Source organism: Elaeis guineensis, chromosome 1 (genome assembly GCF_000442705.2).
Source record: "Elaeis guineensis isolate ETL-2024a chromosome 1, EG11, whole genome shotgun sequence".
Classification (NCBI taxonomy): domain Eukaryota; kingdom Viridiplantae; phylum Streptophyta; class Magnoliopsida; order Arecales; family Arecaceae; genus Elaeis; species Elaeis guineensis.
Genome location: NC_025993.2, coordinates 166,108,090 through 166,180,178, shown reverse-complemented (window position 1 = coordinate 166,180,178; position 72,089 = coordinate 166,108,090). Strand labels below are relative to the sequence as shown.

The 72,089-nt window shown below is 38.5% G+C and overlaps 3 protein-coding genes across 5 annotated transcripts; all 3 read right to left on the bottom strand.

The window, feature by feature from the left end:
• Nucleotides 1–21,478: 21,478 nt before the first annotated feature.
• Nucleotides 21,479–23,006, bottom strand: LOC105060306 (fasciclin-like arabinogalactan protein 2). Its single transcript, XM_010943969.3, has one exon. The coding sequence runs from the start codon at nucleotides 22,888–22,890 to the stop codon at nucleotides 21,658–21,660; it is 1,233 nt and encodes a 410-aa protein (XP_010942271.1). The 5' UTR covers nucleotides 22,891–23,006; the 3' UTR covers nucleotides 21,479–21,657.
• Nucleotides 23,007–33,149: 10,143 nt separating this feature from the next.
• Nucleotides 33,150–36,814, bottom strand: LOC105060307 (thiohydroximate-O-sulfate sulfur/sulfate-lyase (nitrile-forming) NSP5). Of its 3 annotated transcripts, none has more exons than XM_010943971.3 (2): nucleotides 36,674–36,814; nucleotides 33,150–34,290 (listed from the first exon to the last, which is right to left on the bottom strand). In XM_010943971.3, exons 1-2 carry the CDS (start codon nucleotides 36,698–36,700, stop codon nucleotides 33,334–33,336), a joined length of 984 nt encoding a protein of 327 aa, XP_010942273.1. In that variant the 5' UTR covers nucleotides 36,701–36,814; the 3' UTR covers nucleotides 33,150–33,333. The 3 variants fall into 3 exon arrangements, with proteins under 3 accessions (XP_010942273.1, XP_010942274.1, XP_010942272.1); XM_010943972.4 differs by having other exon boundaries at nucleotides 36,680–36,800; XM_010943970.4 differs by lacking the exon at nucleotides 36,674–36,814 and adding an exon at nucleotides 35,375–35,517.
• A 4,923-nt stretch (nucleotides 36,815–41,737) lies between these two features.
• On the bottom strand, nucleotides 41,738–56,534 carry LOC105060308 (uncharacterized). Its single transcript, XM_010943973.4, has 13 exons — nucleotides 56,390–56,534; nucleotides 53,676–54,091; nucleotides 52,655–52,901; nucleotides 49,464–49,576; nucleotides 49,125–49,204; nucleotides 48,736–48,877; nucleotides 48,525–48,605; nucleotides 47,317–47,421; nucleotides 45,359–45,541; nucleotides 44,656–44,748; nucleotides 42,440–42,579; nucleotides 42,264–42,330; nucleotides 41,738–42,158 (listed from the first exon to the last, which is right to left on the bottom strand). Exons 2-13 carry the CDS (start codon nucleotides 54,066–54,068, stop codon nucleotides 42,039–42,041), a joined length of 1,764 nt encoding a protein of 587 aa, XP_010942275.1. The 5' UTR covers nucleotides 54,069–54,091; nucleotides 56,390–56,534; the 3' UTR covers nucleotides 41,738–42,038.
• Nucleotides 56,535–72,089: the final 15,555 nt, after the last annotated feature.

The following is a 72,089-nucleotide window of genomic DNA, read 5'->3' as shown; positions in this document are numbered from 1 at the left end:
AGACTTCTACTTGCATATGCTTGCTTTATGAAATTTAAATTATACCAAATGGATGTCAAAAGTATCTTTTTGAATGGATATATTGCTGAAGAAGTCTATGTAGAACAACCTCCAGGTTTTGAAAATCATGCTTTTTCTAATCATGTTTTTAAATTAATTAAAGCTCTATATGGTTTGAAACAAGTACCCAGGGCTTGGTATGAAAGGCTAAGTAAATTTTTACTCAATAATGATTTTTCAAGAGGTAATATAGACACAACCCTTTTCATTAAAAGAAATCAAGATGATATATTAGTTATACAAATATATGTTGATGACATTATCTTTGGGTCTACTAATGAATCTCTCTGTCAAGATTTTGCAAAGCTCATGCAGGGGGAGTTCGAGATGAGCATGATGGGAGAACTTACATTCTTCTTCGGACTCCAAATCAAACAAACAAAGGAAGGAATCTCCATCACTCAAAGCAAGTACACAAGGAAATTACTTAAAAGATTTGGAATGGAGAACTCCAAAGCAATTGGCACACCCATGAGCCCTTCATGTAAGCTTGACAAGGATGAAGAAGATAAAAGTGTAGACTTAAAATATTATAGAGGTATGATTGGCTCTCTACTGTACTTAACTGCTAGCAGACCTGATATTATGTTTAGTGTTTGTCTTTGTGCTCGATTTCAATCTAATCCTAAAGAATCTCACTTGAATGCTGTTAAAAGAATCCTTAGATATTTGAATGGTACTCAAACTCTAGGATTATGGTACTCTAAGGACTCATTAATTGATTTAATAGGATATTCAGATGCTGATTTTACTGGATGTAGATTAGATAGAAAAAGCACTAGTGGAACTTGCCAATTTCTTGGAGTTAACCTAATCTTCCGGTTTAGCAAGAAACAAAATTCGATAGCACTGTCTACGGTCGAGGTCGAATACATTGCAGCCGGAAGTTGTTGTACTCAAATCTTGTGGATTAAGCAACAACTCGAAGATTTTGGTATCAAACTTAATGAAACTCCCATTAGATGTGATAATACTAGTGCTATAAATCTTACTAAAAATCCAATTCAGCATTCTAGGTCTAAACATATTGAAATCAGGCATCATTTCATAAGAGAACATGTTCAAAATAAAGACATAATCCTTGACTATGTTTGTACTGAAAAATAATTAACCGACATCTTTACAAAGACCCTAAGTGAAAATAGATTCTGTGAAATTAGAAGAGAACTAGGAATCCTTGATCCATTTGCTTAAATATCTCTCTAATCCCAAGGGTTCAATATCAAAAACTCTTTGAACTCAATTCTCTTGGGCTTAAAAGCTCAAAATTATCATTCTCATAATTGATCATTGAGCAAATATCCTTCTCCTAAAGTTTCGAATTTTTCAAAAATTGTTCATCATTTTTTCTGAATTTCTGTGAACCATGAGTCGACCCCGAGGGTCGACCCAATGGCAAACTTGTAGTTTTGGCCAAAATCCCACGGGCTCCTTCTTTTTGTTGAAATTCCATTCTTTGAGCCGATCCATTCCACCATCTTCATCCTCCCTCCAAAATCTTAGGTCCCCTTCTTCTTCCTCTCCAAACCCAAGTCCTACCCCCAAGATTCTTCTCTCATCACCCCTTACACCTCAAATCGACCCTTAAGAATCGAGCTCTTCTCTTTTTCCTCCCTTGATTGGAACGGATTGAGCGTGCCCTAGATCCTATCCTTCTCCTCCAAATTGGGGTATCACTCCTCCAAAAATCCCTATCCTTCCCCTAAAATCCCTCTATCTCTTCACACATTTGACCTCCTAAGACCCTTGCTTGCTCTGGTGGTGGAAATGGCTCCAAAAATGAAGCTCCCACAAAGAAGAAAGTCGATCCGCGAGTTGGAAGAAGGCGTGCGCAGGAAGAGATAGGCTTCACAGACCTCATTAGCTTCCATTCCTGTTTCAGCATCTGCTCCAGGTTCTTCTCGGTCTCCATTAAGCTCCAGTAAAATTTTCTTATCTGATAGAAAGGTAGAACCCAGAAAAAATATAGATTTCAGATTTTTTGAAAAAGAGGGGTTCTCCATTGGTTCAAAAAGATCAAGATTGGAGATTCTACTGCTCACTTAAAGAACTTACTTATGTGGATTTGGTTAGGGAATTTTATCTGAACTTGAGCTATGGCAATGGAACAGTAACATCCACTGTTAAGGGTATAGATATCTGTCTAGATCCTATACTTTTGGGAGAGATTCTTCATTTACCCTGTGAGGGATACTCAAACATGAAACTCTCAGTCAAGGAAGAAGAAATTAATATGATTTTAGGAAAAATTTTCTCAGAAAGTCTAAACAAATTAGAGGCCAAGATCCTTTCCATTGAGATGAGGATACTACATCAAATGGTAACAAAGCTTTTCTTTCCTAGAAGTGGTAGACATGACCTCCTCTTAGGCCGAGACATCTGCATCATGTTTCATGTGATTACCCAAACCCCCCTAAACCTCCCAGCATTAATGATTGAGGCCATGAGAGAAACACTGAATAGATCCAAGGTACATCTGCCTTTCGGTATGGCCCTCACTTTGGTATTCAGGAGGTTTGGAGTTAGTTTTGAGGAAGAGACTGCAGCTAGACTTTCTCACTTTGACACCATCAACCAACATACTTTGCACCGCATGGGATTTACTAAGACAGATGGTGGTTGGACTAAAAGTGTAGAAGAGAGAGTTGAGGACAGAGCTGAGGAAGAAGGTCCTTCATCACCTCTCTATGATATCAGGGCTGCATCTCCAGACATTCAGTTCGTTTCTGATCTCGAGGCTGGACCATCAGAGTCTACTAGGAGGCACACTCCAGTCCAGCAGCCAGACAGCAGAGCACATCCCTCAGAGATCAGATTGGCTGATGACCAAATAGAGATGATGTCTCAGCGTGTGGCTTCCTTACTTTCTCGACAGTTGGACACTTCAGCTTTTGCATAGAGATCCACATCACATGATGTATCAGATCAGACTTTGATCCCACACATCTCCACTGTCTTCCAGATGATTTCAGATCAGTCAGTTCGCATTCAGCAGCTTGAGGGTTATATATTGAGACTGACTGGGAGAGTACTTGACTTGTAGGGGCAAGTGTTAGCTCTGACACATCCACAGCCACAGGAGTGCATCACTGAGGTCTCAGATCTATCTACGGAGGCAGCCAGACTTAGAAGAGTTTTGGAGAGTGGATTTGATTTTCTGATGAGAGAGATCAGAGGCTCTAGTGAGCATGCATCCACCCAGTTCACTGCACTGCTACAGTTTGTTTCGAGAGCCTTGAACCTTCTGGATACCATCAGACTCTCTCTTGCAGTTCAGTCTGTTGCTTCTCAGCCTTCAGGATCATCTCACCCGTCCACTCGTGCCGGCACCTCCACTCGTGACAGAGGCAGACGGGGTAGAGGTCGAGCCCTTGGTCGTAATCCTTCATCTCCTCACCCCATCTCCGATTCATCTGACTCTGATCCATCCAGTCATGATCTCTACTAGATCCTTGTAGTTAGTCTTATCTTTAGTTTCATTCTAGGATCTATCTTTTGAGCCATGTAATGATGTTGACTGATTGATTTTTGTATTTTGGTATATGTATTGGAACAACTGTGTGGTATCAGTCACTTTTTGATTATATATATATACTCTTTGACTTTCAATGAATGACCTTCAAATTGAGTTGCTTTTAATCATGTGCATGCAAAATAACTCATATCCATAATGTAAAATACTATGAATTGTAATATGATATCCAATTGGTATATCTTTTATGTTTGCTGTATTCAGGGGGAGTAAAACAATACGCAACTAAGAAACAAGCAATAAAGAAGGAAGCTAAAGAAGTAACATTAGTAAAATTAATTCCATCAAAAGAAAGATATAGAGAAAATATATTTAAAAAGGGGGAGTAAACAATTTTTGTTGATGCTGTCAAAAAGGGGGAGAAATTAAAGAATCAAAAGCAAAATGTTAAGCAATTGAGAAATAAGCAAAGAGCAAATTCTCAAATTCTTAGGCAAATTCTGCTCTGATACTGAAATTAAAGAATCAAATGAGCAATATAAGCAATTGAGCAAATTTTTAAATGAGCAAATGAGCAAATTTTTAAATTGTTAAGCAATAAGCAAATTGTTAGGCAAATGAGCAACACAAGCAAATGGGCACATGTATCATGTGCCTAAGAATTAATCTTCTTTTCAAGCAAATGCATTTATAAGTAATTTTCAAATTGGTAGCAAATTTCTCATTTATCTTCAAACAACCTATGATGCATTTCATTCCAATACATGGCTATAATATTCAAATAATGCATCTTCATAACTTTGTAATTCATGCTCAATGTTTTATATATATGCTTTTGTTCAAGTGTTTTGTCATCATCAAAAAAGAGGAGATTGTTACTCCTTGGATTGATTTTGATGATTACAAAGCATTTGAAGGGGTACTAATGATTTTCACTTGAAAAAGATTTATTGCAATTTCAGAGGCAAAATCATAATTTTATCAAATCCTGATTTGAAAGCATCAAGTGCTAGAACAAAAGATTTGTGATCCATTGATAAAAATTTTATAGTTTTTGGACATGTATTTTGAAAGATATTCATGATTGAAAGATTTGAGTCGACCTCATGAGTCGACTCATGGCACAATGAGCTGATTGGCATGCAGATTTTTTGGCTGGCACTGTTTTGACACAGTCTGTGAGTCGATCCCATGGGTCGACCCCCAGGCATGAGTCGACCCATGAGTCGACCTCTGATATTTTTAGGCCAAAATTACAGAACCTTATTTTCTGCTGTTTTTCCACAGAGGTCGACCCCATGAGTCGACCCATGAGCATGAGTCGACCCATAAGTCGACCCCTGTGACGGAAATATTTTGCAACGACTAGTTTTTAACCCGTTTTAAGTATTTTTAATGCTCATTTAATATGGTCTAACGGCTCTATTTCAGTCCAGAATATTCTTCATACTACAGTAAAAATGGTCATTAACGACGCTATTAAGGTTATTTTATGACGCTAATAAGCATCGTCAATAACGTTTACGATGCTTCAAAAAGCATCGCCAAAGCGTCGCCTATGTAAGAGTGAAGACGAAAAGCGCCGACGCTTTTTAAAAGCATCGTTATTTTTTAACGACGCTTTAAAGCATCGTAAAATTAAATTATAACGGTGCTTTTTAGCGTCGTTAATGACAATGCATCCTCCACTCTACCAAGACGCTTTTTGAAGCGTCGGTTGTTAGGTTTTTAACGACGCTTATAAGCATCGTTAAACTTGGTGTAACGACGCTTATAAGCGTCGTTAAATATATTTCTAACGATGCTTTAAAGCATCGTAAAATTTAATTTTAACGGTGCTTTTTAGCATCGTTAATGACTCCACGTCCTCCACTCTACCAAGATACTTTTCGAAGCATCGGCTTTTTTGTCTTTAATGACGCTTATAAGCGTCGTTAAAATTGTATTAACAATGCTTATAAGCATCGTTAAAAGTTTTAAAAGAAAAAAAAATATCAATTTTATATACACAAAAAAAAGAATACATACATTCCTGTACAAAATTATATCAATTATTCTAACATAAACCTGTACAATCACCATCATTCACACCTGTACAATCACCACCATTCACACCAAAAGCAAACTTAAATAGCAAATTTAACCAAACCAAAAGATATTATTTTATATAAATAAAAATAAAGTACTAATCGTCCATTACAATCAAGAGTAATATAAATAAATATAAAAATACAATAAAAATAAAATAATGTCAATCCGCAGGCGGATGGTCGTCGCTGTCTCTACGTGACGTGCCGCTGTCTCGACGGATGTCTGATGTGCCAGGAGCCTACAAGAAACATATCAAAAGTATGATTTGCATATCTATAAATAAAAATATATAAATCATTAAATTAATACAAAAATATATATTTAATAATATGTGTTTACCTGAGATGGACCATACATCTCTAATAAAGATGTAAGCCGATCAATCTGTCCCCTCATGGCCTGCATCTCGGCACGGCTCTGTCGCATCTCCTCCATCTCAGCGGCACGACTCTGTCTAATCTCCTGTATCTCCGCCTCGAGTCTGCGAATGCGTGAATCCTGAGCATCTGCTGCAGCATACTGCGTATATCTACTAACCTCAGATAACTGAGTGGGGGTGACTCCTACTCCATAACCCCTCACTCGGCCGTAGCGCTCTGGTCCCATCAACTCTGTGAATACCTCAACCTCGATACGGCTCTGCTGCGTAGATGCTGCGGACTCGTCGTCATGCTCCGCAATGAGAGATGTAGCCCTCTCCTGTATTTATTTTGAAAACAAGAGTTATACATTAATAGCTAACAAAATTAAATTTAAATCATTGCAAAAAATAGAATATTAATAATATCGTACATATAAATCTCTCGACTCATCTCGAATAAAAGTACCATCCTGATGAGTATGAGTCATCCGGTAAAACTCCACTTGTCCGGGTTTTCTCCCATGCTCATCCACCTACACAAATAATTTCAATTTTAAGCAAACAGTTATAATAATTTAAAAAAAATATATGAGTATCGTGATACAGACATGGTCCACGATACATAATGATATTAGTTATATAAATATTTCAACATAAAAATTAAAAGTTAATTATGAAAGTTTAAGGAACATACAAACTCCTGTCGGAGTCGTGCATAACTCTTCGACCCCGATGTATGAGGAACAGACTGAGCTGCTCGTGCAGCTCTACCAATAGCAGAATAAGTCTGTAAAATAAAGTAAAAAACTTGTTATATGTATAATATATAATAAAAATCAATATTTTTATAAAATATTTAGAAAAAAAGATAATGAGCAGATAATATACCTGTGCCCTCTCGGAGAACCAATAATGAACCAACTCCATCTACTGATGAGGGGGTACATCAGGAGGACAATTCCTAGCAACCTCCTCCTCTGTCATACCCTGTCTCATATAGTCCTTCTTCAATTATGCTCTATATTCTTTCCATTTGCGGTTGAGAGACTTCATTACAAAATCATGAGTGGATGGAGGGAGAACAAACTTGCTCTATAAAAAAAAAAGTTAAATAAAATAAATTATATAAATGATTAACAATTAATATACAGTATGAACATCAATTCATTACCTCTATAACTCGGAGGAGCTCAACTTTGTACGTTGGAAGCATGTCATTCCATTTTGCATAGCCCAACGGACATAGCTGAGGCCTCCGAGCAACAGTCTCCAAAAATGAAGTCAATAAGTAGGCAGCTTTTTTAATTGGCTGACCTAGCTGATTGCACTCTATAACAATTCTCTCATCCTCACGCATCTGCCACACATCTCGTACTACTGTGGGTCCGCGTTTGGGGCGTACTCTCCCGGATCCGTCTGTAAAAAATATATAAAAGTAACTATATCATAAATATACATAAAATGAAATAAAAATAAAATTACATGAAAGACAATATATACCTTGCACGTGTATCTCATCATCTGGCTGATAAACAGGAGGATCATACTGTGCTGATGATGAAGGACAGGGCTCAGAATGCTGTGCAGCTGAACTGGCCTCAGGCTGCTGTGCTGAAGAAGACATACCGGCCTCTGTCTGTGAAAACTGAAACTGCACATTAGCATATCGTCCCCTGCGACGCATGATGTCACCTAGCATTTATATAAATAAAAGATAGAATCAGTTAATATATGGAGTAAAATAACACAATAATTAATGCAAAATATATACATCATAAATAATTATTATCAGTAACAATCAAGCAGTAGTGTTTCCTTCAAATTCTGTTCTAACCAACATCGTCGTAGCATTTAAATCATCAGCTGGCACAAAATTGTAGGGCATACATTGTGTATAAGTGTCATCGTCATCATCCTCCACTTGATTTTTCATATCATATAAGTCTTTAAGTTTTGTTTTGATGACAGTAAACCAATCTTTATCTTTTGCGTCTTGTACATAAAATACTTGACGAGCTTGAGATGAAAAAATGAATGAGTCATCCTTCAATAACACACCAGTGTGTATCAACCTTGAAAAATTTACAAATGTAAATCCATTTGCATCTTGTTTCAAACCCCTTGGTGAGTTTATGTCTATCCAATCACATCTAAACAGTACTACTTTAAATTTTTCATAATAATCCAACTCATAGATATCTTTAAGTGCACCATAATAGGATTTTTCTGTATTTTTTAAAATTTCTCCCATTCTCTAGTATTTTTTTTTAAAGCCATTAATTATGAAACCGTTATATCTATTCACAATCTTGTTAGGTCCTCGAGTAAGAGCTATTAGTTCATCTGAATTATTTGTCTCCATCATCTTTGATATCTAAAAATAAATGATATGATGAAGTGCTGTTGAGTTATCTGATATTAAATATGTATCAAAAATTAATGTATCCCATAATTAAATATAAATCACACCTGATTCGAAAGCCACATAGGGAATAACTCGACCAACCATCGTTGTTCAATCCTTGCATTAGGACGAATGTTATGATTGGCTCATCTCTGATAAATTAAAAATTCACTGCATAAAATATAAATATATCATTTAGAATATTATATCTAATATAAAATTTAAATTTTGATATCATTCCTTAAATATACTAACCTGCGATGGTCAGATATTATGTCACTATGAAGTAACACATAAAGATGTGCTTGTGCTAAAAATTTTTGATCAAGTACAATACTTTCAGCTCTTCCCAAGAATTTTTCAGCAGTTAAGAACTTATACAGTTCTGCATTCTTCACAAAGTCATTATGCTGTTGAGGTCGACTAAAAATAGTCTCTATACCTTGAAGATATCTTGAATAAAATGTCAAACATTCATCCGCAATATATGCTTCAGCAATCGAACCTTCGGGATAGGCTCTATTTCGCACATAATCTTTAAGACGTATAAGATACCTTCAAGAATTATATATTTATTAAAATATCAGTATGCTGTTGTTTCTAATAAAATTATCAAAAGATTTAAGGTTTGCAATAATACCTCTCAATAGGGTACATCCATCTATAATGTACCGGTCCACCAACTTTAACTTCTGAAGCTAGATGAATGAGCAGACGTACCATAATAGTAAAAAATTCAGGAGAAAAAATCTTTTTCATCTGGCAAAATGTAATTGCAATATCGAATTCTAACTGATCAAGTTTCCGAGGATCAATAACTTTGGAACATAATGCCTTAAAGAATGACGATAATCGAAGTACAATTGTAACAACTTATTTCGGCAATGACGATCTTAAAGCTATTAAAAAAATATCTTGCATCAATATGTGACCATCATGACTTTTAAGATTTGAAAGTTTTCAATCCTTTAGATGCACACATCGTGAAATATTTGATGCATATCCATCAGGTACCTTGATACTTTTCAAAACTCCCAAAAAATTATCCTTTTCTCGAGCAGACATTGTGTAACATGCAGGAGGCACATAAATTCTATCATTAGCAAGCATTTTAGGATGAAGTTCCTGTCGGATATCCATTTCTTTTAAATCAAGACGTGCCTTCATGTTATCTTTGCTCTTTCCATCAAGGTTTAAAAATGTTCCAAGTAAATTATCGCAAATATTCTTCTCTATATGCATGACATCAAGATTGTGCCGAATAAGATTATGTTTTCAATAAGGTAAGTCAAAAAAGATACTTCATTTTTTTCATAAATATTTACTGGGCTGTTGTGTAGATGCTATCTGTGTGTCTTCCTCATTTTCATCCTCGAAATAATTGTCTGGATTTTGAAACATCTCTGCATCTATAGTACTGATACTGACTTCCTCTGATAACCCTTCGTGCACTGAGCTTTCAACATCATCCCTTCCTCTTTTTTTAGAAGACTTTGAGTGCTTACCATAGCTGTAATTGATGCCATCCATTTGTCTATGAACATCAGTTCCAGAAGGTGGAATAGGGGCACATCCTAATTCTATAGTACCATCAAACAAATCTTTCTGAAATCGAAACGGATGATTTGCTTCTAACCATCGACGATGTCCCATGTAACAAAATTTACCTCCATGTTTTAACCAAATTGAATGTATTGAATCTCCATAACAAGGACATGCGACCCGTCCCTTTGTACTCCAGCCAGATAAATTGGCATATGCTGGAAAATCATCAATAGTTCATAACAAAGCTGCCTGTAGTTTAAATGTTTGGCCGTTGGAAGCATCAAATGCATCAACACCCTCCCACAACTGTTTCAATTCCTCTATTAAAGGCTGTAGAAAAATATCAATATCATTGCCTGGACCCTTATCTCCTGGAATAACCATTGACAAGATAAGTGATGATTGTTTCATGCACATCCACGGTGGCAAATTGTAAGGTATTAAAATGACTGGCCAAGTACTGTAGGTAGAACTCAGGATCCGAAATGGATTGAAGCCATCAGAAGCTAAGCCAAACCTAACACTGCGAACATCAGAAGCAAAATCAGGATGCCTATCATCAAATGCTTTCCATTGAAGACTATCTGCTGGATGTCTCAACATTTCATCCTTTGTACGTCCTTCATCATGCCATCTCATTGATGAAGCTATTTTTGATGATGCATAAATCCTTTTCAATCTAGGTATAAGAGGAAAGTAACGCAATATCTTGGCCGGTTTCTTTTTACTCCGTGTTGCATCCAATTCATTCAGTACATCGTCTCAATCTTCTTTTTGTGTTATCCATCTTGAAGATCCACATATATTGCATGACTCTTGATTAGCATTTTCATCCCGATATAACATACAATCTTTCGGACAACTATGAATCTTTTCGTATCCAAGATCCAATTTCTTTACTACTTTCTTGGCTTCATAATACGATGGTGGTAAACGAGTACTTTCTGGAAATGCATCCTTTAATAACTTGAGCAGCATGGTAAAACTCTTTTCAGACCATCCATTCAAATATTTTATATGAAATAAATGTACAAGAAAAGAAATCTTAAAAAATTTTGTACAACCCGGATATAATTCTTCATCTGCATCTTTCATTAAGGTGTGATAACGAGCTGTCTCATCATTAGATGTATGTATAGGCTCCTCAACATGCATACGTTCCGTATACGTACATCTATCAAACATCCCAACTGTTTCTTGTATACTACTGGATTCTCCTAAATTTTGAACACCAAGTCCAAAAGCATCTGTGATCAAACCCCTTATATCATCATCTCTTGCAGAATTATCTTGTAGGCTAGTAGATCCAAAATGAGTCAGGGATTGGTTACATGATGATGGCAACATAGATTCTCCATAAAAATTTCAGTCGGTATAACCTCTTAAAAAATCATTCCATACCAAATGTTCTTCAACAATTTGTGGATCTAAAGAAGAACTATTTACACATTTCCGACATGGATAAAAAATCTTTTCATTCAAACTACTTTTCTCCATACCAAATTTAATGAAGTCATGAACTCCATCTAAATATTCTTTACTATTTCTTGGTTTATTTATCCAACTTTTGTCCATTGCAGGATAAAAATGACCGAACTTGCAATTTATCTAAAAATAAAAAAAAATTATACAATCTATATTAATGCAATGAGTAAAAAATATCAGTCATTTCATAAAATCTAAAAAAAATAACAGCTAGATAAAGTTTACATAGTAAATGCTTGCTATCATCAACTAATAGGTAAAGAAGGTCCTATCCCATTCAAAAAATGCATTAATTCTATAGGTCAATTACAGAAATCAAATGATATGCAACAAGAGTCGAAAAAAATTTCGGCAGTATTTTCTCTTAGTTCTCCCGTATAGGGAGAACAAAAGAAAAATATCATCCAAAATTTTTTTCGAACCCTCAGCATACCATTTGATTATGGTAATGACCTATAGAATTACTCACATTTTCTAAACTGTCCATACTGGATAATCAATTGATCAATGTACATAATTCTTTTATTCGTACAAAAATAAATAAATATATGGATACAATAGAATATGTACATTAATCAAAAGATGGATCTATGTTTCTATGCAATGTAATTTTTTTTAAAATTAATTCATAATTAACATTGCCTGATATCTTTCATCACATCCCTCTAATGAGCTGGCAACTTTATCACCTGTTGTCTAACTTTGTATTTAATATTGCTTGAAAGTTATGCTAAGGAAGCAAGAACTATGAATCTTGTCATGTATTCTAGACCTAGTCTACTTCAAGTCTTGTCATGAGGCAGATCATAGCCATATCCACAGAGACTAAGAGAGAAAAAGAAGTATAATACCTGATATTAACTTGGAGAGTAACGGACAAAGAAACTTGGCCCAGCTTAATCCAGATGCTTAGTCTTCATCAGCCACGAAGATAAGGATAACGTAGGCCACACGATATCAGGGTCCAGCCACATAACGAGCGCCACATGTCAGATAAGCAATCAATCAGGATTCATGAAACTATGAAATTATCCATTCATCAACCATGTATCACAACCTTAATTAATTGTACTATATATTTTCGGGTGAACCTCATAGAGAGATACTAAGAGGGTGTGGTTGTAAATTGATCTAGCTCTATATCATTTATTTTATATAGTTGAAGATATTATCAATAATTATGTTGTTGATTATAATTATTTATGGTTATACATTTTTTTGAAGAATATGTTACAATAAATTTTGAAGAATATGTTACACATTGGAATGTTTATTTCATTAGTTGTCATTTAAATATATATATATATATATATATATATATATATATATATATATATATATATATATATATATATATATATATATGACTGAAACGTAGATGTGTCCAGAACTTTAATGAATAAGCTCAGTATATAGTTACAGAATAATTCCATTGTTGGCAGACAAGATGTCTACATGTATCATGCATGTAGTTTATTTAAAATAAGACTGAGACCCCATGAACCAAGGATTGGAAAAATGTAACGTTTTTTTTTTTTCAAGTCTTTGAAAAATGTTTATTGTCTTTTATCTTTTCAGTTAAAACTTAATGCAAAGAGTGTAACTTTAATTTAGAGAAGATGGCATTTATAATCATAGGCAATTGGCTAAAGAAATCAATTCGTGGTTCATCGGCGAAAGGTAAAAAGTAATTGTGGCCTAAATTTCCCTAGAACTAGAAGCATGCATTTGTTTTGGGTCTATGTATCTTGTAACAACTTATAAATCATAGTAAAATATTTGCATGAACAGAATAAGTACTGCATGCATTAAGGATGTTTTTTTCTTTAAGATTAGGATGTTTACGGTATTTTTTTTTTGGTAAGAAGATAAAACATCTACATTCTAACCTTTTTTGCTGCCAACCATAGCCAATTGGGTTACAACACCCATTCAAATGACACCTAGGACATTCCGTAAGCATGCCCTGTGCTAGCAAAAGTTCAATATCACTAGACAGCATACGTTTTATGTAAGGAAATATTACATGTTTATTCTCAGATAGCAAATAAGTACAATTAATTGGACCTTTTCCATACCAAATGTCTTTTCATTAAAATAATTTCTTCGGCAAGATCTCTCATAATCCTTGTTTCGCTAGGCTAACCATGTGTTATACCCATTTCTCTTCACCATAATAGATACAAGACAATAAATTGAGAATTTCTTTAATGAAGCATGAAATTAAAAACGAAAATGAACAGGAAACATGGACTGTGAATTATATTAAGGGACCTGTGGTGTTACAAAAGAGTACTGTCTCAATAACACTCTGAATTCTGAAACTACATTAAATTATGACAGATTATTTAAAACGACAATAGCATAATACTAAAATCATGATAGGAGACAGAGACATCCTGATCCGTTAAAAGGTTAAGTATGGATCAAGATTTTGTATATTGCTCTCCTTACTTTATTCGATACGAACCTAATCTAACTCAACCTGTTGTCATCCATATCGAATACTTTTTCATGACAATACCTCTCTAGAGTTTTTATTTAGTACAATCCCATATTTTGATAAGATCTTTCTAACAGAAAAAAAAAACATTCATTACTTGAAGGCATTGTTGCCATATAACTTACCTATTTCATTATTTAACTTGTCTACATATTAAGATAGATAAATTGTGCACTAAAAGAAGTCGTACGAGAAATGGAACCACGCATCTTATAAGAATCTTGGCCGTATAAGATGAAAAAAAGAGAAAAAAATATCCCAACCGATCAAAGAAGAGTTTCCTTGGTCAATCTCCAAAGAAAAAGAAAAAGAAAAAAAGGAATAACTTGTTATGTTTGACAAAGTGTCCTGCCTCCATGCTTCTATTATCTTCCAATTGCGTAGCTCTCTTCATTTATTTTTTTTTGGCTTAGAATTATTTTTCTTTGATGCAAGGGAGATTAAAATCTCACAATTCTACCACTAGATAAAGATTAAAACATGAATTACTGTCCGATAATTAAGGTACCAGAGCATCAAAGAAAGAGACTTAATTTATTCAAGAAAAATTAAGGCTTATTGATTGGTTGACAAAAACATATCATTATTCCATTCTATTTCTACATCACAAATTATTAGCAACTCTAATATATGCAATTTATAACCACATGCAAATGGGAACATACTCATAGATTCAAAATCCAGCAACTAACTCCTCGTGTGCCTCACTCGTCTTTAGGTATTGTTTTCAAGATGGCATGTGGTTTGAGAAGAAAGGCACCACTTTGGATGGTCAACCCGCAAGGCTTTTTTTTTTCTTTTTTTTGGGTACAAACCAAGAATTCCTCCATCCGCCACATATTGCATCGAGTCCGGGGATCACGGATGTAAATTGTTTCTGACAAACAATCGCTTGCACCAAACATCATAAAATAACCACTCTCCCAACCCATTGCACAAACAAACAACTCCCAAGAATAATAATAACAGAAGGCAAATGGATTTCTATAGATGTGATCGAAAACTTCTACACCATTTCACCAACCCATAAATGCTTGAACACAGTAGATGATATGAACCAAAACAAGACAATCGCTGGCAACAAACATCATAAGACCACTGCCACAGCCCATCGCATAGAAAAAAATTAAACTTACGTCGAAAAAAATAATTATCAATAACATATCTTACTTTTGTGCCTGCGAAGATGGCCACCGGGAGGGGGGAGGAGAGGAGGGCCGGTGGGGAGGGGAAGATGGTTTGGACCGCGCGGGTGGGCGTCGACAGACGCGGCAGCAGAGGGGAGCGGCGGACGGTGGTGAGGCATGGACGGCGGGTGCGCGTGGACGGCGGGTGCGGTGCCGGCGGCGGAGATGGGCCGGGGTCGGCGGAGAGGAATGGGTGGAAACTAAAGGGGCGGCGGTAGATAGATTAGGGCACGCGCGGGGGTATAAAGGAACCTAACGACGCTTTTTAGCGTCGTTAAATAATGATGTAAAAAAGCGTCGGTATTGTTTTTATTTGACGACGCTTTTGCTAAAAGCATCGGCGTTGACAATTCTCAAATTTTACGACGCTTTTAAGCATCGTTAAAACACGACGCTTTTTAAAAACGTCGGCAGGTCAGCGTAACCTGCCGACGCTTTTCAAAAGCATCGACAAAAAATGGTTGCTAAATGCCATTCTTCCTGTAGTGCCACCATTCCTTAAAACTATAAAAAGGACAAAAAGGTGGGAATCAAAAAAAAGAGAGAGATTTTTGAAAAGAGAAATTCAAGCATACTTTTCAGCCCTAAGCAAGAACTCACTCAAAGCATTCAAGAAGCTTTTAATTCAAGCTCACCAACTCTTCAAGTGCTCATTCAAGTCTCCAACCACCTTGAGAAAATCGAAAAGAGCCTTCTTCTCTTTGAATAAAGTGTATTTAAAGCCTGATTCGCTCATTAAAGGAGCTTCTTTTGTATTTTCTGTGCTATTGATTGTAATACTCTATTTGAGTTTTTGTTTTTATTTTGGAAGGGTTCCAAAATAAGGGAAGGTTGATCCGAACCTTGAATCGGAGTGTATTGGGTTGGCTTGTACCCGAAAAACAAGTGGACTAGTTTGGGATAGCTAGAGTCGGAGGTTCCGACGAGTGTATTCAAGTTGAATACAAGTTAGTGGATTGAAATTTTCAAGTAGGAGCTTGGAGAGTGGACGTAGGTGCAAGGTTGGCACCGAACCACTATAAATTCTTTTTATTTGTGTTGTGCCTAATTGCTCTTCCTTAGAACTTCTTTATTCTCTTGCCTTCTTGCATTTAACCATTAGCTTTGAATCAACTATACTTTCCTTATTTATCTAGCAATTATTAAATAATTTTCATAAGGTATTAGTTAAGTTTAAAATTTTTAGAAACCCAATTCACCCCCTCTCTTGGGTTGCATAGCCGGGCAACATGATCTTTTCAAAGAGACTTGAAATCGCTTTGATATCACGATGCATGTCAACTCCATCCTGGACATGTCTAGCATTTTTGAAACCCATTATTGATGAATCTTATTGATTGATCTTGACTTTGATCTAATTTATGCTTTACGATTTTTTGATCGAGTTACTTGGATCTAACCCTTGACTAGGAGATCCATCCCTCAACTTGGAGATCCTAAATTGCTTTGGTGCCTAAACAACCTATTGGACCAACCGCCTAGTCAACAATCTTCTTTTCTTATAATTTACTTCTATTGAATTCATCGAATAAAAGTTGATCATATCTTTAATATTTTAAATAGGATTATCCGATTCTTCTAACGGAATCTAAAGATCTAGGACAAACGAGGTAAATAGATCTTATACTCCTAATTTATTTTTAAATTATTATATTTTTCATGCAAATAATCTATTACTGATTAAATTATATTTTTTTATAAAATAAAGATTTATATATGAGATATGATAAAAGAATAATTTATTATGATAAGTGGTTCTATGAATATATTTTATGAAAATAACATATTTATAAAGCATAAATTTTATTATTTTTATTTATATATATATATGTTTTAAGAAAAAAAATATAAAATATTTTAAAAGCTCTCAAATAGCCACGAATGAATTTTTAGAGAAAGATCGACATCCAGAGCTAGCTTCTATAAGAATACAGATTCTGCTAGTGAGTATAAAGTTAATATATGAAACAAGAACTTTATCGATTAAGAACACTGATCTTGTCGTGGATATAAAATGACCATAGCATGAATATTTGTGAGAAAGATTTTGTAACACGATATAAATATATAATAAAAATAATTTATAAATCATGTTTATGAAATATTCATGATTTATGCATGCATGATTACTTTATGACTTGTTTCATTATATGTTCTATGAAATATTTTATTTTATAATATTTATTATTTTTTAAATATTATATTATCATGAAAAATTTATGCTTGATCCGATAAGAAAGTATAGATTTTACTTATTAAGCTAGTATACTTCATATCTCTTTATTTTTTATTTTTTCAGATGAATAAGGTTAGAAATAATGGAGGATCCAGACTTGGGGTTTGCATAGCAAGTTGAGATCGAATTTTGTAGCTAAAATTTAGTTTATTGGATGATTATGGACTTATAGTTAACTATTTATAAATTTTGAGACCTAAGTTTGGTATTTGATTTTAGATTTAGATGCTTTGAACCAATCTCGATTTATTTGCTTGAGAAATGATAGAATTGAATCTTTTATTATAATTTCTTTATGATAAATTTTAGTTAATTATAATTGTTAGGCTTTGTGTTATTAAGGATAGTATCCCTTGATAGTCTGACCATATTATGTCCTGAATTTAGAGTGTGACAGTAATAAGAAAAGATATATAATATTTTCAAAGCTAAAAAAACTTTCGCTATGACACTATTATTTAATACTAAACTATGATTGATGATCATAATACAGTGTTAGATTTTTCAAGAAAAAAATATTCTCCAATCTTTATTATTTATCATTTTTTAATTTTGTATTCTAGATCTTGTATATGCTAATATTATATGTAAAACCTCCTGTTATTGTTGTTTACAAATCGACCTGAATATCTTCAACCTAAATTGCAAAAAGAACCCTTCCATTAATAATTCATCATTTCAATTAACCATGGATCCAGTTTAGCTAATCAGAGGTAGAACATGCTCACTTAACCTTTGGTTGATCTCCACTTGGTCTAAATACTACTCCTTTTCTTCCTCCCTCCTTTCCCATCTCCTCCTCGTTGGTCATCTCCTTTCTTTTTTCTCTTTTTCAGAATTGAACTTAGATTTAGTTATATTTGAATAATTAAACTACATATATGGTCCATATAATATAACAATATAAAGAAAATTGACTACATGATTTATGCTAATTCCATTTCTTCATGCTTAGATCTCCACATTTTCTCTTGCATGCTATTCTTAGCTCTTGCCCATTATTGTTTTAATTCGAAAATCCTAATAAATGTTTAAATTATGATCATGTTTCAATCCAACTAAACATAGTCGGAAATTTAAATTTGTTTCAACTGTAATTAGATTTTTGAAAACTAATTATTCATATTCCATATCATACTCCTATCATATTGCAACCTATCACAGATTATTGTGATAAAAGTTTTTTACTTTTGAAAAATTATGAAAACCTAGCTAGTTGGCCTACCAAAAATCATGTGCCAAATCAAGTATAAAAAACTTGATTTCAATCTCGAATCCGATTATTGATCCAGTTTGAATGCGAGTTCGGAAGTTACTCATTTGGTGGATCGGAAGTTGAATCTGAAATTAAATTTCTTGATTAAATTTGGATGTGGGTACGGCATGGAGACCCTCCCTTGACGTGGTAGCTTTACTAGAGATGGACTAGTGCCAAATATAGATTTGTTGTGACTAAAATAGTCCTAAAATTTTAATCTACCTCATCTCACCGCGATGTGTCATATATCATGATCGCCACGCACAACGATTTCCCCGCCACTACAATTTAACTGCGCTCCTCTTTGCCGCTCAACATTTAACCGTAAAGGCAGCATATGTACGGTCCCCAGATTCTCGCTCCGTCAAATCACCAACCCGAATCGAACGGCCTCCAAAGCTCTCGAGCACCGAGCCGCTATTCCCGGTCGACCGTTGTTCGACGCTCGTCAATCCGTTGTCCAAACCAACCACCCCGTCGCCGGCCCTCCCACAACCATTGATCCCTAACGGTCGAAAGATCCCCCTCCGCCCCTGAAACTCCCGCCATCCTCCGCCCCTATAAATTACTCGCCAAACTCCTCACCTCCTCCAGCCCACAAAAAGTTTCTACCCTCCCAGCGACCCCCGCCGCTCTCCCCAGAAAAATGTACCGCGTCCTCACGATCGCCGCTCTCCTCCTCCTCTACCCCGTGGCCTTCGCCGAGGCCAAGGGCACCGCGCCGGCTCCGGCGCCTCATCCCGACGAATCCAATCCCCCAGCGACCGCCCCTTCCGCCGAATCCCCTGCCTCTACATCAAAGGCTCCCGCTCCGGCTCCGGCTGAGAAGACCGCCCCGACTCCCGTCGCCACCCCCGCCAGGGCTCCAGCGACGTCTCCGTCGACCGCCCCGGCGTCCTCCCCTGTCGTGAGCTCCGAAGCTCCCGAAGTCCAGAGCCCGCCGAGCCCTCCCATGCCGGCCGCAGGGGGCTCGCCGGCAGAAGCGCCGGGTCCGGGTGCCGCTGACGAGCTATCCGGGAGCGTCAGAAACGGGGCAGGTCTCATTATGGGCGGGGCCGTAGTCGCCTGGGTGGCCCTCGCCGCTTTCTAAGAACGGAAGATGATGGGATTCGATTCCTACCATCTTCTATTGTTCCTTCGATCCGTGATGACCGGTGCGATCTCTCTTGCACGGTGGTAAAAGGTCGCTCAAACTGGGAGGTTACTACTATTTATTTTAATTATTTATAATTTGAAAATTACAAAAAATCGGATTTATCCCAAGGAAGAAGAGAAACAGTTACAAGTTTCCATATAATTCTAGTGGGTGCTTTGTATTATAAATGAATTTAGTAAGGCATGCTAAGATCACAGTGTCCAATATATTCCTATACGGCATGAAATACACATAAAAGGCATAATTATTATAGGTATTGAGGCAGCATTTGATTAGTGGTTGTGAGTCTACGCTCGTATAACATAACATTGAATGAGCATAAAGATGAAATTAACAGACATTTAATATCCAAAAGAAAAAGGATAAAAATGTGGTATATCTTGAAAATAGATAGTATTTTTTGAGAATATTAAGAAATAAGAAAAATATTAGGCGCTGAGCGAAGCTGATCCGGGCTTTGAAGAAAGCCTACAGGGATGACAAGCAGCATGCATTATAAGCTGTTGGGTGGAATTAATGTCAGGTTGAACCTAATGATGCAAATCCAGTATGGAAACTAATGATTTCTCTTGACCTTATTGAGCCAAAAGCAACTTAAACCAATTTATGCAATAGTTTATGACAATCAGAGTGATCCATAAAAATGATTTACAGTTAATCAGTTAATAAATTGACCAGAGTAAAAGTAAAAACCGTGGATCCAAAATAACGTGAGTCTTGAAAGAGAATTTTTAAAATTCTTGTGTTTGTCGTAGCTATACATTATTTCTGTCCTTGCCATCTCAAACTATTTCAATTGATAAACAGGCACTCATTTTCCATAAACCATTTGATGGTTTCTATCACAAACCCTTGAGTCTTTCCCCAGTGACTATTGTGTTGGTTAAGATTAAAAAGAGGAAACAAATAACTACGTGTCTGCAATTGGAATTTGATTCAAGATAGTGTAATCAAGGGAAGGGCATAATGACAGAGGTACTCAAACAAACGTTATTAAAAAAAGGACATTATAAAACAAATCTGTAGATTAATATGGTTAGGTTTAGGACTGGGTCAGACTTTCTTCTTGCCGTTCTACTGTTTGCCTGCTTAAACCCATTCTATTAGCTGTGCCGGCCCCTTTGATGTTATAATATAACGCCTTAGAAGCTTACAGGGGGCAGATGAATGCGGGAAGGAAAAACTCATACTAGACTTCATGCATACAGTAGGACAGAGAGAAAATTACAGGAGAGTCTCATGGGATAATCCTATAGATGCAATTTTCTAGGACACCACCCTGAATGAAGGAATTGCTGCTGCCGAAATAGAATTTCAAGTACAACTAACTCTCACTGGAACCCCAGAATTGCAATGCAAAGATTGAGGAGATGGAGCCACTGTCATTGCTTGCTCTGATTGAAATGCGACAAGTGGAAGGATTAGAGAACAAAAATATTTGATATCATCACCACGTTCTTAATTTTATTTTATTTTAATAGCCTTTCATGTATCATCCATGTGCCTCTGTCCAATATTCCCACACCAGTTTCTCCAAATCCAGCTGGCTATTTTACTTTCTTATTATAAGAAAAGACCAGCATCCACCGCTCTCAAATTACCACGTATAATCCAAATAAGAATATCTAGTATCGTAATTATTTATGGTTCGTAAAATAAAAAAATTTAGCTCCAAACCTTGTCTCTATTCTGTAACAAAGTATAGACAAACAATCCAAAGTCCAGCGAATGCTAATATTACAAAATGTTGCATAATTTAAGATTTAACATTACAAGCAATCCACTTATAACCCCCTCCATCGATCAACGACGGAGATTTCTCTCACTTATTTCACCACCAAATCAATTACACAAATTTTTCTTGTAAAGAAAAAGAAAAGGAGAAAAATAAAAGGAACTCTAGTAAACACCCACGGCCGCCACCGCCGCGACGGTTGCCACCGCCGCGACGACCCACTTACCACCACTCCTCCTGGCGGCGTTGTCGGAGGCCTTCTCGTCTGCCGGCGCCTCTTCCGGTCCGGCGGGAGCGGGAGGCGAGGCTGTACCCTTGGCGGTCTTGTGCTTCTTCGCCACCGGCGCCGGCGCCGGCGCCGACACATCCACGGCGACCTTGAACAGCTCCCTTGGTTCCAAGACCTTGTCGACCACGAAGACGGCGACCGGATCCTGATCGATGATGGTGGATTTGATGGTCGCCGTGACGATCTTGGTCTTGAGAGTGACGACCTCGCCATCGTTCTGGACGGTGTAGTTGAAGCTCTTGGAGGTGCCGTCGGTGGCGAGGGTGTTGACGGCGCCGTTGTTGGACTTGAGCATCTGGATGGAGTAGTAGACGGGGACGCCGTGGTAGAGGAGGAGCGACGCCTTGCCCTCGGCGGTGAGGTTCTTGAACTTGGGCATGAAGGCCTTGACGGCGGCGTCGCCGGGGCAGAAGACGGTCAGGCCGCCGTCGACGGTGGCGTCGAAGGTCTTCTCGACGTCGGGGTCGGCGAGAAGGAGGTCGGCGAAGGCCTTGCAGCCCTTCTTGGACATGAGGTCGGTGAGGTTCACCGGCGCCGGAGGCGGGACGGGCGCCTCGGCCTCCGGCGAGGTGAGGACGGCATTGATCTCGATGACGGAGAGGTCGTAGGGCATTTCTTTGACGGACTTAACGAAACTGGCTGGAGCTGTGCTGTCGCCGGCGTCCTGGGCGATGAAGGTGACCTTGCCGGCTCGATGGTCGGTGATGTTGACGTAGCCCGAGGTTCCAGGGGCGTCGCCGGTGGCCTGGAACATGGAGGAGGCGACGGCGGAGCCGCCGGTGAGCTGGTGGAGCTTCTTGGCGCCGTAGTAGTCGGCGAGGATGTGGAGGCGGAGAACGTTGCGAAGGGACTCGAGGGTGAGGTGCTTGGCGAGGAGCGGGGCCATGGCGGAGTTGTCGACGGCGAGGACGGTGATGGTCCGCCGCCGGTTGATCTCGCCGGCCAGCCGGGTAGCGCTCAGGTAGTGGTTGAACGTCGAGAACTCCGGGTGGTCTGCCAGGATCTTGGTTATGTTGTAAGTGTGGGTCGCCGCGAGGGTCGCCGGAACGGAGCCCGCCAGGACGACAAGGACGCCGACGATGGCCAGGATATCCCAGAGCCGCCGCATTTTTCGCTGCTGTTGCGGATAAAATTATCGGGATATCAGGATAGGATATCCACCGGCGGTGGAGGAGGAGAAGAAGTAGAAGGGTACGGAGGAAAGCGCTGGGAGTGGGGGATGAGGTCTATCAACAGTTTAAGTAGTGGAGATCTCGAAATCGTGTTTAACTCTAAGCTTAGCATTGCAAATAAATTACGAACGTTGCCATTGTGTCAAGATGCAGACTTCCTGTGGGACAGGTTGGTCCGACGTCAGATGCAAGGAAAGCAAGGTATTTCTTACTCTTTTTCTTTTTTTTTTTTCTTTTTTCTTTTTTTTCGGGTCCGCTTTCTTTACACGATGAGGGAATCTCATCCCTAAACGAATTAACCCCTAAAAATGTAAAAGCTTGAGGTTATTAGCAGAATCAAGATTACCGTCCAGCAACAAATATTATAAAATGATCATCAAAATTAAGTGCATGAAAATAAAAATTAAATTAACAAAAAATAAATGTACGATGAAAAAATATTTTGTCTTTCCCCAGAATTTTTTAGAGCATCCTTTAATTGATATATATATATATATATATATTGGCAGCGTCGGACAAAGTTGATATACTAAAATCTCAATAAATCACCGATCTTTCGTCTTTAGTACTTAAAAACTGGATTTGAACTCCAAGACAAACAAAAATAATAATAATAATAATAATGTGGCATTGTGCGGGTAAATGTGGCAGTCAAACTCAAAAACATATCTTTAAAAGGGAAAAGTAAATGCCATCACGTGCTAATCTCGGCGGAAGTCAATTTTGGGCCGTTAAAAAATTGTTTGGACAATGTATATTGGTGGACAAGGAAAGAAGAATGGCTAAAAAGGCAACCACGTTAGGGGTAGAATCGTAGTTTAGAGCAAGTATGTGGGCTTTCTGAGTTTCCTTACGTGGCCCTTTCTGAGTAGAAGGCGACGGCAGCGAAATTGTGGGGTTTGATCTTGTGGGTGCGCCAGGCTGTGCGGAATGATCGCGGTCGAGATTGACACGTGGAGGTGCGAGCGGGCATCGTGACGTTGACGGATGGCCTCCACCGACAGGCCGCGGGCGGTGGGATACAGATGGATCTGACGGCTGATACTCTCCTTCTTGTTCGCGACCTCAAGGCACCCAAAACGTCCAAATCATTGTGTTCGTTCCCTCATCTTCACTGCCCAATTCTGATCGGTGGATCCTTATTATTTTAATTTCTCCTGATTATTTATAACTCCTTAGGTTGTTTGTTGGGTTTGAATGTTTGATCATGCGTCATACTTTGCATTTTGCATGACAGCTTATTATTCTGTAGAGGACCAGAGGGAAGATGCATGCAATGGAATTATTGAGGCCAAATATTTTAAACATAGTTTTAGATGGGCATTGTCTGATTTCGGATGGGTAATTAAACAAAATGGAACATAAGCTAGGGACAGCCCAATTAGCTGATTTCTTTTTTGTTTTCTTTTTTTGGTAGATCCAATTAGCTGATTTCTAATGGAGGATGAAACCGTGGGCTTGATTTTTAACCCTTCTTTGCAAACTTTTGTTTTAGGTTGTCTGATTACCATTTAGACATTCTTTTACAATATAATCTAATTACCATGTACGAGTCTTATTAGAGAAAGAATGTGTATATGGGCAAATTATACCTCATACCATATGCACCAACGCAGTTGTGCACCATGTTAATCAACTCATCCTCATCACGTGGGCTAATATTCTCCTTTGTATGGACTCCACTTTCTGTGTCCAAAATATATCTAAAGATATAACACATTTGATAGGAGATTTTTTTGATGACCCCGATTATTAAATATTGTCATATCGACTTGTGTAAAATATATAAGCGTATGGAAATTCCGGTAGTTTGCCCTGGCAGGGCAACCATCCACAATTTATTAGTCTCATCTGTCCGTCAGGCAATGACTAGGTTACAACTGAGGAAGGGACAATGATTTATGTAATATTGGTTGTTAGTTTGAGGATGCATTAGCTCCATAATTGAAGTCCATTTTGATATTAGTTTGAGGAGTATTCAGAACATTTTTAATGGTTACCGACACTCTTATCCTCACTACAAAACAGTCTTATAAAAGATACATGCGTTAGGTGTCAGCTTCAAATAACCACAGATTTCGGGCACTTTTTATGCGATGGCATTTTCAGGTACAAATCAAATTTGATGGCCACTATCGTGAAAGCGTCATGGTCTTTTCGGCCTTCCAAGATCACATTGGGAGAAGGCTTGGGGCCCCAAGACCATTGAGATGTCATTAATATATTGGTTTCTTTTAGATGCCTCTGGCGTGGCCGCAGGGTCTAATTAGCTGGCAACGCAGCCCAGACAGCTCATAGGACCCACGCATACTGTTCAAGCCACCCCTAGCCCTCCCAACGATTCAACTCCAGCTTTAACCGTTTCTCTCTATTTTGGAAAGCAACCACCCAACCAAATCGCCACCCCACCTGCACTCTATTCGGATAATCTGTTCCACAACATTTTGCCAATTCACACATTTTAGAAGTACTACAAATGCGAACTTAATGATGCAAATCAAAAATTAATTGTTTGTTGATTGGTGGGTAGCATGAGAACACATCACCACCCTTTGGTCATGCATAGATCTAGCATGTCAATTAATTAAGAGAGCCCTTCATGGTATCCATCTCCGTTCCTTCATCGGATCCCACGCTGAAAAATTAATCATCTCTCCGCCCGGAACAACCATGGAATGCTACCAATCAAAGAAAAGAATTCACTTAGCGATCGGTCAAGATGTCCATTAAATGCTATTAATAGATTTACCATACTTCACTTTCAGGTGCTGGTTGGGCTATCTTCATCTGGTCTTAAATAGTGTTTTTACTTCTCTCCCTCTCTCTCCAAAAGAGAATGGCAACTTGACCGCCTCGCAGGATAGAAGCTTCGCCGGTAATGGTACCGGAGATATTTTAATGTTATCACAGAACATGGACATTGAGAGAGTGACGTGGCAGTGGTTAGTCTGTCAACCTCCGGAAAACGTTTCTCATGGGGCTCAAATTGGTCGTAGTGGATGTTGACAGCCGAACTGCAGGACGGTGAGCTCCAGCTCGGCTACTTTGCCCAACTCACGTGAACAAACTTGCACAAATTGGTTTTTATTCCGGAGAGGTTTGAAATAGCAGGTTTATTGGCATCTTCAAAAAAAAAAAAAAAAAAAATCATCTAAAGTGGGATATTTTTCCAGGATTTTTTTTCCTCAAGATGAAGGGAGGCTTAGCCATCCAAATATTTATTCAATTGAGATTTTTTCTAGAAAAATGGTTGGATCGCCGCTACACATTTCATTAGAAATATAATGTGCACAAAAGTTGGGAAAAAGAAGGAAGATCAGGAAAACAAAAAAGAATGGTGGAGCCGGTCCATTATGATCAAAATTGTAAAGCCTCAAGTAGGACTTCCTCAATGACTTTTGCTAACTAATATAATTGTTTGCTGTTACTATTAATAATCCAATGCAAATGAAAGGGATCTATTGGTTTCGAAGAGATAGATGGACATGCAATTTAAAAGAATTGAAGTAAATATACCTACAATAACTAGAAATTTATGTGTGGCAACTCAACCAAGTTGGCTCATATGCTTGCTCGAGTTGAACACGAGTCGGGATGGCTTGGAAACTTATCAGACACAAAGCACGTCAAACGGGGCTTGGGCAAGGATGACAACCCGTAGCTTGAGCTTTGCTCCAAAAATATGGGCTATTCACTGAAAGAGCCAACTTTGAGCATAGTCAGCGAGCTTAATGGGACATGAGATCTATTACCATAAAATTGTTATTATACATGTTGCTTCTGATATCCTCGTCTGAGGTTGGCCATCGAGATAGATATGGCCGAGGTAGAGACCACCGCTGGAGCTTCATCCGAACACCTACAAAAAAGTCTTTATTGGATGGCGTTTTTCGGTGAAGACCCTCCGATGCTCAAGTTAAGAAATGGAGAACAACGAGAGGAGAGAGCAAGGAGTTGATTGCGTACTTTGAAGAATCCCGAAATCCTTATTTATAGGAGAGGAGTTGGAGTCGTATCTGTCTCGGAGTCCTGATAATTTTCGAATTTATCGCACAAATTGATTCGAATAAGATATTTTCCTTTTATGGGAGACTCAATCATAGAGGAATTCTATTCTATTTGGACATTTTCAATTTGATGGGGTGATGGATCTGGTGAGGAGCTTAGCTTGGCCGTAGACAAGCTATAATAGATCGTCCGGAACCAAGGTTCTGGAGTCCGTGAAGTAGGTGTTGGACCTCAAGTTGGCTTAGATTGATTGGCCGTGCATGAGCTATGGTAGGTTGTCTAAGATTGATCGGTTGTGTATGAGCTATGGTAGGTCGTCTGAGATTAGTCGGCCATGTATGAGCTATGGTAGGTCATTTGAGATTGGTCACCCATGTATGAGCTATGGTAGATTGTCCGAGAACGAGATGAACCAGAATTAGATTGAGTAGGAACTACGGCCAACTCGATAGGTCATGCCCGATGATCTTCATCTGTTGTATACCCATAATCTAATAGTCATCATCTTTTATAGCTCGACCAGTGCCAAGGATATAAAAGCCGAGGCCGAGGTACAGATTCACAATAGATGCCCCCCGTTCTCGAGGTCGAGCTATCTATAGAGCGATCGAAGAGAGTACCAGTCCAACGTCGAAGCTGATCTAATCTCATCGAGCTGTCCTCCATTGACATGTGTCGAAGATCGGCTTCCCGAGATGAATCGTCTTCAAATCTGGACCATTGATTCCTCGGATCCGTGGGAGCCACATCTTAACCAATCAGAGGCTAACATTTATCGAGCATCAATGGGGGGAGATAAATTGATAGTAGATTGGGGCCGTCCCGATCTTTTATAAATAGGACCGCGGTAAGTTTATTTTTACTGCTTCTACTATTCAAAGGGGGAACTTTGTCACTTTGCATTTTTCGAAGATTTCACTCAGTCAAGGCTGATCTGGGGTCTGTAACAAAATAGTTAAATTATCGGGCCAATCAATTCATGACAAATGTCGAGGATCTGTGCCACTAATGTCTCAATCAATTGATCTGAATCGTCGAATCTGAGTTTCTGTGTTGAGTCGATGATGGTTAATCGTGAGCTACCAAATAGCATTCATCCACGATGGCAACCTAAATCGTCATCAGATCGGGTCCGTTCTATTTCTTATAAACAGCCAATCGTTGTTGCTAGGGCTCCCACCACTTTGTCGCTTTCCTCTTTTCGAGCTCGAAAAATGATTTTTGGATGATTTTCGATGAACCTCCGATGATCGCCGTCGGTTGATACATTCATCCTCGGTGTAGCCAAACTCCATTGTCCTCGGCTATAGCCAAACTTTGTTCTCCAAATTTGAAGTCCTATCCCTTGACCAGCTCGATCGTCAAATTTTGATAGACCTCTTTTCTTTTTCTGCTTCACTTAATTAGAAATATCCGAAGATGAGCACATCAAGCTTGTCTTCGGCTTTTTTGATCTTCAGCTGGAAGGCCGACCGAAGTTAATTCCTCCTATGTCAGTTTCTCCTTGGATAGATCCGAGGCCGAAGAGGAGGTCCGATCCTTGAAGGCTAAGTTGAAGTTGATGGAGACCAAGGTCGCACAAGCTCAAAGCTAGGCTGAAGCTCGATTGATTGAGGGCTTCGATCGGCGGCAAGTCAATGGGAGAAGAAGCTTGAGCAAGAAAAGGCTGCCATTGTGGAAGCTTTCTGCTCTTCTGAAGAGTTCAGTAGGATAAAACTGGAGTTTGCCTTGGAGTTGTATATGCAGGGCCTTGCTAATCTAAGGCTAGGGTTCGATGTCTTTTTTTGGACATCGACTTCAACTTGCTGGACATTGATGACGAGGATGGTGAAGATGGAGATGAGGTGGAAAGAGCTGAAGAAGATGCTTCTGCCCCCCAATCCTTGCCTATAGCCAAGACTTCCAAGCTAGGAGTTCCCTCCGAGCAAGGTGCCCCTACTCCAGCTGAAGTTTAGGACTTTTTTTTCTTGCTTCTTTTTGTAATTAGGTTTGCATATACTCGAGGGCCGATCTTTTTTGTAATTGAGTTCAGTCTTTAGCAAATTTTTATTCTCATTTTTGGTATTTGAGGGTTTTGTCCGAAGTTATGTTGAGCTTCATTTGGAGTTTGGTAAGTCATCATCCTTTTGTCTTGATCTGAAAACGAAGTGTTTTGCGATAGGCATCAGCTTTTGCCAACCTCCGATGTTGATATTCAAGGTTTTGCAATAGGAGGAAGAGCGCTGTGGCCAATCGACATTTTAAGAACTCTGCTTCAGCTTGTTCAAGGACAAAAGATGTCCGTTGGCCAACATTAGCTTTTACTGACCTTCCACTCAAACTATTTGAGGATGAAGAGCATACGGAGATCGAGTGGAGATGCGTATCACTCCTCGACTGTGATTGAGAAGTGCATGATAGAATTCGAGTGGAGAACTGCATGGAGACATGTACCGCTCCTCGATCGTGATCGAAGAGCACACGATGGAGACCTGCATGGAGATACGTATCGCTCTTTGGCTATGGCCAAGGAACGCACGATGGAGAACCGCATGGAGAACACATTCCAATCCTCGATCATGGTCGAGAAGCACGTGTTTGAGAATCATATAGAGAACTACATGGAGAACATGTTCCAATCCTCGACCATGATCGAGGAGCACATATTTAGAAAATCGCATGAAAAATACGTTTCGATTCTTAATCATGGCTGAGGAGCACATATTTGGAGAACCATATGGAGAACCGCATAGGAAATATGTTTCGATCTTCGATCATGGTTGAGGAGCGTATGTTTGGAGAACCACATGGAGAACATGTTCTGATCCTCGACCGTGGCAAGGAGCGCATCTTTGGAGAACCGCATGGAGAATACGTTTCGATCCTCAATCGTGATCGAGAAGCGTGTGTTTGGAGAACTACACGAAGAACATGTTCCGATCCTTGACCGTGGCTGAGGAGCACATATTTGAAGAACCGTATGGAGAACACGTTTCGATCCTTGACCATGGTCGAGGAGCACATATTTGGAGAACCATATAGAGAACAGCATAGAGAACACGTTCTGATCCTCGACCATGGTAGGAGAGTGCACGTTTGGAAAACCACATGGGGAACACATTTCGATCCTCAACCATGATCAAGGAGCACGTGTTTGAAGATCCATATAGAGATGCATTTCGCTCAGCTCGTCTGTAGATGAAGAGCGTGCGTTGGAGATTCGGATAGCAGATTTGCATATAAAGAATGAAAGAACTCGCTAGATTGGCTCCTGTTTTAGTTACTTTGCTTTTAGTCAATCTTCCCAAGTAAATCTTTTTCACTTTGCTCTTCGAGAGCTAGGCTTCGGGAGTTCGGTCTTTAGGAGCTCAGCTTTTGGAGTTCGACCTTTTGGACTCAGCTTTTAGAAGCTCGATTTTTTGGAAGCTTGATCTTGTGGAAGCTCGGCCTTGTAGAGGTTCGGCCTTTTGGAAGTCGGTTTTTGAAAACTTGATCTTTTGGAAGGTTGGTCTTTAGAAGCTCGGCTTTTTGGAAGCTCGGTCTTTTGGAAGCTCGGCCTTCTGGAGATTCGGCTTTTTGGAGGCCAGCCTTTTGAGAGCTCGGCTTTTGGAAGGTCGGCCTTTAGAAACTCGGCTTCGGTCTTATTCTTTACCTCGGCTTGATAAAGTGCGTTGGGCTTGATAGCTTAGCCTCTTTCTTCACCTCGGATCAGTCTTGATTTTCACCTCGATTTTTGGCTTGGTAGCTTGGCCTTGATCTTGATCTTCACTTCGGCTCTATATTTATCTCGATTTTATATTTGATAGCTCGGTCTCGATTTTGATCTTTATCTTGACCTTGACCTTGGATTTCACCTTGGCTTAATCTTGATTTTTACCTCGGCCTTTGGCTTGATAGCTCGGCTTCAGTTTTGATCTTCACTTTGGCTTTGTATTAACCTCGGCTTTGGTTTTAGATTTTACCTCGGCCTCAATTTCAAACACTCATGAATCTGTGGACCTTTTTAGAGAAGGAAGGTATTTGAAGCTCTTTTTCATGGCCTCATGCTGACTGGTGGTGAGCTCTCTTCTCTCAAGATAGGATCTCGAAACTAGTTGAGGCCTTTCCTCTAGGGCCAAGTGTTACTCCTGATTTTTCCATCTGAAGTCGGCCGTCAAAGTAGATGTGGCCGAGGTGGAGACCACTGCTAGAGCTTCACCCGAATACCTGCAAAGAAGTCCTCACTGGATGGCATTCTCCGGTGAAGACTCTTCGATGCTTAAGTTAGGAGATAGAGAATAATGAGAGGAGAGAACGAGGAGTTGATTGCATACCTTGGAGGATCCTAGAACCTTTATTTATAAGGGAGAAGTTGGAGTCGTATCTGTCTTAGAGTCCTGATAATTTCTGAATTTGTCGCACAGATTGATTCGAATAAGATATTTTTCTTTTATGAGAGACTCGATCACGAAGAAATTCTATTCTATCTGGATATTCCCAATTGGAGGGGGAGATGGATCAGGTAAGGAGCTTAGCTTGACTGCGGACGAGCTATAATAGATCATCCGAAATCAAGATTTTGGAGTCCGCGAAGCAGGTGTTAGACCTCAAGTTGGCTGAGATTGGTCAGCCATGTATGAACTATAGTAGGTCGGTTGATATTGGTCGGCTGTGTATGAGCTATGATAGATCGTTTGAGATTGATCGGCCGTGTATGAGCTATGATAGGTCATCTGAGATTGATCGATCATGTATGAGCTATGGTAGGCCGTGTATGAGCTATGGTAGGTCGTCTGAGATTGGTCGGCCGTGTATGAACTATGGTAGATCGTCCAGCGAGGTGAACCAGAATTAGGCTGAGTAGGATCTCAACCAACTCGGTAGGTCATGTCCGACGTTCTTCATCTGTCATATACCCATAATTTAATAGTCATCATCTTCCATAGCTTGGCCGGTGCCAAAGATGTAAAAGCTGAGGCCAAGGTACAGATCCACAATAATACCTTATTTCATTAAACCATTGTGTGATTTTTTTTTATTTATTGTGGAATAAGAGGTCATATTTTTCATTATTTTTACTATGAACAATAAAGGGAGCACCTCTCAAGGTCTCAAGGAGGAAACAGCATCAAGATTGGTTGGCTGAAATTTGGTTTTTCTAAAGGAGTTTATATTTGTCATGGGCCTGGCTGAGTTTGAATTGCAAGTTTGTGGTCCACCATAGGCCTGATTGGTCATGTCGTAAGATCGGTATTAGTGCTTTCTTGCCAAGTCCATCAATATCAATTTGCAGAGCATCCTCTTTTCCAGAGGAATTTAACTGATAAGCTTGCTAAATTTATCTGCATCAAATTTTTCTGCTCCAGTGCTCATGTGCACCCTTCACCTAGGCATTCCCTCACCGAAAGCAAGATACTTGCAAATGGAGCTGATCATGGGTTACGTTTGGACATACAAATGTTAAATTTTAAATTGACCCGGTTATAGTTTAAGCTCGAGGGCAAACCCATGATTAGCTAAAGGATGATGTCCGTTAAGACATCAGATATCAAAAATATTTTAAATATTATTAAATTTATCACAAATTGTTGACCATTTTCCTATTAGTTTAAGTTTTTAAAATCAATTTATTACTCAATATGATATCAGAGCTTAGATTCGTTGGAGCCATTTCACTGGTTATCCCTCCAAGTTCATTCGCCCGGTCGTCGCACTTGAGCGGACCGGGGGGGGGGGGGGGGAGGGGGGGGGGGGGGACACTGCCATGCAATACATATTATTAACATATGGGCTTGGGGAAAAATTTAGAAATCCCCAAGTCTCCTAAACCCTAGCAAAGACAAAAAGGCAATGTTTCTGGTAGTAAATGCTGGTTAGAAGCAGAAACTGAATGACTGACAACATTCACTCCTAGCAGATGCTGGTGGAACAGTTCTCACTTAATTCTAATGGCCATTTTGTTCAACAAAATTCAGAAACCAAGTTGCCCAGAGGCACTATTAAATGCTGATCAAATTCACTAGGCCAAGATGACTTCCTCAAATCCTTTTGGAGAATTGGGAAGTAATATGCAAACTGCCTCATTGTGGATCAAATTATAAAACCAACAACCAGTGGTGCAACTGCTTAGAGTAAAGAAGACCACTAGTTATGGATCTCTGCTATCACAATCATGGGACAACAATCTCAGTTGGATAAGAATCATCACAAGCTATGAAAAAGGAAAGAGTGAAAACCTCCTAACCTAGCATGGGGAAATCATATCTTATCACAAGCCCTACAATAGTTCTACATGTCACACAAACACAAAGAACATAATCCACAACCATAAAATTACAGCATCCCATCTGCTTACACACCAATCATAAAGAGTTCTGCAAACAAGACTGACTCCTCAAAACCATACCTCCATTCTACTTCCCCTCTTCCAAACTAGGAGTGAGGAAGAAAATGTCATCAAGCCGGTCATTTGTAGGTGAATTTCCTCCATAAACAAGCAATCCCTCCTTGCCTTCTATCTTTCCACAGGAGAATGCACACCAGCCACGGGGCCCTGGCTGCTCACTGGCATCAGAGAAGTCCTTCAACTTCTTCCAAGCATTTGTCTCTGTATCCAGCGCAAAGACCTCAGCAGAGAACTTCCCGGCACCAAGGTGCCCCAGATCACTTGGGTCGATCTCACCACCATATATAATCACATACTTTCCAATTCCTGCAGTAGAAAACACACTCCGAGGGCTTGGTTTGTCCCCACTAGTCTCAACTAGTGTCCACTTCTCACTGATAGGATCAAAGCAGTGCACATCATCAAGCTCCACGCCAGAGAATCCATAGACAACCCATATCTTCCCTCCGGCAACAGCTAGCCCAGGGCCGCCTCGAGGGCGACAACTCTCGTCGGGTGATGGCAACTGGATCCACTGTCGATCACTTATGTCGTATGCCCAGAGGTCATTTAGCCGGCCAGCATTACCACAGCCACCGAAGATGTACACTCTCTGCTCATCAGCTGCCATCGAGTGGTAGCTCCGGTGGGGCGGTCCCACTTCATCGGACGAAAGTAGCATCCATACATTAGTGCAAGTGTCAAAGGAGTAGAGCTCATTGAGCTCCTTGTGTTCCAAGTCTCGACCACCAAAGATGTAGATGGTAGTGCCAATGGCAGCCATTGTGACACCCACTCGTGGTGGTGGGATGTCACCTACAGCAGCTGCAACGGACCAAGTCTGGTCCTCGAGATCGAAGACATGGAGCTTGTTGTCCACAGGGATACGGGGACTAAACTCGCCCCCAAAGGCATAAGCCTTGTGGCCTACAACCGTGATGGCATGAGAACTTCTTGCGCCAGGTCCAGTTCCTTTCTGTGCTAGCTGATGATATATAAAAAAAATTCAGCAGATATTATCATTCACCATCAATTAGCAAATAAATTAATTCTAGAACTTAAGGGAGCACTTTAGAGTTTTTCAGCAAAAGACACACTTTGAAGCTTCTTTTTTTTACTTTCTTTCTTCTTTTAAAACCCAGATTCAGGTTTCACCTGTACACTTCTAAGAGTAGCTTAACTAAATTTGTTAATACTTCTTGCAATTTTAGGTATTCTATCTTGGTGAGTTAGGAAATAGAGGATCTATGTGATCTTAAAGATCCTGCAATATATGCTTACCAGGTGTCGCTTCATGAAATTTTTGAATTGACAATTTTGCACTAACTTTAGCACGTCTGATGTGCTATTTGAGTAACACAAGTATCGACAGTCATAATTTAGTCACCTAGGTTAAGAAAATCCTGAAGCTGATAGAGTTTAAACTTTGTGAAGGATAAGATGTTCTTGTATATGTAGTTCCATGAACAATTCTGATGTGCTATTTGAGTAACACAAGTATCAACAATCATAATTTAGTCAGCTTGGAGAAGAAAATCCTAAAAGTTGATAGAGTTTAAACTTTGTATATGCTAAGATGTTCTTATATAATGTATACATAGGTAGTTCCATGATCATCAAACTACCATTACTTCTTTCCTTTCCTTTTCTCCTTGTACTAATGAATCTCCCTAAGAAAGGAGTGCTTATTATTAAAGTCATAATATTGAGTCCATGATTGTCTCCTCATGGCAGTTCTTTTCTTTTTGAAATTCTCCTTCTATAGTTTTTTTTTTATTATTATTATTATGGTTAATGGCTGACGGTATACTAAATAACCCACTCACCACCCCCTTTTTTTAAAAAAAAGGGAAAAAGCTCCAAACTCTTATCAGATTGTTTAGCTGAATAACCCCAAGTTTATTCTCTTTTGCTACATGGTGACAGTCCATGCTCCTCAGATGTGTCACCAAGATAACCTGTAGGCATGATTATGCCCAACTTGACCCCTCTTTTGTCTTGCCGTTTCTTTTGAATTTTTGTCTTCTCTTGCAGATGTCTGAACCTAAACATCAAAATATTGAACTTACCCCGCTATATCTTGTCCTAGCCCCATTGTTGTTCATCTTCATATTCTTCCCTTGACAGTTTATTGTAAGATAAAACGTTCTAGAAGTTAATTTCAGCAAAGCTTAGCCCCCTGCGTAAAACCCAATGAAACATTTAGGCATTCTGCAGGGATACAAATCCAAAATCAAGCCTAACAACAGCACCACTTCATTGTTTCTTGGGCTTCAAACGATTGCAACCCAGCTCAGATCTCAAGTTTAACTGGATTCCAGAGAAACCAAATTTCTAGACTTAAACATCAAGGACCCCATCAATTTAAAGACAACAATCAACACGTATTTTTGAATATATGCAATTGCATTCATAACAAGTCATTCATCATGTAATGATTGCATGCAATAATAAAGGTTAGAAATTTAACAACAAAATTGCTACATGTAATTTATTAGCCAATAATTTCATTCACATCATTATATAACACTTGAACAAGAAGTTTACCACCGTTTTACAAAATCTATGATATTTACATCAATAACAAGAAATTCATGAGCTACCAAGCACAATCTACAATACTAAAAAATTGAAGAGCACGTGATCTAGAAATTTGAAAAATTTAAAGTTAACAATATGATCTAAAGCCAATGATAACAATGTCATCTATTAGGTAATGAGTGTGGTTCGAATATAAGAGGTCAATTTTAATTAGCAATACAGAGCTCCTCAGCAAGCAATATGACATGACATCAATTACAAACCTCCGATCAGCTAATCAATATTTGTTTGGCACAACACAGAAATGCTTTGATTCCAAATATATATCTGTTTATTAAATATGTATCGCTTCAACTAAATATCTAGAACTTTTAAGCAAACTATGTCAGTTTTTAAGTGTGGGTAGCATGTAACTCAGAAGTCAAATAACTATAGCAAGAATTGAGGTATGATCTAGCATACATTTAGAACCTTAATATTTGGTGCTTCATTTTATAGGTCCATTTCACCTCTTTCTCTAAATTCGCTTTCTCAACCCCTTTCACGTTTATTTCGCTATAATTTTTCCAGAGTACCATTCCTTTGCCCCCGCATAACCATCTTCACCAAAAAAAGGAAAACAATTGAAAATAAAGAAAAGACACAAAAGAAAAGAAAGAATAATTTCCATCAAGGAATTCCCACGAACTTTTTAGTAACTTCGTCATCAATAACTTATTGTCAAATTAATTCAACGTAATTATAATTTGTATAATTCTCAACAAATTTCTGCAAATATTGACAATAATTGGAACACAAATCAGAGAGAGAGAGAGAGAGAGAGAGACCTTGACCCAGTTGCCAGCGACCGCCATTAACACCGAGCTTTCCCCTCCCTCTCCACCAATCTGTGCTTTAAAGATGAGCTACAAAAAAATAGCCCTGACTTTGATCATAACTACAAGAGTACCACTTCCGGACTGGACTATTTAGCTTGGCTTAGGCAGGAGCGTAAATTGTTGGAAGAAGGGCGGGTTAAGTCGTCCATCTGGGAAGAAATTATGCCAGCCTGACTTAGTGCGCTCTTTTTTTTTTTTTTTTTTTTGGATGACTCGGTGCGCGCTTGAATGTCGTATTCTGGGCAGGTAATTTCTGGGGACGTTAAAAAGTTATGCCAATATGACACCATTTTACGATTATATAATGGCAAGTATTAATCCTCATACGTGTTGTCACATGAAGATTAGGTTCTCGCGATGATTGATTATTATATATTTCGTATCTTAGTGGGTTAGTTTCAAATCTTGTATGTATCACCATCTCGGGGTAAGAGGTCTGTGTTAATCACAATACCTTGAGCATGGCCCACACTACATCATGCAAGGTCCTCCTTTATTTTGATCATCTCTCTCTGTGTGAATACTTTATAGTAATCTCTTTTGTTCAAGCAAAAGAACTGGTAAGAGTAAATGGCATGGTGCAGGGCTCCTACTTTAATCCTCTTAATTACGTTTTAAAATCCAGTAAGACTATTCCATTTATATTCACAGCCCAATGCCTAACGATAACCGCACTCTGAATATGTCTTTTTCCGCTGGAAAGTACAATTTCAGACGTAGCTTTCAATTTCATAGCATTTCTATAATGTTTATTCTCTTCAAAACGGGGTGAGAAGTTAATGTCTAAGAGACAAATAGATCACTCATAGAGAGATCATACTCCAGAATAATCAATACTATCTTATTCTCAAATTGTAGAAAAAATGATTTATACTTTCAAATAAATACCCCATCAATATTATGGTTCTTTTCACTGAAATTTACAATTTCAAATATGGCTTTCCTTTTGATAGTATTCCAGTAATGTTTCTTTGCTTATTAAAAATATGGTGTTAGAAGCTAATATATATTTACTTTTGAGATTTTCTTTTTTTTTTTGAGGGAATATAGATGTTTTTCAGAATATGTTTTCTGAAGTACCATAATTAATTTGATTCCCCTCTCCTACACTCCAGGGCACCTACGGCCTACGGGGGTGAAAAATCAAGATCGTTGCATACACATTACAATCATTTATAAATTGGAACAGCACAAGTCATTCAGCAGTACCTGTCGTGACAAAAGTTAGCGACGTTAAGTAGATAGGAAAAATACGTGACATCTTTCCGATCGTTTTACGTAAGCAATTTATAGTGGCTAATATCGATCTCTATTTTGTTATGACATACAATGATTCCCGCAAGGGTTATTGTTTATCCGTGACAACGTGATAATAACTTGATGGTGCCTAAATTATTTTTTTCCCCCACCCCAACTCCTAAACCGCTTTTACTTGTTGATTGAAGGTTAGCGTAAAGCCGGCACGCAACAAAAGTACACTAGAAAATAATCTATATTTGTAACCATCTAGGGTTGGTTTTAGAATGGATCAGTCTGAATCCTATAGAAAGAAAAAAAAAAACTGTCAATGTGATTCAATCAAACGTGGATAGCTAGAGATATAGATCCAACCCGGCCCATAAATCTACTATTTAACTGATATGTCTGGTTCAGTTAGGATTTTCTATCCATCCATTTAAACATGTCCTTATGCATCTAAATTTCTATAGAATAAAAGATGCATTTGGTTACATGTTTGGTTCAGGACTATAATTGATATAGAATTTCAACGTGAGAATTACAATTTAAAAGATTAGGCCACGGTGAAAATAGGACTCTCCCTCAATCGAATGATTAAAATAAAAATTATTTTCATTTGAGAGTCCAAATTTTTCCAACTAAATATTTTTTAAATATAAATAACTAAAATTAATTTGACATCACTAATTATATATTTTATAAAAATTAAAATTAATTTTTAATTTTTTATAAATAAATTGAAATACAGAATCATCTGAGCATTATTGCTGGGAGTGAGGGTGTCTGCTGGTAGCATTGACCGATGGCGATGGCGATGGCCAATGAATGGATTGGTAGCGACAGAGATCGTAGCTATTTTGTATGGTCCCTATTTTCTAAAAAATGATAAATATATTTAAAAGCTTTCATTTTTTTTAAAATTTTAAAAATATTTTAAAAATAAAAAATAAAATAGAAAATGTCCGACCTTGTTTGTCATGTTTTCAGAGAAACAAAAAGCGAAAACTGAAAACCCGCAATGATAACAAACAAGCTCTAAACCAAAAAAAAAGAAAACAGTGGCAACACGAGGATAGACAACTAAACGAACAGAAAATCTTATGCCCCTCGTCTCCGGACTGTTCCCAGAATACTATGCTAAGTTTTAAATACTTGGAAGAAAACCTTCGGGCTAGAAATACCAGAACATGAAAGCAATTACAAAATTGTAGAAAACCAAACTTCATTGTTTCAGTATTACGATGGACATATACTCCACAAATGAACAAATTTTAATCAGGTTAAAGATTTCTTGTGTAACTTCTAAGATAAATTGCTTCCGTGGAGTCATCACAGGGCTCGCAAATCCGAGAAGGAACATGATTAAATTTCCTTTTGGAGGTATCTGGTAAATAACTCAACCATTTGTCTTCATAAAATTAAATCAAACCGACTTCATATCTATGAGATGACCAAGTTTTCCATTATTTCCGCAATTAATTGGCTAGCATAAACTGGCCTTAAGCAGTTATTCTCGTTATCAAGACACGAAAACTAATGCCCAGAGAGCCAAAATCATGCTTTACGTGGCAAATCGAACACCTGATCATGAGCTACAATACAATTTTAAAGCCTTCTTAGGGGACACTACAGTATCCAGTAAGCTGTGAATTAATTCAAAACTCAAATTCCAAGCAGAGAAGGAGATAGGAGGGGGCGGGCTGGGGCCCTGGCCTCCCACGCCCATCCTCAAACCTTACAAAAAAAAATCAATATTATACATAAGAATATAAGACTTGGCTCATTTTAGTGGTCCCTCCAAACTTAAAATGTGCTATGAAAATACAGCCAAAAATATGAGACTTGATTAATATGATCATAAAAATATAATATAAATATTATTAAACTAATAAAAAGGAAAGTAAGAAAGGTGCTATTGTCAAAAATTACTAGAGCCTAAAGACGTCATTTCCAAAAACAATCAAAGGCTACAAATTTTTTGGATAAATCTCCATTCTTATTAAAAAATATGAATTTTGGTAATTCATAATTGGTCCTATAATTGTAAGTTAAGGACCAACAAAATAGCCTGTTACAAGAGAAAAAAATTATTTATAAGCAAGGTAAGTTGCTAGTTGTTTCTTCATTTTCTTTTTTACAGTCCCCAAGGAGAGAACCTTAAAGGTCACAAAAAATTATAATCTCGGATCCTCCATCCAGACTTCACCTTCAAGCTTCAACCCTTCACTAGAATCATGGTCCATGATAATATGTAGAAAGCCATTATACTATTCAAAGCATGATTTTTTAACATTACAGGTACAAAGACATCTCTTTCTTCTTTAATTTTTTTTAAAATATATATTTTATATTTCTGATAAGATTCTAATATATTTTCTTTATCTTTTTCTTTTTATAGTCTAAATTAAACTTGTGCTTTTTGCTTTGACCTTCCCTTTCCAATCATTAATTAATTTTTTTTCAACTTTCAAGATCCATAATGAAGGTACTAAACTTTTTCCTTCTTTTTTTTTATAAATTATAAATTAATTTTTAGTTACTTTTTCTTAGTTTAATTTAACCATTATCATCATATTATGTGTTATTGCAATTAAATCATCAATTTAGTTTGTGTTATTTTTAATTGTTACCATCTTAAATTATAATATTTTGTCACTAAAATTTTACCAAAGTGCCTGATTGGTTGTCTACCAATTTTAGGTCAAACTATGGTCAAGATCAAAACAATTGATTCCTTTTCCGAAAGAAAGCAAATTGAGGATTCACTAATTAATGCACCTGCTTGTGATGCTACTTCAATTTTGGAGCACAATATTTCTGAGTCTCCAAAGAGCAACATCTTACTTTCAGATAAATGCCCTCTTAAATCTCCTAGAATTGAATATGAAAGAATAGATATTGCTTGTTTGATACATGACCCAAAACTACATCCTTCAATTTGGGATTATCCAGTTAATCAGCACGATGAAATTCATAGAACAAATATTAAAACTTGATCATATCAACACTTACTTTCTGATTATCTATATTCTGAATCTAAAAATCATCGTAGAAGATTTCAAGCCACTTGATTTAAATCATTTTTTGAATTAAAATATTCTCAATCAAAAGATACTGCATATTATTTTCCTTGCTACCTCTTCACTAATAAACCAATAGATCGATCAGGAAAAAATACATTTATCATTGAAGGATTTCGACAATAGAAGAGAATTAATAATGAGAAAAATTAGTTCGACTTATTTTAACCCTTTCAGTTTCAACAACAATTGCTAAACAAGCTTTTTGGACCATGAATCTAGTGAAAACAAAACTTAGAAACAAAATAAAAAATTTCCTTACAAACTCATTGATTGTTCACATAGAAAAAGAATTGCTGAAATAATTACCGTAGATAATATGATAGATGACTTCCATGATACGCATGTTCCATTGAAATAATAGAAGATATTGATAATTTCTTATCATCACCCTTTGATTATTTTTATTAATTTTTGTTAGAAAATTTAAATATATTTTCTTTATTTAGTTTAAAAAATATTATATGTAATTTTTTTTTTAGTGTAGTCTGACCCCCTTAACATTAAAATGCTAGTCCCGTCTCTGATTCCAAGCAAGCATCAAAGAAATTAATTCAGGGCCCAGAAGTTCGCCCCACTTCTCCAATATCATAGTTTGGCATCAAATCATATCAAACTATAAGCCTCTCTGGAAAAAGATGACATCCTAAGATCCAGAAGGCACAAGATACACAAACAACAATGCAAAATCCCATCCTAAGCAGTGATCCATCTAGTTTAAGAGTTTACGAGCACTCTCATGATAATTTTGTTGCACTTCAGCTCAAAACCAAAAACCTAGTAAAATTACAATAATTCAAATTTAAAAATCAATAAGAAAGTTTTTTCAACCTAGAACATTTTCATTTCTAACAAATTCACATACAAAGCTAGTGTCCTTTCATCACTGAATTAAAGATCCTAGACAGATTCAGCAGCAAGGCACAGCTTGTCTTGGATGGAAAATGAAAATTTGAAGAACCAAATGGTAGAGATCAAACCACTAGAACACCTTCCTAGCTTGGCATCATGACTTGGTCGCATGCCTGTAGTGCTTGGCTGGCAAAGTACCTGACATCCACATCTGGATCCTCGCTGAGCTCAACAAGACAAGGACGAATCGTGCTTTCTACCACCTGTGATGTAGAATTTGGAGCACAACCAAGATCAATCAATATACCATGATGGCAGCAAGACGTAAGATGAATGTAGAGCATCACTGTGCAAATTATCCTACTTACTGATTGGTCAAGAATGGGTACAAGAGACTGCAGAACCTTTGCCACATTGAATTTGATGTTGGGTACCCTAGCAGAGTTGGGGATTTTTCAGTGAGATGTTCAACTGGCTGTATGGCGTATATCTAGTGAAAGAAACTGGTGTAAGCTCAATGAATGGTTCAGAAATCAGAATTCACCTATCCTTTGAGGAAGCAATCACCACAGGCAACAGCTTTTGGCATGTAATATCAGCACCCATAACAGGGGCTAGTAGAGAAATTGCATGCAGGATGGTCATACGGTACAAGTAATGTGGATTATTGATTTTGTCAAGCACCTACAAAAGAAATTCCCATGATCAGTCTTTAAAATAAAAAGCTGTTAGTTTTAACCACGATCATTTTTTTTTTCATGTCCTTTAAATGGGAATTTAACTAGAGTGTTGTCCATTGGTATGAGCCAAGACAAAATAAGAAAGACATGCCATATGGAGAGGTTAGAGAACAGCACGACATTTACAATATTAACAAGAAGTTCTTCTATAAATTTTTCAGTCACTTTCCTTGTACCTCCCTTAAATTTCCCTCCCCATTAAGAGTTCCATATTAGCTTTACATATAATCATTATTGTCTACCTTGTGATCCACAAAGAGAAATTTGTCAAACTTGCTACCTTATGAGATCCCATACAAGTTCGCAAAGATATTTGCTCCATATTAATTTCTCATATTTCCAATAACAGCATTCTTTTTCCACTATGATATAGATATCACATTTATAACTCCCAGCAAAAATTTTTCAACAATCATTAGACAATCTAAACACAAGCCAACGCAAAAAATGAAAATTGCACTTACTAATCTGAACCCCGAACCAAGCAAATGGACAAATCAACTACAGTCAGACATAGATCCCAGACTAACAAATCTCACCTTTAGGGCTTAGGACACTCCCATGAGAAAGGGAAGAAAATCACAAGCAGCTCACAACTTGATTAATTTGGATTTACCCATTTCACATGAGGCTACCCTAGATATATGTGGCAGGCCAGGGCTCCTTTTTTTTTTCTGGTCTGAACCTCTAAGATATTGTTAAATAATATAGCATAAACATTTATATATGAAGCAAAACCTCGTTTGCTTCTCTCTCTACTTGAACCTTGATGAAATTTTCAGTGGAAAAAAACAATGTCAGTTATGCTGAGATGGGGTTGGAAAATAATTGAAGTATCCTTGATTCACAGAGACAACCCAGGTTAACATGGAAAGAATTCTCATAGCCAAACGGTTTAATACCCTTAACTCATTTGATAATTAAATGTAGACTAAAGAAGCTCGGAATTTCCAGCTCAAGTAATCAATTCAAATCTTTCAAAAGGAAAAAATAGATAGATATCAATGTAATAGTACTTATTTTATGAGATCTAGAGCAAAAGGGATGGCACACAACCCATTAAACAATTCCAAGAAAGTCCAGTTACCTAACTTCTAATAAAAGGAAAATAGCAAAGCTGCATCATATTTTTATTGTATGTTTCTGCTGCTTGTAGGCCCCATATGGTCAAGTATTCTCCAAATTATTGAAATGCTAGAATCCTCCTCCAATTTTTTCTTAGGCATATTCTCCAAATTATTTCTGAGTAATCAAACTGAGAATCATTCAAAGATTCAGAAATCTCATGACCTATTCATGAACTATAAATGACTTATTAAAGAAACCTATACAATTTATTCAGAAACTCAGAGGTTACAAATTGGTAATCGTATATATTGTTGGTGGCTGTGTTGTTTACCGTTTGTAGCTTTTTTCCTCCCTCTTTTCTATAGAATATTTTCCCATAAAGAAATATATACATGCAGGTTGTATATAATTTTTATTTTTGCCATTTTTTCAAATTCTAGATGTCCACTTTGTCCACCCCAAATGTTAAGGTGAATTCTCTGCATTTATCTTCTGCAATATAATCTTCTCCCTATCAGAATTCTTCCCAAACAAAGTTGTGACTTTACATACAATTGGAATTTTCAGCTTAAATAGCCTGGTATGGAAGTACTTATGGATTTCAAAGGTATCCATTTACTCTTTATTAGATAATAAAACCTATATGTAACCGAAGTAGTCCATATATATATGTGTGTGCATATTATATATATATTGATTACAAACGGGTACTCACACCAATCTAGTGGAGGTACACCCTATAAGATCAGCAAACAAAATGTCCTGTAGGGCCCGTGGACACACCTGACCCTGAGGAGTTGAATAGACTCAATTTTCAAGTTTTTTCAGCATCACCGTGTTACTGCATGCTGCCACCCTAATATACAGTGAATCTGTAGGGATAAAAAAGGGAAACAGATACCGATGCTTCATACAAAACAATATGCTATTACAACTGAACCATAAAGCCAACCTGTGGAATTATGTGCTGCATAGCCCATTCTGGGCCGAATTCTTCTGCAAGACGCTTCAAGTTATTAGCAGCTGCATCTCTGATTGAGAAAACCTGAAAAATAATTAAGCTTTTTGGTCATTTTATTAACATTGTCAATTGTTTTAAAAAAATGTGCTAGCACATGAATTTAACAAACTCATCCTCTCAGCTATTTATATTTAATTAGCTACCTAAATAGAAAAAAGAAAAAAGATGGATAGGCTGGATTTAATCGCAAGGGCCACAAGATTGCAAATAATCTTGTATATTAGATTAAGCTATGAGATGTGACAAAAGCAAAAATAATCTTCTGCCAAGAAAACACAAGCACAATATTCTTTTATTCACAACTAACTAGTGCATATTCACAAGACGTGCAGATGGATGAATTAACTTTCAAAAAGGTCTATAATAATTTATTGCAACCAGTTGAAGCATAACAGCTGTAATTATTTGTTCATGAATAGATGTGCTTCTGCTGTTTCAATTAGATGGTTAATCAACCCCTATCAATACTGTCAAACGTATATCAGTACAATGATAACAGAAAACCAAAACAGACTCTGCAAATGATTAATCACCAAAGCAAGATGACGTTAGCGTCAAGATTAGAAGGAATGCTGAAAATAGTTCAAAGATAAATTATCTTAGTCATATAAATTATGACAAGAAATTGTTTTACCTTATCTTCCAACCACTGCATGCACAGAGCACCAAGTTTATCATCAAAAAATCCAACACCTAACTGGCTTGCCAACAAAGGAATGTACTCAATTATGGCCAGCCGAACCCGCCAGTGTCTATCCTCTGCAAGTTCCACGATGGCTGGCAGTAGTGATTGGGACAAGAGGTCAATTCCAATAACCTGCATGGGCATTTGTATTTTAGCTGAAACAAAAACAATTTATTTTTCAAAAACAACAAAAGCTTATGCAATGAGTATGCTTTGTAATCCAACTAGAAAATACCATTCATCACAGACTAGAAAATACCATCCATCACAAATAGATACTGTTATCTCATGAAAGCAGACTAGATTACAATAATTGCATCTTTCAAATATATGTAGTATTGGAAGCAGCACCAATAAACATAACTAAAGGGGAAAATACAGCAAGAAAACAAACTACCACAGCGAAGATTAGAATTTTCAGTTGCATGTCAAATAAAGGGAGAGATTGCTCTGCCTCTTTCATTAAGCAAAAGAAAAATTCCTCACTAAAGTTGGATAATTATAACTTATGCAGTTAAACTATCAGTATTGTCTACTTAATCCATGCAGTGAACATCAGTAATGCGCTTGTTCTGCCTCTTCTACATGTAACAAGTAAGCAGTTACTGCAGAAGAAAAGAAACAACTAGAATCATTTTGAGTGCTCTATGTTATTTCACTATTTCATCTGCTTCACGCATTTTATGTTCTTATATTCTAGCTCTGGCACTATCAGGTTAAGCTTGAACCCAAAACAGGAAATCCGAAAATAAGCTGAATTCATACTTTTGCTATAGTAACAAACAATGCATTAAAAAGTGGATAGCGTGCATATAGCAGCTAGAAGATTTCATAGCAGATAGCGGATTAGCAGGCTCTATAACTGGATGTTAAAACATATCAATGTTTTTTTTATGAAGTATCAAAAATCAATATTTTACATCAACTTCATGCAAAAAAATTAAAAAAAGGACCACTATAAAATACTATTGACCTGACGTTATAATACCATATCAAACATCATATGATGCAAAGGTCCACATTCTAATAACAAATATCATCCACTACCAAAATAATAACATCATTCATAAAATATACTTGTCCATGATCATATAACATTGTCCATAAAATAAAGATGTCTGGCAGGCAAGGTGATGTATTGGCTATTAAGCATTGGCGAGGGAGCTCCAGCTTTGGAGCTTTAGTGGTGCAGTGCTGAGAGGGATGCCTACATTCTTCCTTACTCTGCATTCTTCTCTTCTCTTCTTTCCTACTCTCAGGGCATCAAATAAGTGAACCGACCCTTCTTTTAATAAACAACAATACAAGTCCAATTATTGCTTAATTGCTGAACCAGTGCAATTATAACTGGTCCAGTCTGCTATGAAACATAGCACTCCCTATAAATCAATAGCATAGTGGCTGCTATAGGTCCTAGGAGGGACCATTGCTTGGTGCAATATTAAAGGCTTGTGCTAACAAGCGCAATGGACAGGTTCAAGTCCTGCGGCAGCAACTTTGTGCCCAAAAAAAAATGCCGAAGGTTAGGTCTACACCTAACTTGCCCCTCCCAAGACCCTGGATTACCAGGACCATAACTGGGTAATGGAAGCTAGCTGCCGTCGTAGCTAATTTTCTCCTGCTATATTGGGCACTATAGGCCCAAGCAGCAAATGAGGCTGCCATGGCACATAGCACAGATGTTTAGGTTTGAAACTGCTATAGTGGCTGCTATGGTGGCCACTATGGCTGAATTTTAAAACAATGGTATCAAACAATCGAAGACTTCTTAAGTCTATGTATAAACATGCAATAAAGAAATCAAAAGCCTTTAGGAATGCAGCAAGACATTCATGCAACACTAAAATCAACAAAAGACAACCATATGAAAATATACTTGTGATAAAGCAATTAAAAGATATGCTCACCTGATTTACTTGATCAAGCTTGCTGATTATGTTGAGTCGGACATCGGGAAATTCATCCTTCAGCAGAGAAAGAAAGATTGGAAGAAGTTGTTCAATAGTAGCATCCTACACAAAACACCAAAATTGGTGATTATGCTGTAAACTCTATTTAAGATAAAATGGATGTAAAGGAGACAGGTATGTTAGGTAACCAAACAATAACATGGTGCTCTAGAGACATGTATCAGGATTTGGAAGCCACCTACTAATTTGTATGGTTAACCTTAAGTGGCTAACCTTAAAGTTCCTACCAGAGAATATTCTTTAAGACAGACCATGAATTAGTTAAACAGCACACCCCCAGAAAAAGGAATACAACATGATGGATGATTATGATCAATAATTGAAGCAGCACATTTCTATTCATAGTTTCAGAATGTTGACAACACATATTCACAACATCAGAAACACCTGAAAAACGAAAAAACAAAATAAAAATGGATATATTTTTTTTATAGTATGATCGCATGATAAAAAAGACAATTCAAACCAATTAAAATACTAACACTATCAAATGTGAATCAAGCACAGGTGAGACATACAAAGTTTATCAATAATTCTGGGCATAGATTTCATACAATCACCAACCATTGTGATCAAATATAAAATAGAAATAAAGCATAGGGCACCTAAGCTTTCACCGTCAGATGCACTTGCATCTCCCATTCACATGGACAACAGCTGCTAATAAGCTGAGACTAGCCGTGGATATGTCACTAGCAAACAAATTCAAGAACTGTTCACCATTTGAGCTGTTAAGAATCACAGGACACAGCCTATCATGCATTGCTGGAGTTATTTGTCACAGACGAGTATTGAAATTAGAAACCAAAAGCATGAACAGCTAATAAATTTTCAAGATTTATATGTGCATGTGTAAGAAGAGCAAAAGTTTCAAATAATAATACAAATTAGGTTCTAGTAGATGCAATAATAATGGAAAAAAAAGGTTGAAAAGCACAGAAGTAAAAGGTAGCCAAACCAGAAAACAGATTTGATAAACATTACACCATAAATAATTTATATTTGAAAGAATGCAACAGATGAGCCCACATCAATATACATATATGAGCATAAACTACAAGAAATTGTGTAAATTTGCTTATATATGATTGTTCAGTTCACACCTCACAGAAGAAAATTGTTTATGCTTGCAATGCTGTTCATACCTTTCCCAGTACTGGTGCCATACCCATGATTACTGAAGCCAAAGCTGAACGAACATGCTGTGAAGAATCTGATGATAATTCCTGGAGATGATAGCATTGCACATGAAAAGATCACAAAAGAAACAGAAGGAATAAAAAGGAAAGTGCAAGTTGCATGCTCTAACCACTATATCACTAGGAGCTGTATTAAATTTTCCTACAAAATAGATACCTTTACACAAGGAAGGATATGCTGGATTGCAAGTTGAGGGCTCAAGATCCGGCAAAATTTGGTCACCTTTCCTGCAGCTGCTATGCGTACTTCAGCTTCATTATCACGAAGAAGCCTAACATATGCTGGCACCAAATCCGCCCTAAAGCAACCAGAGGTCAAAAAGGATGAGATATCTTGCAAAAGTTCATATATGGTCAAAACAATATGGAAAAGAAGAGCAACAAGTTACTTGACTTTACTATAACCACATTTTTTTTTTGTTCCCAAGAATGTAAATTATTCCACATTCTATAAGCCTAATAAAAAAACTAAGACAATAGCATAACCGTAGGAACAAGCTATTGGATGCAATATAGCAGTAATATCAGAACTTGTAAGTGTATTACCTGGTAGGTTCTGGGCCAACAGCTTCACAAAGCTCATACAACTGATTTGCAACCATATACCGGACACGCCAGGACTTATCCTATTCAAGGAGTTTACATAAATGCACTTCAAACCATAAAACAAACTCCATCTAATATGACAATCTTATAGGCTATAGCAACATCTAAATCTGCACCTATAAATATGAAGTAGATGCGAACACTAGATTTGCAGGCCAATGAAAGAAGCATATTCTGTTGGTGCAAACATGTACCCAAACTGCAGAATATGTTTGCCTCATAGCAATCAAGGAAAAACAGCATATATTATGAAGAAAGCATAGCATATGTCAGGGATACCTGCGAAAAATTAACAATGACTGGAAGGATATGAGTTACACAGTCCTGGGGTTCCAACAACTTCCCAAGTGCCGCACAGCCCTCCACAGCCAACAGGCGCACAGAATCTTGATCTGAAACAGAGAAATTTGACATGTATTTGTACTTAGCAGTATAGTAGAAACAATAGAAGTTGCAAAAAAAAAAAAAAAAAGGTAACATAATTGAATGGGGAAATACACCAAGCTAGAATATTGGCATACAACTGTGAGAACATGTAAACCAGAAACCATCTAGAAGACATGTAAATAACGAGCATCACTTACAGCTATCATCTAGAACAATAAACATCATTACTACAACCATGCAATGATACATGAAAGCCACCAGCAAAAATACTGAATAAAGCACATGAAAAACCATAAAAAATATTCAGTTGATCTCGATGCAAGAATTCAAGCTTCACCACCATTTTCAGCCATAACTGATGCATGAGGGCAAGAAGATCATTAATTCTTCTTCAAGGTGGTATTTGGTGTTTGTTCCATCTAAGGTTGGCTGTCTCGACCCAAACCACTCGGTTCAGAGTGTACCAACCTGTTTCAGGCCCAAAAAAGAAAAAAGGTCAAGATGCAAGTTCGGTTCCGAACAGGCCTCGAACCAGCTTGACCCAAGCTAAACCAAGTAGAACCGTCCAGTGGTTCACTGCCTTTATAACCCCCCGACCCAACCCTAAGCCGCCTCGCCTCCTGATCACTCTCTCCCTCCCTCTTGTGTTTGGCTAAGGTCAAGGTTTCAACATCAGCACCCCCTACCAGCCGCTGCTGCCCCCCCTACGATGACCACACACTTTGCCCTCTCTCTCTCTCTCACACACACACACTCTCTCTCTCTCTCTCACAATCCCTCTCTCCCAAAGATGATGACCTCAATGGCTTCACCCCCTCTCTCACTCAATCTTGCTCTCTACCAAAGACAACAACCTCGGCAACTTTGCCTCCTCTCACTTTCGAAGACGATGACCCTAGCGGCTTCAGCCCCCCCCCCCCAACCACGAAAACAAAAAAAAAAAAACTCTTTCATCCCTCTCTCTTCTTCCCTCACCCTCCCTTGGTTGTGATACACCTCAGGTTGGCACGGTACATACCAGTACCTTATCAAACCAATCATCAGCTGCTACGACCCCCATACTAGTTCTGCAAACCTTGGTTCCATCCACAGTCAAAATATGGACCTTTTTGTTATTTAAGCAGTAATATATCAGGCCTGATCTAGAAGCATGGTCTGTTCCCTCTACAAGCAAAACTTAGTTGCTAGAACTGACAGCAGGAGTATGTGTGATTGTAGGGAAGCATATACATTAGAAATACTTATAATAAGGAAATGCTTAGGAAGTGGGCATGGTTTCAAGATCCCTGGAAGATTCCAAAATGGGTGCATTATTGTATTTAGAAGACTATGGCTGGTAAAAGCCCAATTTTGGTACTTTTTGTTACTTTAGTAGTAATATATCGAGCCTGAAGGATCCCAGCACCCTACAACCTTGTGGCCCTAAAAATGCATATTTGATAAAGCTTCATATGTGATTTTCTCAAACTTAAAGATGAATATAAACATTTGTTGTAACAGCAAGTTTGATGAATGTTTAATACACAGTGATTCAAATCTATTAGCTCATAATTTAATGATTAGTAAATTAATAATTTATCTATTTTATACTCATTTTTTACTTGCTGAACATAAATTCATACTTAGAAGAATAATATTTGACTTGATGCATTAAGCATCAGTGATTTGAATTTCCATCAATCATTCTTGATGATCGCTAACCAGTCATTATTTTAACAATACCATAATTTTTGACTGGAAGTTGAGATGGTAAACTAATTATTAGACACCATAATCTTTGTGTGCCGCAAAGACTCCTCATCCAATGCCACTTTCATGTCCAATCAGTCATTATGTTAACAATACCATAATTTTAGATTGGAAGTTGAGATGGTAAACTAATTATTAGACACCATAATCTTTATGTGTCACAAAGACTCCTCATCCAATGCCTCTTTCATGTCTGTTATATTGTCAGCAAATAATATATTATAATCTAGAAAGCTACCTAATATTTTTTCCAGGATTAACTTAGGGTTTCATATAGTAGTCTCTTTTAGAAAAATTCTTAGTTTTAATTCATAAAATAATAATTCATATGTCTGATTCATCTTCGAATATTTTAATTTTCTTATTCTTCTTTTTCCATGTTCTTGGATTTTCAGATTCTTTTCTATAGCTTTATAATGACACCAGCGCTGAAACTGTTGTATATGGGTTTGAACTAACGCTACAATGAGTTAGCAAACCACAATATATGTGCATGTCATTATTCATAGCAGCAGCTTACACAGACAAAAATGTTGCATATATGCAGATGGGCCTGCTGTTGCATGGACAGCTAGATTAGGTTATTTCTGTATTTTATTTTTTTAATAGTGTTTTTGTGAATGCCCCCACTTTGTGATGTGTGTGTGTGTGTGAGAGAGAGAGAGAGAGCACCAGTTTAAAATGAGAAAGACAAAAAAAAAGAGTCAGAAGTTGAGACAAGCACTCAATACAACCCTACTATTGGTATTATAATTGCAAACATGCAAGTCTGTTTTCATAATGCGTAACCTTAGTAATCCACCGCCTAAGGTAACACACTTGCTTCATAATTTCCCTGGTAGCTCAAACCCACACCCACTTCCTAAGCACTTCCTTAAAAAGTGCTTCTAAAAAATTTGCTTCCCCACAGCTGCAACTACATCAGCACCCACTCCCTAGTTTGACAACTAAGTGCGTGACCAAGGTGCTATAAAGCCATTATAATAGGCCTTCATAACATAATGGTCACCATTATGTAAACAAAGTGTTAAAATAATTCTACACTCCCCAAAATTGCCATTTATAATTATCATCCATTGATCATCAAGAAATAAAGAAATCCAGATCCCAAAATGTAGCTGGCATATATAAGCATAGGTACTAGGCATGTTGGTGGAAAATACTATAGACTTAGAGTCACAGGATTCACCAACATGATTACATAATTCAAAGAGATATGGATAAACAGTTCAAAAAAATACAAACAATCAATATAGCAATACATGTCACAGAAAGGAAATTATCCTAACTACTAGCAGATGATAAATTAACACAATGTATAAACCAAACAGTACCATCTTGTGTTAGATCCTCAAATATTGACATGATTTCCGTCTTCAAATGGCTCGGTTCAACTGTAGCAGCAAATTTTCCTAGGTTTGTTGCAGCAGCTCTTCTCACCATAGGCATGTCATCCTGACACAACTGGCCATAGATGGACCTTAATTCTGTCTTTAAGTGATCAGGTGCACTTGAATAGGCAATATGAAACAGACCACATGAGGAAACTCGAGCTGTAAACCACTCACCAGCTGCTAGCCTCTGAAGTGAATGAGAAAATGAATGAGTCAGGAAATTAACTGAACTCAAAATGACATTTCAAATTAGAGCAAGTGGAATTTATACATGAAGGCAAGAACACTGAAAGCAAAGAGAGAATTAATATGAGAACAGTGCAAAATTTTAAATTTCAATTGACTCAAGCTTTTGGGCAACATTAAATCTCTATAACAAAGTTAGACTTAATAGAAAAATTTTAAAAAGCACTGTTCTTTTCCTTCTATATATGATCTTATTGATGGGTATGAAAGTTCAGATAAGGCAGTATGACAAACCAAAATAACACATATTTTTCAATCTCTAATTTTCTATAAGATGCTACATTTTACCACAACACATGTAAAATTTTGGCCATACATAGAGTCCCCCATTCAGAGAAGAAACAATTGCTCCATAAAATACATCAACTTTTCAGCACATGAGTATCCATCAGGACAAATTTCTATGCCAGCAACACATAAAACTTCTGCCAGAGAGTCCCCCAAACAAGATGATGAACATCCTCAAGAACAATATGGATTTTCCTTAAAAATAATCCATGAGAAAAGAATAAGCAAAACAAGAAGCTGAGAAAAAAAGCCCTAGAAGGATGGAGAATGAGTCTGTCCCCGCATGTCCATGAACATCAGAATTCTGCTTGTGAAATGAATATAAACAGCACACACAATAAAATCAAACTCAAAAGGAAGAATAGAAAGCAGGTACCAACCAAACAACAAAGAGTAATAAGTCAAACCAACATCTAAGTTGTCTTACCTTTACCAAAGGGACAAACCAGTCTACTAAATCATTTTCCTTCATTTGTGCTCCAATTCGACACAGTGATTCAACTGCCTTGTCTCTAACACAAGTTTCCTCCACAGTGCACAATGTTTCCAAAGGTGGAAGCAGAACATGTGCATATTCCACCCCTCCAACATATGGAATAAACACACCCAACTCTTCAGCCATTGCAAGGAGTACCTCATCATCATCGTCATTGTTTTCACTAAGAAAAGGGATTAGTTCTTTTCTGGTCCTTTCTTCACCAAGTGCCCGTGCGATTGTAGAGAGCCTGCGAATAGAATTTAGTCGCAGCTGAATGTCTTCATTTTTCAGCTCATCTATCAATATAGCAATTGGATAGAGTGGCTCATCAATCATAGCCATCAGATATCACAGTTCCCTTACACCTGCAAGATTAAAGAACATGAAGATAAATATCTACAAGTAAGTTGCAGGATAATCAGTGATAAGGTGAACTCATGTATATTGTACAACATTCACTCTCACACCACAAGAATATATATGCAAAGCAGTTAGGTTAACATTTACAAGCAAACACCCATACTAAGTTTGAACACTTAACATTTTTCACACAGTCCAACGATACTAAGTAAATATTATTAATATCTTAAGATGAACAAAGAATACCAAAGTTCAAACAATGCAACAACTGAAAAAGCTCCATCATGTTGCATACTTGCATTGTTATTCAACGACATTCAGTTCAACCCCTTTATGGATAAAACATAAAAACATAATAGCTAAGCAGAAAATAATCACATCAGAAAAAAAATAAAAATAAAAATGTTAATTCAGGCGAACAAAAAAAAATTGTGATAATCCTGTGAGCTCAAATGTAATCACATGAGACCTTCTATTGTGTTATGAAGCTTGATTTGCTGTTCTAACTATAACTTTGGTTGGATCAAATTACCTATTGATCATCTATAAATGACATGTTAACTTAATTCAGCATGTGTACTCATGGTCACCACATAAGTCTCACAAAATGCTTAATTTCATTTAATAGTCTTCCTTGGTGTGGATTTTTCTTGGAATCATCCCATGGTTTCAAGCACGGGGTCACCATCACGTTGTGTTGATAATTTCTTGAATGATAGCACACCTTAGGATCACGTGAAACGGACAGAGAAAGTAGGAAGAAGAAAGAGGATTGAAAGAAAAATCACCATTAGAAAGGGCTTAGGGGGTTGGCAAGGAGATAATGAGGACATGTTGGAAGGTTCAGGGAGTCTACCAAACAAACAAATAATACAAACAAGATTTTTTTTTTTTTTCTTCGATTACATCCATTTTTTTCCAGTCAGTGCTGGGATACATATGTGTGTGTGTGGGGTGGGGGGGGGGGCACTACTTCCAAGCCAGTCTAAAACCCAATCATACAGATTCCAGGGACTCCTGAGTTATTTCCATCCATAAGAGGAATCTTGTGGGAATTTTTTCTCATTGCAGGATTCCTAGTATTCGTACATTCCAATATTTCAAAGAAAGCTTTCCTAAAACAAAGAAGAGTAAAACACTGAATAAACCTTAAGCAAGAAAATTCAACTCACTAACAACTTTCTAGAATTTGCCTGGAGTGCAAAAACAGAAAATCAAATAACTTCAAAGAACCTCTTTGCCAAACATCAACTCATACCCAAAAAGTGTAAAATCTTGACAGCTATAAAGTGTAATTCTTGTTTCCTTGGAGTGGAACATCCATTATAACCATAGCAGTCCACAAAACAACGCCATGGATTGTCTATCAATGAGAAATTTCAAAAGCATCGCCGATCCACCAGTTTGATATGAAGACCAAGACTTTAACACTCCATAGGGCAAACCTTTTTTTATACACTTTGGAGAAGGAATATGAATCAAGAATCAAGCTTCCTGCACCTCGAGCAAGTGATGGCCAAAAAATATATTTTTAAGGAAAACCCATGGATTTGTCCTGCATTAAACAATTTTTTTGCTCTCTGCCGGATAAAAGGTCAATAAGAGTTCTATCTTGTTTCAAGTTGCAAAGAGGTACCCCTCAAAAGAATTTATAGCAATTTTAGAAAGTCATTCAGTTAATGAGCAGGCATTCTTGAATTCAAAGAAAAAAACATCTTTATTCGAGAATTCAACCAAAAGCCCTTTGTGCTGCGATCAGATCACCAACCTCGGAGATATCAATGAGCATAATGTTCGGTGAACCAATATCCAGACCAAGGATTGGAGTATCCTCCAAGATATAAATCATTCTAGCATCAGTTAATGCAGCAATATTCAAGACTGACTAGATTTATGCATCAGGAAGAGCAAATTTTCCGGATCTAGGTCAGCAATCCGCTTCCTAGGCACTGATACCTTTTATTACATAGCCCGTAATTAAGAAGCATCCATTTTGAATAATTTATATAAATAAAGGACAACAAGATAGCAGAACTCCAGCACACAACTCAAAACCCTAAATCCTCAACCGATCCCGAAACGGAAAATCAAGAAAGACGGAAACAAATGAAAAAAAAAAAGAAAAAAAATCGAAAAGTTCCGCAAGAGACAGGTCGCCGGCCACAACGAATGGATTCTCGCGTCAAGCGATGGCAGGACGAAAGAAAAGATGAAATGATGGAGTCGCCGCAGACAAGGTAAAAAAGAGAGAGATCGAGAGGGAGAGGGAGAGGGAGAGGGAGCGGCAGAGGCAGAGATCGTACCGTGGGAAAAGAAGCACCCCGAACCTCGTCGGAAGGCGGCGACGGAGAAGGAGCTCCTGGTGGGTGGCAGACGCGGAGCGAGAGGGTACGAGAAAGAGCCACCACTTCCGGATTTCGTCTGCTTTAATGCCGTAGCTCTCGGCTTAATTTCCAAGGAGAGAGCGACACGAGTTCTTACGGGTGCGATGCGGATTCCGGCCCCACAGGCTCTCTGACTCCATTTCTAACGGGGTTTTGACGCAGCTGTTATAGCTTCCCAATCCTAGCGCATTCTAAGCTAGAATTGCAAGACCATGGTAACAGCGTCATTCCGACATAACGGACCTTCCGTTATTGACCGTTATAACGGCCGTTACGTTCCCCATTCTTTCTGTTTCGGACTTATTTAATACGGAAATGGCAACTGCTATAACATAACAGCATTGTAATGGAGAATGGAGGACAACAAGGGAAATTTTATGATGCTGTTATCCAAATCCTTATTTACTTAATAAAATTTATTCTTTTCGGTGGTACAGATTTTAGAAAAAAATAAAAAAAAAATTTAAAATATATAATAATTTACCATGATAATGGTGTGATAACAGTTGTAACAAATCTTTATTGCATTGAATAATCCATTATATTATGGAGATGGCCCCAAATAATTATAGAAGCTATTGCCATATTATAACAACTGTTGATATAAAAATTCATCTGGTGTTAGGATGCTGGAGTTAACGGCAAGATAGGCCTCTCGAGGATGCGATCTGCACAAAAATCTTAATCGAAGATGGTTCTGATGAGGATCCTCTAATGCTCGAATCAGAACTCTCATTCAACAAATGAAGGAACGTGAGAGATAGAATAATGACATTTTTTTTTTGAGGATCCTTTTTAAATCTCCTTTAAGGAGAGAGAGTCGGAGCTTCAGTTGGCAAGTTGGTTGGCATGATACCACGATTCGCGAGGTGTGAGGTTATCGCTTGAAATTTTCAGAATGTGGCGGTTGTGGTTGGCTTATCTGCTCCACAACAGCTATAGCTTGGCAGGCACTGTATTTTGAAGTTAGTTGCTAATTGAGGGTCGTCGAGATAAGGATTGTCGAGATAAGGATTGGTCGACAATGACTAGTAGTCGATCACCCCATATCGTCGTCAAGATTTTTTCAATGACATGTGATTGGTCGGCCGACGAGAGGTTATCGATGGTAATGTGTAGGGATTGCCGAGTAGCTGTCCACGGGCTCTTGTTTGCTCAAGAGGCAAGGCTCCGATTAGGCAGTTGCAGAGGACTAGTTCGACGAAGGTAGTGGCCAACCTTGAGTTGGCGAAGATAGTGGCGGACCTCGAGTCAGCAAAGGTTCTTATTGACAGGCCTACTAAGTGCGAATATTTTGAGTCTTGGGTCTTTTCATATAATTGGCCCATGCAGAATTTTCTTTTCATACAATCGGCCCATGCAGAATTTTCTCCAACACATACTTCATACTTTCGAGTTCGATTTTAATCGGACGAAAGGAGTATACCTATTTTTCTTAGGTCGAAGATGTGAAAAGGCCTTTCAATTGATGGGACATGCATGATTTTTGGGGTGAAAGTGAGGTGGCATGACTTGAGTCATCATGGTGGAATTAAATGAACATCGTTTCATCATTTATTTTTTAAATTATGGCACCGATTGGCATAACTGACGGCAGTGGTCAACCGAATGAAAAGATGCCACGTGTGACACATCTTGCGATTTGTTGGGAAAGATATAATTCGATATGCATGTGTTATCTTCTCTTGACTATAAATAGAAGAGGTGCCTATCCTTGGCTTTTTCGATTACCGTCAGGCTCTTCGATTTCTTTTTTCTCTTATCCATTACTATAGCTTCCTGGGATAAGGGGCTTTCCATCTTCCTCTGCAGTGTGACTCTTCAGAGGGATTTTTGAAGATTTCGATGACTGCTTCACTTCTTCTGTCTCCTTCCTTCTTTTTCAGGTGGGTTTTCTTTCTCGTTCATCTACTTTTCTGTTCTTTCCTTCTTTTTTTAGATATCCTTTCGGTTCTTTTGTTAGAGAATGGCCAAGTAGAGCGAGCTAGATCCCGGTGATTATAGTTTTGTGTTGAACTCAGATGATTTGAGTCGAATACAGATTTGGTCTGGGATTCCTTCAGACTTTGATATTAGGCTTCTTAGGATAGATGAATGTATAGATAACCCGCCCCCCTCGGTCAGCTCGTCGTATATGAGGAAGCACTCTGGGCAGGCTTAAGGTTCCCTATTCATTCTTTCATCATTGATATCTTCCGTTTCTATGGTTTATCCTTTTGTGCCATTGTTCCAAACTCCTTTAAGTTTGTGGTGGGTTTTTTGGTCCTTTATGTTATGGCAATGTCCAGCTATCTGTCGATCTCTTCCGCTCTTTTTGTACCATCCAAAGGCATCCTTACTCCAAGGATTGGTAGTACTTTTCTTCTCAGAAAGGGGTTTCTTCTCTGATCAAGGGTGCTCCATTTTTCGTTTACCAGTGGAAGGAGCGCTTCTTGCTAGTGTCCACTCCTACAGTGGAGGATTGGGACTTGCCGAGCTGGGGTCGGCCAGAGACTTCAGTGTTCAAGGTTTCAAGACTGGGGGTCGAGGAAGAGGATTGCTTTAAAGTCCTCAGAGACTTCAAAACCCCCTCGACCAATGAATTGGTGTCTGATGAGGCTCTTTTTAATGCTAGACTCAATCAAGCTGATCCCAACGATGCGTATTATAGTTGTCCATTTTACTCATCTCTTTCTTTAAAGCTACTGAACAAGTTCAACTGTTTGTAGAGATGAGGCTAGAAGATATCACGAAAATAAAGCGAAACCTTCCAAAGAAGAGAAAGGCTCCTGTGCCTGAAAGTGCCTCTAAGAGGCTGATGACCCATTGAGGAAAGGCTACGGATGAGCGCAGCTCAACAACTTGGGCCACGGTTGTTTTGGCAACTACTACACCTCCAAGTCTGACTCCAATGGCTCCAACTCCAATTTCTACACTCGCTCCAGTGCTAGCATCTCCACCACTTGAGGTTCCCTTGCCTGCTGCTCTGATGCCTCCTCGTGGGACTCAGTCCTCTTTCGCTCAGCTTCCTACTATTATAGGCTCAAGCAGCATGCCTCTTTCTTCTAGCGAAACGGATCCTGACGTTCGTCTTATCTCCATTCTTGAGGATACAACCTTTGATGACTAGAGAATTATCAAAGAGTTAATTGAGAGATTGGTGCTTCTCATGGAGCTGAAGGATATTGCTAACATGGGCTTCGATGACCTACAGTGGTACTTTGTGATCGTCATGCATCACATGCCATCGTTATCTCTAGTTTCATTTTTGGGCTTCTCTTCTTGCCTTTCTACTGATCATAACTTCTCTACAGGTACTTTGTTTTTTAGTCAACATCTTGAATTGTGCATGCAAGATAGAGATCCACAGAGCTTTGTATCGAAAGGCTGAATCCAATACTACAGAGGCGCATGCGCACGCCAATGCAACCAAGGCAAAGGCTGATAAGCTGAGAGAACCCCTCAACAAAATTTTTGTCGAACTCACACAAAAAGGGGAGAAACTTTAGGTGGCCAAAACAAAGCTCATCGGGTCGAGCAGAAGGCTGAAGAGCAAGTTGCCGAGGCCAGGGAGGAGAACAAGGACCAGGTCATCGAGACCAAGTGGGAGGCTGAAGAGAGGGTTGCTGAGGCCCATCGATTGGTTGTGGAATCCTTTAAGACCTCGGAGGATTTCAAGTAAGAGATGGTCCAGGTGATTGACGACTATAAAGCGTCGAAGGAATACCACGACACCTTGGTCGAATATGGTCAAGGATCCTTCAATGCAAGACATGAGATTAGGTTTCAAAATTGCCGCCATTTGGTCGCTGCTCGACTTCCTGAGATTGACCTCTTCCTTTTAGATGAGGATGAGGGTGATGTGGAGGCCACGGAGGAGGCAGCTCCTCCCAGTTCCACGGAGGAGGCAGCTCCTCCCAGTTCCACGATTGTAGAGTAGTAGGTGAGGAGTGGGGAGGTAGCAATTGAAGCTCCTCCATCATCCACTGTCAGTCTGTCAGGAGCATCTTCAGGTCCTCCAAAAGTCGCACTCGATCCTTCCGATCTTCAAGATGAGGTCGAAAAATAAATATTCCTTGTAGCTTTTCCTCTTTCTTATTTTCTTATAGAAAAGTTATCATCGATGAAACAATATTTCATCCTTTTTATATTTTCTTTCGCTTATCCAGTTACGTCCGTGCGCTCTTGCTAAATATACCCCTTCGGTTCCTATCACCGAGCCTTTATTGATGGCATTTGCAGCAAGGATTAGATCCCGTATAGGTGACCTTGAAGAGAGTGTTAAAAAATTAAATAAGGCTGCTGTCTGAAAAAAGGAACTATCGAAGATCAAGAAAGCTTTAGATTAGGCCTTGGCAGAAGTCGATCAGTTGAGGATGATCAACTGTCGAAGTGTCGTGATGTATTCTGCTGAGAAAGCTCGGTTGGCTACTGAGTCCATAAGGCTATCCAAGCTTGTAAAGGATGCCACTTAAGGCACTGTTGTCAGGCAGTAGGACCTCTATCTCTAACTCCGTTGGTCTCAGGATAGGATCTTGGAACTGGAGTTATTAGAGGCTGCTGTCAAAAAGGCAAAAAAACATTCCGTCGATCATGTGGTGCAGCTTCAAAAAGATCTCCATGTCACCCAAGAGAAGATCTCTGAGCTTGAGTACTCGAGCAATGTGGTCACTGAATATAGGTCGAGGAAAAATTGACGGACAATCACGAGAACCCGGGGCTTGGTCGGATATGAATTGGACGATCTCGCATCTCCAGATGACACAGTCTAGTGCATGTTCAATGTAGGATATACAGCTGGATTCTAGACATGTCGGAACTAGATTAAGATGGCCTTCCTAGGGCTCGACCTCTCTAACATTTTTTTCAAAGGCGATGCCGAACCTTTCGCTCCTCGAGGCAGCTTCAGGGGGATTGAGATTCATGAGCTTGGCCTTGATGGCAAGGAGATCTGTGCGAAAGTTTCTGAGGAAGCTTCGGAGATCGAAGCTCATCGTAGTTGAATGTAGCGATCTCTGACGTGGTCTTCTTGAGATGACGTTACTCCTACAATCATAATAAGTTATGTAAATACAATAACAAATATTCATCTTATGTTGTCTTTTCTTTTGTTGTGTGGTATCGTTTGATGTCATCGTCGATCTTTGCTCAGGAGACCTCTCATTTTAGACGAGGACTGCTCAGTATTTTTTCCATCAGGTCTCTCATGTATTAATTGTGAATGGTGCTCCGATGTTTCGTGATTCCCAATGTATTCAAGTTAGATTTAACCAGAGTACATGACAGCTGTGGAGAATGATGGTTACCACTTCTTTCGATGGAGTAATATTTGGGGAAGGATGTTGGGCTTGTGAGAGCATGCCATATGATGGTATTCTAGTTCACGAAGTGATGCTCGAATTGATTTTCGAAGTTGAGAAGACGTACCATTTATGGTTGGAAGGGAAGCTCCATCTTCTAGGCTGGCAATTGAAGGTTGGTATGGGTGCTTGTGTTGGGAATAGTGTCCCAAAGCCAATCGTCAGCCTGTTGACGGTTGTACTCCTTTTGTATTAGTACATGAATTATAAATAAATAAAAGTTATTTTGGTATTTTTTCATCACAAATGTTTCATCTTCTAATGAACTCCTGTGTTGTGGTGAAGTCCTTAGGACTATTTAGACTCGACAAAGGAGGATTTGTCGTTTAGTCCTTAAACATGTTCGCGACCAAATGATACGTTGTTACCAAGGACGACAATATTTATCGAGCAAAGGTCGTTGTGTACCATATGGGTTGGTTGTCCTCATAACCAAAGAGTGTGGAGACACTGGTATGGCATACGGTGAGATATAATGGTACATCTGCACTGAACATGACCAACTCCGGAGCTATTTCTGCTGTCAAGATTTGCTCCGATGGGATATGGGTATAAATGTCCCTCCGACCTGAGACCGCCACGGTGACTTGCAAGCAACTCACTGCACTTAGGCACTGGACTATCTGAATTTCTAATTCAGTGACGGAAGGTTGCTGGGTGTAGTCAAGTACTTGACTTGTTGGTGCGTGTGTCAAGATGGGATTGACCACTCCAGTTTAGGAGCTGTGTACAGTCGTATTTCAATTTAGCAAAATCTTGGCCAGGATAGTCCTAGTGAGGAGTCACAGGACTAATTGAGTTGAGCACGATTCGGATGATATCATCAGGGTTGACAGTTTAACCCTGAGTCATCCTAAACACAGGGGTCAAAAGGGATGAATTATACGGTAACCATATTCACGTAGGTTCTGAATGTTGTGATTGCGATTATTCGACCTATCCGGTTGTCGGGTACCATTGCTAGATGGTCACTTCGATTAGTACAGAAATTGGTTCCTGTGCTACCGGCTTAGGTTCGAACCTGCGGGGTCACACACATTAGAGGTTCCTTTCTGATCTGATGGCTGATTATGAGTCTTATCTATCTGGGACTCTATGATTGAGAATTAGAATTCTCTAATCATGAGTTCCACACATTTTGGGTACCGGGGTCAAAATTTTGAATTTCAAATTTTGAATTTGAAATTTGAACTTTTTGATCAGGGTTTCATATCGATGGTCTCTGATGCCTGATTGCCCATCGAATTTGGACTCAATATTTATGAGAGATTTAATTAGTGATTTAATCACTAATTAACTCAATTTGATTGAGTAATTATTTTTGGATCAAGTCCAATTGAATTGGATTCAGTTTGGATTGACCCGATTAGGTTAAATGTTGACCTAATCGCTAAGGTGGTTTAGTCCCTGATTTGATCAGGGGTTAGGTTTAGTTAATTCCTGATTTGATTAGGATTTTATTAAGCCTAATTAAGCCTAATTATGTTGGGTTTAATTTGGTCTAATTGTGCTCAACCTATTTTAAACTAGGTTGGCTCAATTTGAATCAAACCACCTTGTTTTAAATTCCCTGCGTCACCCAACTTCCTTGCACCCATTTGAATTCACGAGAAGAAACTTCTCGTGAAATTTTTCTCACGTAAAACACTTCCCCACGTCCTCATTTGTGCGCCATATGGATGGATAAAATAATTAGTTAGCCATTCAAATTCAAAGCATGTTTGAATTTGAATGGATAACTTATCACTTGCCCTTTCATCCTTATCCATTTTGTGCGCCACATTACTTACACGAGAAAAGGTTTCTCGTGAAATTTTTTCCACGCACAAAGAGCCACGCCCCTTCTCTTCTCACACCCAAAAGGATAGGGATAAGTTGGTTTTCGTTTGAATTCAAATTTGATTTGAATTCAAATGTGTAACCTCTTGTCTTTATCCTCTCACGCGGATAAGACACGTTTGACGTTGTTTTAAAAAGAGGAGAAAGGTGGGACGTGCGTAGAAAAATTAGGAGAGAAACTTTGGGGCGTGAGGAAGGCTTCTGCGCAAGGTGAAGGTCCAAAACCTTCCGAGAGAAAAAGAAAGAAAAGAGAGAAAATTGGGCGCAGGGTTTTTGGTGTGTACCCTAGGGTTTCTACCTAGGGTTCGGGAAGTGAGATTGGTGTGCCACGAGTGTCGTGAGTCCACCAAATTTCAGAGAGAGATCCATCAGCCTCTCAAGTAACTGTGCAGATGATCCGGAGTATCCGAGAAGTCAGCACACATCGATCGAAGGAGTTCGATCAACATCTGCCATCAAAAGGGTGAAATCACGAACTAGCATTCGTGAGGAGCTGATCAGACGGGAGCTTCGTGTGGACGATCCGCAGAGGCCAGACAGTTGGGTGGCTGCGACGTGATGATCAGAGCCCTCCGACGGTGATCAGATTGCGGTGATCGACTACCCACAAAAGGTGATGTGTTCTGAACACAGTACTGTAAAACGTTTACTGATTCAAATTTGAATTTCAAATTTAAATGCATGCTGTTATATCATATTTAGATCCTAGTGTAGGGTTAATTAGTATTAATTAATGAGATTAATTAATAATTTCGCTGTAAAATAGTAATTTTAAAAAAGTTTTAAAATTATCATTTTGCCCCTGCACTAAATTTTCGCTTCAATTGGTATCAGAGCTGGTTCTAGAATATGATATACATATGCATGCGTAGATTAAGGTGTAATCTATAAGTTTAAATTTGAAATTCAAAATTCAAAATTCAAAAAGATTTGAAATTTGAAATTTGAAATTTGTTAGAAGTTTCAAATTTGAAATTCAAAATTTGAAATTTAAAATTTGAAATTTGAAATTCGAAATTTGAAATTCAAAATTCAAAATTTAAAATTTGAAATTTGGTTGAAATCTCAAATTTGAAATTTGAAATTTGAAATTCGAAATTTGAAATTTGAAATTCAAAATTCAAAATTTAAAATTCAAAGATTGAAAATTCGAAATTCGAAATTTGGTTGAAATCTCAAATTTGAAATCTCAAATTTGAAATTTAAAATTTAAAATTTGAAATTTGAAATTTGAAATTCAAAATTTAAATTTTGAAATTTGTATATTTAGATATACTTGATCCAAGTAGCAAGTAATCTAATTGGGTTGGTTGCCATGGCCGTCCGGTCATAGGAGAAAAGTAGGGTTTAAAGGCCCTCTCTTCCCATTCGATGGGGTCTCCTATGGCGGTAGGGGTGCCGATGCAATTATATCCCATTCCGATGAAGCAGCGAAAGGACTTAATTAAGAAATTTATCATGAATGTGTTAGATTAGATCTAAAAAAAAATTTATGATTTATTTTGAGTTATTTTCTGTTATGAAATGAGCAATAGAATTGCTGTTTATGAAATGTGCTGACCCGTTTGTGAAATGAGTTAACACATTTGGTGAACAGAAAATAAAATCTTTCAAATTTGAAAATTGTTTTCGAAATGCCAAACCCTGACCCATCAGCCCAAGTACTTAATTAAAAGAATTAAGTGTTGTCTAGTAGGTCTAGAATTGTGAATTAAGACCTAAGACAATTGCATAAACTTTTGGATCAATGGGTTAGATGAATTAGGTTCATAATTGGGTTAGACCTAAGGTTAGTTTAAAAAAATGGACGAATTGGAGTAATTGGTCAAATCTAATCAAAAGTTGAATTAGATTAGGTCAAGGATACTCTAGACTCAACTTCAATAGTTGTAGTTGAATGGGTCCATGTCTTTAACTAGACCAAGATGGACTTAATTCATGGCTACGCGGTGGAGCTCTATTTACTAAGTTGATCAAAATTAAAACTAATGAACCGGTTGGTGTCTAAGGTAAGTTCGGCAGTTTTGACCAGTGGTTCTTAAGCGGGAGCTACTCGCATTAATTCGATCATTGATGAGTTAATGGCAAATCCCCACCACTGATCTCACTTACCTGGCCAATCTGGTAAGTTAGATTTTGATTAGATCATTTGGTGATTAGAGCTCACCCATGTCATTAGGTAAATCAGTATGACTGATTTAGGTGCTCCTAATGCCAGCTTTAATTAAATCTTTTTTAATCTGACTTGGTGAAGTCAGTGGGAGGATTGAAATTGGCTGGATGATTTCTTCTCTACTATTCTTTAATAAAATCCTCAAAATTATTAGGTCCCTAAAATGATTAAGTTATAATGATAACTAAGTCATAGCCTCCCATTAAGTGAATGATAATGAGTCCATTAGTTCAATGATCATTGGAGGCCCAAAGGCCTGGTGCTCATTGGCTAATGGAATTATTATTCATAATATGATAATTTGATTGAGTCTTTCTGATGGTGGTTAGGTTGGCCGGCCAAAGTCGGGCCTGATCATTTATTGGTCCGATTCACTAAATTAAGTCATGTTAATGGTTGGACCTAACCAGATCTTTTCAGTGGAGGCCAAAGCCTACTGATTAGGTTCTGGGGCAAAATCAATTACTAGAAGTTGTTTAGAGAAACAACTGGTTAAGAACCTACCCATAGATGCACATGGGTTGACCAACCAAAGTTGGGCTCGTGTGTAGTCTGTGTGGATTCTAGTACCCATTAAGGAATTAAAGTAATTCTTCGAATTGGAGGATGAGGCTACCAGTTCGTAAAAATATTGGGAAAAACTTTAGACTAAAGTCCAAGTCTTTAGTATTAATTTATGTACTAATAGAGGTCTCGTTTTCCTTTAAGTAGCTATGGCCACTACCCTGTCGCTCCGGTCATTATTAGATAATGACAAGCTCATGGGACCCAATTTCGATAGCTGGTATCGAAAATTGAAAATCGTTCTTGAGCATGAACGGATCCTTTATGTAGTAACGGATCCAGCACCTGAGGAGCCAGCTCCGAACGCTAGTAAAGCGATCCGAGATACTTACTTGAAGTGGCTCAATGACCGCACCACCGTTCGATGTATTATGCTGGCAGCAATGAATGACGAGTTCAGCCGAAGGTTTGAGAACGCCCAGCCACAGGAGATGCTTCAAATGTTGAACGACTCCTTTGGCACGCCTGACGACATTGAAAGGCACAAAACTAGTTGTGCTATTTTCAATGCTCGGATGAGAGATGGGGCCTCAGTCACTGATCATGTACTGTATATGATCGAGATGATTGAGCGCCTAAGCAAATTGGGCTTTTCTCTGCACGAGCAGCTCGGTAAGGATGCGATCCTTAATTCCTTGCCCAAGTCCTTCCTCCCATTCCTTACTCATTTTCGAATGACAAAGCCTGCAGTAAACTATCACGGATTGTTGGGGTTGCTGCAGAACTTTGAGAAGGATCACCAACTCCATAAGGAGTCGGTGAATGTAGTGGGAGGGTCTTCTTCTCGTCGTCAACCTTTTGGGAAGGGGAAGAAGAACAAGAAGAAGAAAAATAAGAAGGTGCAATCTCATGCTGGGACAGTAGCACGGGGTCAGATCAAGAAGCGCAAGCATGACCAGAGCCAGGCGGAGTGCTTCTTTTGCAAGAAGCACGGGCATTGGAAGAGGAACTGTCCTCAATACATTGCCTCCCTGGACCCGAACAGGCCAAAGAAGAAGCAAGGTAATTATATGATAACTCCTTGCAACTTTTCGATTTGTGATACTACTGCCTGAGTATTGGATACCGGAAGCCCTTATCATATTTGTAATTCGATGCAGGGTCTGCAGGTCAGTAGGAGATTTGATGAAGGCGAGAGGTTCCTGAATATTGGAGATGGAAGCAAAGTTCCAGTTCTAGCTTTAGGAATCATGAGTCTTGTAATCAATTCTCGTAATGTAATTCTGAGTGAATGTCACTATTGTCCAAGTTTTTTATTAAATATTATTTCTGTAGGTCTTTTGGCCATGTACGGTTATGATTTTTTAATAAAAGGAAATATTTGCAATATCATTTTGAATGGTGTTACAATATTTGTTGGACAATTAAATAATGGAATTTACTTACTATCACAGCCTGTTAATGTGGTTCAAAAATTCGGTAAACGCTCGTGAATAGATAATGTGTCAGAAGTCTACCTTTGGCACTGTAGGCTAGGTCATATCAATAAGAACAGGATAAACAGGTTGGCTCAAGAAGGAATTCTTGAAGTTAGTGATTGTGAATCACTTCCAACCTGTGAGTCCTGTCTTCTTGGAAAGATGACCAAGTCACCTTTTACTGAAAAAGGTGAGCGAGCCAGTGAACTCTTAGGTCTGGTACATTCTGATGTATGTGGACCCATGAGCTCAAGTGCAAGAGGTGGATTTTTCTACTTCATAACCTTCACAGACGACCTATCTAGGTATGGGTATGTCTATTTAATGAAGCATAAGTCGGAATCATTTGAAATGTTCAAACTATTCCGAAATGAGGTAGAAAAACAAACTGGGAAGTGTATTAAAACTCTTCGATCTGATCGAGGAGGTGAATACCTTTCCAATGAGTTTCTGACGTATCTAGGGGAGAATGGGATTCTCTCTCAGTGGACTCCTCCTGGAACACCACAGCATAATGGTGTGTCTGAAAGGAGGAATCGGACCCTGTTAGACATGGTTCGATCCATGATGGGGTTTGCTGGTCTGTCGATCTCCCTCTGGGGATATGCGCTCGAATCGGCTTGTTACCTTCTAAATAGAGTTCCGAGTAAGTCTGTAGCCAAAACGCCATATGAGATATGGATAGGACGTAAGCCAGTACTCTCGCACCTTAGGGTTTGGGGGTGTCCGGCTTATGTTAAACGTTTAATTACAGACAAGCTTGGACCTAGGTCTGACAAGTGTAATTTTATAGGGTACCCAAAAGAGACCAAAGGGTATTATTTCTACCTTGCTGATGAGCAAAAGGTGTTTGTCAGCCTTAAGGCAATCTTTTTAGAAAAGGAGTTCCTTAGTGAAGGAACTGTTGCCTCTAATGTCGAACTTGACGAAGTTCGACAGGTGGAAAAACCGACACATGTTACTGAACCTGAACCGGATTTGATTAGATCAGATCCGGAGCCCATTGATTATGCACCCTTAAGGCGGTCTGATAGAGTACCACATCAACCGGACAGATATTATGGTTTCTTGGTCCGGGATGGTGATCCTATCGAACTTGATGAAAACGATGAGGATCCGATCACCTACATGGATGCAATGCAGAGACCTGACTCTGAGAAATGGCTAGAGGCCATGAAATCCGAAATGGAGTCCATGAAGGTCAACGATGTGTGGACATTGGTTGACCCACCCGAAGGAGTAAAACCCATAGGGTGTAAGTGGGTCTTCAAAAGGAAGAGGGGCACAGACGGAAAGGTGGAGACCTATAAAGCCCGTCTGGTTGCCAAGGGATATCGTCAACGTTATGGTATAGACTATGACGAGATGTTTTCTCTTGTGGCAATGCTCAAATCCATTCGGATTATGCTTGCGATAGCTGCCCATCTGGACTATGAAATCTGGCAGATGGATGTGAAGACAGCTTTCCTAAACGGAGAGCTGGACGAAGAGGTGTATATGATACAACCTGAAGGGTTCACATCCGCAGATGAGTCTAAGGTGTGCAAGCTACAGAGGTCCATTTATGGACTTAAGCAGGCATCTCGGAGTTGGAACATACGTTTTGATAGGACGATCAAAACGTATGGCTTCGTTAAGAACGGAGAAGAACCCTGCATTTATAAGTGGGCTAATGGTCCAGCAGTAGTATTTCTTGTATTGTATGTGGATGACATTCTCTTAATCGGGAATGATGTCCCTGCATTACAGGGAATAAAGATTTGGCTATCGTCACAGTTCTCCATGAAGGATCTGGGAGAAGCTTCCTACATCCTAGGGATGAGGATCTATAGGGATAGATCCAAAAAGTTGCTTGGCTTATCCCAGTCCACGTACATTGATACTATGCTGAAAAGGTTCAGCATGGAAAATTTCAAGAAAGGCTATCTACCGATAGGTCATGGAATTTCTCTCTCGAAGAGGGATTATCCGACAACACCTAAAGAGAGAGAGCGTATGGGTAGGATTCCATATGCTTCGGCAGTGGGATCTATCATGTACGTCATGACATGTACATGACCAGATGTGGCATACTCACTAGGGGTAGTGAGTAGATACCAATCTGATCCAGGAGAGAATCACTGGAAGGTTGTTAAAACCATCCTGAAGTATTTAAGAAATACTAAGGACCAGTGGCTTATATATGGTGAATTGGACTTGAGACTTATAGGGTTTACAGACTCTAGTTTCCAGTCTGATCGAGATGATAGCAAGAGTGTGTCAGGATTCATTTTTATCCTTAATGGTGGGGCTATCTGCTGGAAGAGTTCCAAGCAGCACACTGTGACTGATTCAGTATGCGAGGCGGAGTATATTGCTGCATCAGATGCTGCCAAAGAAGCGGTGTGGCTGAGGAAATTCATCACCGAGCTCGGAGTAGCACCCTCCCTTGTTGGTCCAGTTCTGCTCTACTGCGACAGCTCTGGAGCCATTGCTCAGGCGAAGGAACCAAAGGCACACCAGCGAACGAAGCATATTCTGCGCCGCTACCATCTCATCCGGGAGATCGTGGATCGAGGTGACGTCGACCTTCAGAAGATCGACGGGAAGGAGAACCTGGCCGACCCATTCACTAAAGCCATTGCGGTGAAGGAGTTCAACGACTACAAGTCGAAGATGGGTATTAGATACTGCACCGATAGGCTTTAGGCTAAGTGGGAGATTGTTGGGAATAGTGTCCCAAAGCCAATCGTCAGCCTGTTGACGGTTGTACTCCTTTTGTATTAGTACATGAATTATAAATAAATAAAAGTTATTTTGGTATTTTTTCATCACAAATGTTTCATCTTCTAATGAACTCCTGTGTTGTGGTGAAGTCCTTAGGACTATTTAGACTCGACAAAGGAGGATTTGTTGTTTAGTCCTTAAACATGTTCGCGACCAAATGATACGTTGTTACCAAAGACGATAATATTTATCGAGCATAGGTCGTTGTGTGCCATATGGGTTGGTTGTCCTCATAACCAAAGAGTGTGGAGACACTGGTATGGCATACAGGTGAGATATAATGGTACATCTGCACTGAACGTGACCAACTCCGGAGCTATTTCTGCTGTCAAGATTTGCTCCGATGGGATATGGGTATAAATGTCCCTCCGACCTGAGACCGCCACGGTGACTTGCAAGCAACTCACTGCACTTAGGCACTGGACTACCTGAATTTCTAATTCAGTGACGGAAGGTTGCTGGGTGTAGTCAAGTACTTGACTTGTTGGTGCGTGTGTCAAGATGGGATTGACCACTCCAGTTTAGGAGCTGTGTACAGTCGTGTTTCAATTTAGCAAAACCTTGGCCAGGGTAGTCCTAGTGAGGAGTCACAGGACTAATTGAGTTGAGCACGATTCGGATGATATCATCAGGGTTGACAGTTTAACCCTGAGTCATCCTAAACACAGGGGTCAAAAGGGATGAATTATACGGTAACCATATTCACGTAGGTTCTGAATGTTGCGATTGCGATTATTCGACCTATCCGGTCGTCGGATACCATTGCTAGATGGTCACTTCGATTAGTACAAAAATTGGTTCCTGTGCTACCGGCTTAGGTTCGAACCTGCGGGGTCACACACATTAGAGGTTCCTTTCTGATCTGATGGCTGATTATGAGTCTTATCTATCTGAGACTCTATGATTGAGAATTAGGATTCTCTAATCATGAGTTCCACACATTTTGGGTACCGGGGTCAAAATTTTGAATTTCAAATTTTGAATTTGAAATTTGAACTTTTTGATCAGGGTTTCATATCGATGGTCTCTGATGCCTGATTGCCCATCGAATTTGGACTCAATATTTATGAGAGGTTTAATTAGTGATTTAATCACTAATTAACTCAATTTGATTGAGTAATTATTTTTGGATCAAGTCCAATTGAATTGGATTCAGTTTGGATTGACCCGATTAGGTTAAATGTTGACCTAATCGCTAAGGGATTAGGTTTAGTTAATTTCTGATTTGATTAGGATTTTATTAAGCCTAATTAAGCCTAATTATGTTGGGTTTAATTTGGTCTAATTGTGCTCAACCTATTTTAAACTAGGTTGGCTCAATTTGAATCAAACCACCTTGTTTTAAATTCCCTGCGTCACCCAACTTCCTTGCACCTATTTGAATTCACGAGAAGAAACTTCTCGTGAAATTTTTCTCACGTAAAACCCTTCCCCACGTCCTCATTTGTGCGCCATATGGATGGATAAAATAATTAGTAAGCCATTCAAATTCAAAGCATGTTTGAATTTGAATGGATAAC

What these genes read in the sequence shown, in the direction of transcription:
- LOC105060306 (XM_010943969.3), bottom strand. Translation starts at nt 22,890, where the DNA reads ATGCGGCGGCTCTGGGATATCCTGGCCATCGTCGGCGTCCTTGTCGTC.
- LOC105060307 (XM_010943970.4), bottom strand. Translation starts at nt 35,416, where the DNA reads ATGAAGATGAACAACAATGGGGCTAGGACAAGATATAGCGGG. An exon ending in CTAGGACAAGATATAGCGGG is followed by an intron (nt 34,291 to 35,374) that starts GTAAGTTCAATA and finishes ATATATCATCAG; the next exon opens with CTAGCACAGAAAGGAACTGG.
- LOC105060308 (XM_010943973.4), bottom strand. Translation starts at nt 54,068, where the DNA reads ATGGCTATGATTGATGAGCCACTCTATCCAATTGCTATATTGATAGAT. An exon ending in GGTTTGTCCCTTTGGTAAAG is followed by an intron (nt 52,902 to 53,675) that starts GTAAGACAACTT and finishes CATTCACTTCAG; the next exon opens with AGGCTAGCAGCTGGTGAGTG. An exon ending in TACCCATTCTTGACCAATCA is followed by an intron (nt 42,159 to 42,263) that starts GTAAGTAGGATA and finishes TCTACATCACAG; the next exon opens with GTGGTAGAAAGCACGATTCG.